This window comes from Eurytemora carolleeae, unplaced genomic scaffold (genome assembly GCF_000591075.1).
Source record: "Eurytemora carolleeae unplaced genomic scaffold, Eaff_2.0 scaffold310, whole genome shotgun sequence".
Classification (NCBI taxonomy): Eukaryota; Metazoa; Arthropoda; class Copepoda; order Calanoida; family Temoridae; genus Eurytemora; species Eurytemora carolleeae.
The window spans coordinates 79,265-151,353 of NW_019396216.1; the positions used below are offsets into that span (position 1 = coordinate 79,265).

Genomic DNA, 72,089 nt, shown 5'->3' on the forward strand with positions numbered 1-72,089 from the left:
TCNAATTTTTGATTATTGATGTTCTTAATTCTTTAAGAGATGTCAATTGTCAAGCATTCATTGATTAAGATTTTAACGATAGTATATTTACTTACTAACGAGCGCCGACTCCAACTTCATTGAACACCAGGTTGTTCTTTAAAAATAATAATAATAATAATTAAGATGATAACTAATATACCAATAATGACAATATACCAACAATGAGGATATATTGATCAAAGAACATTTTTACAGGAATCTGTAAGGGTCGATCTTTTGAACCGAGGAAACCTTATTTTCGGAGAGAATAAGGAAACATCTAGACCAGTAGCTCATTCACCAGAGATACTTACAAATCAGGTATTCAACTATTAGACCAGTAGATCATTCACCAGAGCTACTTACCCATCAGGTATTCAACTACTAGACCAGTAGTATACTTACCAGAGATACTAACCGGAGATACTTACCCATCAGGTATTCAACTACTAGACCATTAGATCATTCACCAGAGATACTTACCCATCAGGTATTCAACTACTAAACCAGTAGTATACTTACCAGAGATACTTAATCATCAGGTATTCAACTACTGGACCAGTAGTATACTTACCAGAGATACTTACCCATCAGGTATTCAACTACTAAACCAGTAGTATACTTACCATAGATACTTACTCATCAGGTATTCTGCTACTAGAGCAGTAGTATACTTACCCATCAGGTATTCTGCTACTAGAGCAGTAGTATACTTACCCATCAGGTATTCTGCTTCTAGAGCAGTAGTATACTTACCAGAGATACTTACCCATCAGGTATTCAACTACTGAACCAGTAGTACACTTACCAGAGATACTTAATCATCAGGTATTCTGCTACTAGAGCAGTAGTATACTTACCCATCAGGTATTCTGCTTCTAGAGCATTAGTATACTTACCCATCAGGTATTCTGCTTCTAGAGCAATAGTATACTTACCCATCAGGTATAAATTTGATAGATGCGAAGTCAGAACTCTGTTGTTTTAATCTTGTAATCAAGCATTGATCCTGTGCATACTACGATCCATTAATTTAACTCCTATTAGACATCCCGAAGTGATCGTACCCTGCAGAGATAACTAAAATAAAGGAATCGAGCATTATCTCTCAAATTTAAAGTTGAGGTCGAGATTAAGTCGCAAGCGTGTAGATTAGCGCCATTTTATTCAAAAGTTTTAACTTCCAGTTTAAACGAAAAATTATTATTTTGATAATCAGTTTTGGTTAATATCTTTTATAAGAGTATATCTCCAATTCTTTTAAAGCCTCTTAAAAGTTCAAACTAAACCTGGAATTTCAGAGATTTCCACTTTAAAATATGGTATTGATGTTGGGGATAAAGTCAAACCACAAAGAAAATATTAAAGGGACTGTAAGCGTTATTTTAAGCGACCTTCCATTTGTAGAGTGGCAGGTCCTATTTACAAGGGTACCCATAAACCTTTGTCTGATCAAGGATTTCTTAGATATTCTTATTTACATAGCATGAAAGTAAGTGTAAAGAAACCGCGTGATTGTACACTAACACGGAGTATACAGTGTACACTGTAACCTCGAGTCTCCCTGCACTCAATTTTTATCTATACGAATTAAGGTATCTACCTCATCGTTGTCCGGACAAAGGGTACCGTTGTGAATCGGACTTGCCTATCTATTAATTGGAGGGTGACTTGAAATTACGCTTCCAGTCCCTGAAACTCCACATTTGTCTGAATTCAACATGACAATCATGAGTTTTATTTGTTTAGATAGTTGAGGATATCCTGGTTAGGTGTTGCCTGGTCACTAGTATTGAAAATGTTTAAATAGTTGAGGATATCCTGGTTAGATGTTGCCTGGTCACTAGTATTGAAAATGTTTAGATAGTTGAGGATATCCTGGTTAGGTGTTGCCTGGTCACTAGTATTGAAAATGTTTAGATAGTTGAGGATATCCTGGTTAGATGTTGCCTGGTCACTAGTATTGAAAATGGAAAAGATATTTATCAAATATCTCAGGTACATATATAGTCTGAATGTCATCCCCCCAAATTCATTCTGGGACAAAAAGGAGGGGAGGGTGGCTTTTTCAAGAAAACAAACATTGAACACCCCTGAATTGGTATTTCAATAAATGCATAAAGTTACAGTTATCATTTTTTGTCTTGGTAAAATACAGAATTTCTTATATATACACTTACGTCTTACGTATTTTCCAGTAATCTGATAGTTTATTGAATACATTGTTGTCCTTTAATAATAATAATAATTGTAATAATAATGATTATAAAAATAATAATAATATTAAAAATAATGATATTTGAAGGATGCCAGTTCTGTATCATCTCTCTCTACCTGCCTTAACTCCTGTCCGCCCACAGTTAGGTAAACTCAAAAAAAAAAATATAAAACAATTTTAGAATTTACAATTTCTTTTAAATTTTGGTGCCCCTGGGTTAGGTGAGGAAGGCAAGCTACAACAATTTCTCGTCCGAGCCTACTTACTTGTTTACTTGTGTGGTGGTTTGCAGGAGACCTCTTGGTCCATGGTGCAAACGTCTTTGGTGTCCTCTGGAAACTGCGTGGCTTCTCCTTATTTGCTCGTCCTAGCCACCCCGAAACCCTCGTCCTAACAATATTATTTTAACATTATTTTTTGAAAGTGTCTTATCAGTGAAACTTTAGTTTAATTGAAGGTATTTTTTTTCGATTTACAAAAATTAAATATTTGACCCATGCCCAAACGTGGCCAGAATAAAAAAAATAGTTTTATCTTCAAGGATATAATATCATTGGAAGGCTGAAGAGTTCGAGGTGGCTCGGACGAAAAAATTGGGAAACTGTGGCTCGGGCGAGAAATTGTTATGGCTTGCATTCCTCTCCTTCCTGGGTATTTGGTGTTAAATTTTATATTATCTCTTCAAACTATGATTTTAAAATACACATTAACAAAATAAACGCTTCTAAAATGACAATTCTGAATTACACCCGTTCTTTTCGAACTCTATCTAACCTAACACACTTTTTCTAATGTTTTTCCGCAGAGTTTTCATCAAAAACAACTCCGCATGGTGTTTATCGTTCAGAAATTGTCATTTTCGTCGGCTGGGGTTCAAAGGAACATGAAGGGACGGACGAAAGCATTCGATTCGTCCGTCTAACCTGGGTCTACTGAATCCTGTGTGGCTGACACATGAAGCAAGATAAGATTAGTTTTAGTCTAAAATTTTCTGTTATTTTATAGCAGATAATTAATGCTGAAACATACAATTTTAAATCTTACTTTTTAGCAAATATATTCCTGGGATCGTTCAATTGATTGACTGGATGGTAAATTGATTAATCGATGGATAAACTGATTGATTGATAAAGTGATTGATTGATAAAGTGATTGATTGATAAATTGATGGATTGATAAATTGATTGAATGAAAAATTGATTGATTGATAAAGTAATTGATTGGTTGATTACATTTTTTTTCATTAGCTTTACGTTTGCTGATTGATGGAGTAGTTAATTAATTGATTGATGGATTTTCGTAGTTCTGAATTGTTTGATTGGTGGATTTATGAAATGGTTGATTGATTGTTTTATGGTTAGATGCATTTATTAAATTGATTGATTAATTGATTGATTGGTTAATTGATTGATTGGTTGATAGGTTGATTGATTGGTTGGTTGATTGGTTGATTGATTGAGGATTGGTTGATGTATTTATTGCTAGATCGATTTGATTGATTGAATGATTAATTGATTTAATGATTGTCTAATTGATTAAAGTAGCAATTGATTATTTGATTTTAGGTATCCCATTGGTGGTGACTGCATGCTTCTGATAGATGGTGTAACTAGAGCCGGTTCTGCTGAAGTGCTTTGGCATCTAGATGGTGAAGGTAACAAGAATTTATGTTTTTTTTTTTGAAATTAAATTAACTTATTAGGAAAGTGGAATGGTTGTATATTTCAGAATTATATTGTTCAAGAAATGTTAAACCAATTTTTTCCGAATTCGGAAAGTTTCGTAATTTTGGAATGTTAAACAATCATTCCGATTCGGATAATCGGAAATTTTTCCGTTTTTGACATGGAATCTGAAGAGAATGTTTTTATGGAAGCCAAGCAGTCTTAACCTAATCTAACCCTCAAATAAAACGTTAGTCCGAATGAACGTTAGCGCGAATGTACGTTAGTCCGATCAATCATTAGTAAAACGATACGACACCGTTCTCTGGGCGAGTCAACTTTAGCATTGAAGAAATTCAAAAACATGTTTTGCTCTTACTTGATGAACTTAGGTGGAAGTAGTTACAGGAAAATATCTTGATTTTTGTTAAAGATAGGGAGACAATTCAAAACTTTGTGCATCAAATTTTGTACAGACCGCATTTGGTTATAAAAATTGAGATACAAGGCTGAAATTTTGCATGCAGCCTCCCATTGGTGCCCTCTACCCGGATCTCAAAGCAAATTTATTTTAAGAGGTCATTGACCTTTGTCAAAAATCAAGATTTTGCCAGAAAAAAAAACCGAAAACGACTTCCACCTGATGGAATGCTCCGATAAACTTTAAATTAAAAAAATACTCATATTGGGACACAGCAACCATAGAACCTATGCACTCAAAAAAAAATGTTAAATCCAATTCTTGTGTCACATTAAATATGTTTGCTTGTTTGTGTAGACTGTAGATACACGGTTCCGTATCTAGATCTAATTTAAAGTTGTAAATTATAAACTAAAGTTTCTCTTCTTCTTCTAGGATCCCTGTGTACCTGATTGGGCAAATCTCAGGTAGTTACGTTTTTAATTCCTCAAATCTCAGGTAGTTACGTTTTTAATTCCTCAAATCTCAGGTAGTCACGTTTTAAATTCCTCAAATCTCCGGTAGTCACGTTTTAATTTCCTCAAATCTCAGGTAGTCACGTTTTAATTTCCTCAAATCTCAGGTAGTTACGTTTTAATTTCCTCAAATCTCAGGTAGTCACGTTTTAAATTCCTCAAATCTCAGGTAGTCACGTTTTAAACGCGAAAGTCAAGAAACTTCGCAGAGTAGTTGGATATCTTACTTCATTGTCCCAAGGGAAATTAAGTAACTTAACCTCCCTCAGTCGGGGAATCATAGGTCGGTAATGTTGGTCAAAAGGCGAAAAAAATTGTTTGATCTACTTCATTTCGATCTTGTTGTAGGTGGGGCAATATTTGGCGCAACAGATGTGGTCGTAACACGCTCTCTACCTAGGGAACAGTATCTTAAGGTATTTCTTTCTACAGATGATGTTCTAAATATTAGATTCCGGAATAATATAAATTGATTGATGACTTCAAATTCGTCTTTGACGCTTAGAAATAATTTGCGGCACTCAATACAGCAATATATTTTTTTATGAGATAATAATCGAACATGTGGTCTGCCATTTCTTTCATAATTACCGGAGATATGAATGATTGCGTTCTAATGGGACATTTTTTATGGTTTTATTTAAAAAATGTATAGCAAATTTAATGAGAGCAAACATATGGCAGACCACATTTTGAAAATGGCAGGATTATGAATTTTTTGTGATTTTGTTTCACTAAAAAATATTGATAAAATCAAGCTACCTAGGTTGTATGCCGCAAGCTTTTTGAAAGGTCAGAGACGAGTTCGAAGTTTAATTAATTCATATTATTCCGGGTTATTATGAATATGATTGTACTGTATTTTTTTTTAAACAATTTTTTCTTCATTTTCATAGAATCAAAAAATAAGATTCATTCTATGTTGTCATTACTATTTCCTACCCACACGTCTGCAGGCACTTTTCTCTTCTTTTATCTTGTTTTATGTTTTTTATTTTGCTTTTATTCATTGTTCTATTGTTTATTGTACCTCTTTTTCTGAATAGCAATCATTTTGCAGTTCATAAAGGTAGTGGTTGCAAATGCTCTATGCTTTTTTTGGCATAGATTTTTGCAAAGATGTCATGTAAAGAGAATTTGAACATTTTCACCATTAGTTTTCCTTGAATACAAATTAGTTTTTGAAAATTTTACAAATATTTTTGCATATTTGAATTCGCCGTTGTAAGAACTTATCAAAATGTATAATTTATCATATTTCGTGCACTTATTTGTTTAGCAAATTAGATTTTTTTGTTTTTGCAAATTATTGAAGTACATTCCAAGGGCGTTCCGAAAGTGTATCAAATGTTATAGGATTTGTATTACAAATTAAGTTAACGAATAAAATGACGCAAATTACGTCAAAGATTAAAGACGACCTTCAAGTCGTCTTGCTACTGTCATGTTTTGTGGGACACCTTGTATCTTAGCAACATATTTCCCTGCACACGCCTCTGTACTTCGTAATCTTATTAAAAATTAAAAATTTTAATTTCCAATAAAAGTATTGAAGTGTCAGTAGATAGTTGTACTATTTAGGGTGACACAAGAAAAAGTGAAAGTAATAAAATCAAAACATTCATATGCAGATAATATTACATTCAATATTTACGAATATCTAGTGTATCAAGATTATAAATAAAAGACAATTTTAGATGCTATTAGATCCTGCCCTATTGACTCTAGGAGGGAACTGGCAAACAACCTGGTTCTAGGTAAGTCCATACAGTGGGACCCGTTAGGCTGGAATATGAAGACGATATTTAAGCAATATTAGGTGTATTCAAATTGTCATTCCTATTGTCGTTTTCCTATTCCACAGTTTTATGAGTATCACTGTACACTAGGAACCCCGTTAATTAAATGTATGCAAAATTCGTCATGCCAGGACTGTAGACTGTAAAACTCAATAAACTCTCTAAAAAAAACCGATAAAAAAGAAGAAAAGTATTTTTTCAAAAAGAAATTTAATGTATGTGACTCCTTTTCTAAAATTAACTTATAATTTCATGTAAAAGCTGTTTAGATAGTGTTGTGTTGATCTCGTCATATTAAAATACACAGATTTTTCTTAGAATAAATTATTCATTTTTGTTCATGGAAAATTATTTCATTATAAATTTCCCTACCTTCTTGGGCGGTCCTGCAAAAATTGTTAAGAGGTGCTCTTTTTCTTCAGAAGAGATATATATATAAAATTAAGAAAATTCCTAAATGTTTTCTTTTTTTGACCATTATTTCGCGTGTCGCTAGAAAAAACGTGATTTTTTGGTTATTTTTATTATAATTTGACTGTTTCTAAGGAAAAATGCAGATATTTTGAAGAAAAAACATCATTAATTTTTTCGTTTTTTGAAAAGTTGTTTTTCAGTTGGAGGAGTCACTATGATGCCAGGCTTTAAGTCGAGACTAAACCAGGAATCCATTCAACAAAATACATTAATTGACAAGAAAAATTGTTTATTCTGATTTAATTTTAGATAAACTCTAATGTTTATGATCCCATACTTTAACAACTTAAAATTAAAACATTAACAATGCGCCCTTTCAGGTTAAATTTATAAAAATCCGGTTAATTCTAGTTAATTTTACCCTAATTCTTCGTACATCTGGGATGTTTTTAGGTGCAACCNCTTAAACCAAGATTTTTGCGAGTGGTCGTAAGCAAAAATTTGTTTTGTTAGTTTTATATAATATTTCTATAGAAATATTAAATTATTTTCTACTTTGTTTAAAGCAATGAATGTTCCGTGAATTAAAGCTTTTGTTAAGACGTAAAACATCAAAACTTGGACATTAAAGGGACTGTAAGCGTAATTTCAAGTGTCCCTCCATGAAAAAATAGCAATGCTTGAAATGAACCCTTAATCTATTCAAAGGTGTTTAAGATAACCTCATTATTCTTACTTGAAAAGTGTTATATTCTTATATTTTCTCAAATGTTTCTTGTAAGCAAGAATTGCGCAAGTCACTTTTCCAGAGATTCCACAAATGAAAATAAACAGTTTATATAAATAAAAACATGGATATCTAATTTATAATTGAGCAGACAAAGCTTTTAAAGGTGCATTTGTAAATCAGGTCTTGTCATCGTTGCATGCAGGCCCTTGGAGGGTCATTGAAAATTACAGTTACAGTTCCTTTGAAAATTACACTTACAGTTCCTTCGAAAATTACACTTACTGTTCCTTTGAAAATTACACTTACAGTTCCTTTGAAACTTAGTTTTGAAATGACTGCTGCTGTTGAATTGATGTGTTAAAGGAGTTAATGAGTTTACTAAATACTCCTAAATACAAAGATCTGAAGATTAGAGAGTTCAAGGTTCATCAGCCACCAACCAAACCAAACCTTGCCACGTGGTTAGGTAGGAAAAACAAGTTTTTTTTAATTACGCTTTTTCTTAATTTAAAAAGTTGTCTGTTTGCTACTACAAATTGAAACAATTAAGTAAACTACTGTTTTCGAACATTTTTAAGAGAAAAAAGTCAATTTTTTTCTTCAAAAACGATAGTTTATTCAAAAGTGATCGTTTTTTAAAAAAACAATCGTATAAAAAACGGTCGCAAATCTTTATTATTAAAACGATCGTATTAAAAAAACGGTCGCAAATCGTTATCATTAAAACGATCGTATTAAAAAACGATCGTTATTAGTTTTCTAACAGTTTAAAACGAGTGGTCGTTTTTAAAAACGATCGTTTTTTTTCAAAAATTAAACAATCGTTTTTGAAAATGATTGAAAAACGAAACAAAAAACGATCGTTTTCAAAAACGATTAACGACCCTAGCGGCAGGATGAATAAAAAGTTTACGGTACAATGATTCCGGATAAATTCCTAATGGAATTATCGTTTATTATGTTCATGTTATGATTATTTTCAGGACTCCTGGTGGAGTATGAAATAAAATTTCAGATTGTTGTCATAATATTCATAAGGGTGCATATATCACATTAATATGCAGATAATATTACATTCAATATTTACGAATATCTAGTGTATCAAGATCATAAATTAAAGACAATTTTCTTTCATTTTTTGGTCGAATATTTTTCTTTCATTATTTTTTTTTATTTTTCGACATATGCTTCTTTTTCTTATTTGGGTTTTCTGTTTACCTTTTTATTTAATCTTTTTTTTCAAACAATAGAAACTAGAATAGATTATAATTTTTACATATTTATCATATATATTGATACGCTTAAAATCAAAAAGTATTAATGTTTTTATCTGACTTAACAGCTGCATAATAGGTTCCGTAATGTCCGTTACGGACCCAAATTGATCCAGAAATAAATATTTAGAACTATTTACAGGGAAGGGTATTTTACTTAACCAAGGGTTCCACCGATCAACATAAAATTTTTGATTTCCCGAAAAAATAGTTGTACACAATTTTATCGTCTTTTGAGATGAAAATGCGCGAAAGTCAAGAAACTTCGCAGAGTAGTTGGTTATTCTACTTCATTGTCCCAAGGGAAATTAAGTAACTTAACCTCCCTCAGTCGGGGAATCAAAGGTCGGTAATGATGGTCAAAAGGCGGAAAAAATTGTTTAATCTACTTCATTTCGATCTTGTTGTAGGTGGGGCAATATTTGGCGCAACAGATGTGGTCGTAACACGCTCTCTACCTAGGGAACAGTATCTCAAGGTATTTCATTCTAAAGTGATGTTCTAAATAACCCGGAATAATATAAATTGATTGATGACTTCAAATTCGTCTTTGATGCTTAGAAATAGTTTGCGGCACTCAATACAGCAATATGTTTTTTATGAGATAATAATCACAGAATAGACCTAGCCATTTCAAACATGTGGTCTGCCATTTTTTTCTTTCATAATTACCGAAGATATGAATGATTGCGTTCAGAATGAGACATTTTTTATGGTTTTATTTAATAAATTCAATATTTTGTAAATGGCAGGATTAGGGGTATTTTGGGATTATTGTTTCACTAAAAATATTGCTAAAATCAAGCTACCTAGGAGACGATTCAAAACTTTGGGACACCAAATTTTGTACAGACATTTGGTTGTAAAAATTCAATTGAGAAACAAGGCGGAAATTTTGCATGCAGCCTCATATTGGTGCCCTCTACCCGGATCACAAAGAAAATTTACTTTTAGAGGTCATTGACCTATGCCAAAAGTCAAGATTTTGCCCGAAAAAAAAAAACTGAAAACGACTTCCACCTGATGCAATACTCCGTTAAATTTTAAATTTTATAAAATACTCATATTGGGCCACAGCAACCATAGAACCTATGCACTCAAAAAAAATGTTAAATCCAATTCGTGTGTCACATTAAATATGTTTGCGTGTTTGTGTAGACTGTAGATAGACGGTTCTGTATCTTGTGATCTAATTTTAACTTGTAAATTATTAACTAAAGTTTCCCTTCTTCTTCTAGGATCCCTGTGTTCCTGATTGGGCTAATCTCAGGTAGTCACTTTTTAAATTCTTGGTCGAAGGGACTATGTTACGTAATTTGAACTCAAAGATTGAATCATCAGGGGTTCTCGCTTCAAAGGAGAAATTCTTTTAAAAGGATTGACCGGCTATGTAAGGTAGTATGCATGAACTGAGTATGCAGTGTTGTGGAAAACTTCTTTCGGATTCATTTGAGACATATTAAACTTTATAAAGATCTGTAAATCCTGAGTTTGAGCGCAAATTCGACGTTCAAAACGCCTACTTTGGGGTTGGATACGTTTTCAGAATTAGTTTTTTTAAAATTGACGACATAAAATGTAAAAAGTTCTTCAATAAAGTACAGACGTCATGTATCGGAACAGGTTGAAAAAATAAAAATTAACTGTTAATTGGGTTGAACGTTTATTGTGATTAATTTTGATCTTTTTAGATTCAACTCAGTGTACATGGAGGAGAGACAAGGATAAGTGTAGCTGGCACGTTGTACTATGTACAATGTACTGGCTAAGTACTCTCTGTACAACCTCAAACACGCCATTTCTAGGATTTGTTTGAAATAAGCTTCGCATTTTTTTGTTTAATTCCTCGTAATGAATCTTTTTAATATTTTCTCAAAGCTGTGATTTATTAACATGTATTGTAAATATAAAAATAAACTATGTAAAATATATATGTACAAAGAACAATTTGAATTTTCAGAAAAATGTCACGAATTAAGACTCCAACTAATCAGAAGCTGTTGACCAATGTTGCGGTTGTGCGAATGAAGAAATGCGGGAAACGGTTTGAAATCGCCTGCTACAAAAACAAAGTACTCTCTTGGAGGTGTGAAATCTTGTATTAATCATACATAATTGGGATCAAAAATAGTCTCAAACATTTATTGTTATTTTTTGGGACATCATTCATTCTACATTACATAACGACCTTTTATCAAACTTAATTAGCTAGTTGTAATCTTTACTTGTTTATCTGGATTACGTTTCCGCTCTTTATTTAGATATGTCGATTAGAATTTGGAATTTGTCACTGTTATAACTTAGATATAATTGTAATAGTAATTTAGTAATAGCAGCTTCTAATAAACACCAATTTTGCTGATTTTGTTTGAATTGGTGGGTTATTTAAATATCGATTGGTTCAGCTGTTTGACATTTATGGGATACAGACAGTCAGGGGTGGACACAGGATTTTAGCCAGGAGGGGGACGAGACTTTTTAGGTACACGAAAACCACTGAATAGGAACAAAAATTCAGAGGTGTTTTAATATGGGCCCAGGTTAACCGAAGCTTGTAACTTACTGTTAACAGTGAAAATTCAATCTTCCCTAAACTTGATGTTTTGTATGGTACGCAGAGTTTTGAATTGCCTGGACAAAATGTTGAAACTGAAAATTGTTCCTAATTCACAGTTCTTTCATTTTTGTACCTAACTTGTAACTTGCTTGATGTTCCTCTTTTTGTTCCTTTCCTAACACTGTGTACCTGAACTCTAAATCCCTGTCCTAGATCATTTATTTTTGCTCCTAATTTCTTAACAATCTTTTTATTGTTCCTTATATTATGTATTTCATTTATTGTTCTTGTTCTTATGTTCTTAGAAAACTCCAAGTCTTTTTTGCTTATTTCTTGCTGGCTCAATAGTCAATGTTCCTAATCTAGTTCTTACTTTTTTGTTCCTAACTCATCGAACATTTGTGTTATTGTATTGTTACTTTTTTTAGACCTATAATGTTCATAGTTCTTTTTTATTAACCTTGTTCCTAAAATCCTAAATTGCTTAACTTACCTGTTTTTGTTCCATAATTTTAAGCACGTATCTTCTTATCTAGGATTTGATATACCAAGTCCTTTGTTTTTGTATTTAATATTATAATTCCTTCATAAAACTTGAAAAAGGGACACATACACTAATCAAATAAAGAACATTGTTTTATCAAATTTGGAACATATTTTGCCTCAAAATCTCATGTGGGGGTCCCCCCCCCCTAAATCAGACAGAAATGTCAAAAATATATGTATACTACTGCGCTTTTAAATGGCTCATCGCGCCCCTTTTCTATTTACAATATTAGCCATTATTACATCGTTAAACATTGAAAAGAAAATTCCGCGGATTTATCTGTTCAAATTGAGAGATTTCTCCATTTTGAGAAGCCAAAGGGCAAAGACGACAATGATTACTCTATTCTGGTTGTCAATGTATAAAGTAGATTTTGATCATACTATTAACATGCAAATGAAAATTTAGAATTGGAAAATATTTACCAATGTTTTGATTAAGAAAAAATGAAGAGAAGTAAAAGATATCATATTTTGATGTAGGGAAGGGGGGATAATATTTATCATTGTATAAAGGAAAGGTATTAGTACCGGCCCTATGGAGGGATAAAGATGATATTTATCTTAACATTTTTTTTGATGAAGGGAGGGGGTGGAGAAGGATATTGATGAAGTTCTTCAGTCTCATACAGTCTTCACAAACGTCAGCAAGGTCAAGTTTTTTATTAACATATTTTTCAAATTTAAATTTCACGGATCCGGTTCCAGTTCATTAGTATTTTTTTATTTATTTTTATGTACTAATTACTAATATCTTTTACAAGAAAAAACCTCTCCAAAAAGTTGCTTGTACCCTTATTTTTTGGCCGAAATTGTCTTAACAACAAATTTTAAACAAATCAATACTGAATGTCCATTTCCATTCAAATGGTGGGTGGCCTTATTTTTCAAAGATTTCTCTCTGATTTTTTGCATGGAGGTCTGAATTTTGATCTAGTTATCGAATACAAATTAAAAATGGGGGGGGGGCCATATTCCCCCCTTAATGTTTTCCGTAAGCATTTTTTCAAAAAGTTTGTGTTAGGTCCATGATGGGTATCAAACGTCATCAACATTGGGAAACTCAATTCTGAATGCATTCCCCACCAATAGAAACCTCTATAATCGAAGTTTGAATCCCCCCCCACACTTAGTATGGGAATGTGGATATTTCCCTTTGAATGAACTTCATTTTTTATGTTTTCTGTTAAAGGGCGAGGTTGCCAAGAAAGCTGATTTGATAAAGAGTTTTGAAGATATTCCCAGCGGCAACCAGACAGAAATATGCAAAATTATTCTTGCCAAGGTAGTATTTTTATATTGTTATAGTTATTGTTAATGTTTTGTTATTATTATGTGTTTGTGTTTGTTTTTGCGTTTTGTGTTTTGTTTGTGTTTTTCTTTTAGTGTTTCTTTTATTTTCATAATTTTTTGTTATTATTGTGGTTTTTTTGTGCTTCAGTTTTTGTTTTAGATTTTGCGTTTGTTTTTGCTACTTTATTTTCATTTTTTGTTATTATTATTATTTTTTTTTAATGTTGTTATTTTTGTCATTATTGTTATCCTTATCATTATTGTTATCCTTCTCATTATTGTTGCTATTCCTGTTTTGCTTGTTATTTGTATCATGATCACATTCCTTCTCATATTCTTATTTGATTGATAGGGGGATAGAGGGGGGGGGGAGTTACTTAACTACTTAATTGCTTGTTTACTTGATTACTTAATTACTTAATTACTTAATTACCTAATTACTTAATTAATTAATTTTTAATTTAACCCATCAGTTTTGCTGTTAAAGAAAAAAGCTGAAGATTATAATTTTTAATGAAAATCATTTTGATTTGAAAATATGTTTAGGGTGACTTACAGGTCTCAGATAAGGAACGTCAAGCCCAAGCAGATGCAACTTTTAAAGTAGGATTTTATTTTTTAAATTTATTTTAATGATCCGGTTGAAATTTTCATTGAAAGTAAAATAAATAATGTTTGGAGTATGACCAGCCATGCACTTTTCAAAAATGGTTCGTCTCATTATGCCATCATAATTGACGGAAATATCAATATTTTATTTCTCTAAGTGAAATATTCAGGTTTAGGTCTACACCCTCAATTTAAAGAATCTATATATAAATTTGGCTTGTCTGTCTGTTTGTTTGTTTGTTTGTCTGTCTGTTTGTATNAATTTTTTGTGGGACATCTAGGGACCCCAGGGAAGGTTTATGAATGATCAAAATTTCAAATATATGTCTCCATCAAAATTCGATCTTCATTAAATTTAGAAAATCCACGAAATTTTTTGTGAAAATCCGCCAATTATTTTTGTTTTGTTTTACGATGTACACAAAAAGAACATGTTCACAATTAATTTAGAAGATGGGCGCGAAGCGCCCTCTAAGGCGAGTATTTTAAATTAAAGTCCCATTTTGTGTCAGACTGCTACATTTTAGTTCATATTTAATAAAATCATAATGCGCTATTTTTATTTCAGGATATTGCCACCATTATCTCAGATAAATGCGTCAACCCGGAAACTAAGGAAAAAATTTATTTTTCACAAATAACATAATTTGATGTTTTTCCTTATTATGATTAAGCAAAATATCAGGGAAACCTAAATCCAATTTATCATCTTTTTTCTCGATGAGATAGATAGATAGTCATCCAATCAAAATGTCACATTTTTTCCCTTAATGAGGACTAGTAACGTACATGTAAACGTAGACGACGCTACATTGAGCCACCTTTCATGTGCGCCAATTCAAGCTGAAGAGAAGTGGCTTAACAAACTATATCAATTACGTTTCTCTTTTTATTGAATCTAAGCCCCTAGTCTGCCTTATTTAAACCAATGTGACATGTCAAAATGTAAATATTTTCTAAAAATCTTTAGAATCGTAAAACGTGGTTCATCAAAGATCCGATTATTATCGTGGTTGAATCCAATCAAATATTTTCTTTAAAAAAATGTTATTGATGAATTTTCTGAACCAGAGACCCTATCCTGTAACAATGATAGAGAAAGCAATGAAGGAATCAGGAACAACTCGGATTAAAATAGAATATGTAACATTTTTATACGTATCTTCTTANAACATTCCTGGAAAATATGAAAATGTCGTCTTCATTACCAAAAATCCTCGAAACAAGAATAAATGTTTTTATAAGTAACTCTCAGATCATAACAATTATCCCCATTTATAGGTCAAAACGTAGTTTGCACAAATGATAAACGATTTTAAATGCACACAAAAATGTTTGAATTTTTGCTTTTATATCTTTATTTTTTATCTTGTAAAAAGGAGATGCGTTCAAATATATTTATTTCTTTATTTTTTCTCTTATAACATATCCTTGACTGAAAACAAGGAATGTCACATTGCTGTGAAACCGAACAAGAATTCAAAACAGCAAGCACTGGAAGTTATAGGTAAAAATAAAAAAATGTTACTAACGCTAAAAAATTTAAATTTTATAGTTATAGTCCTTTTCTAGACCAGGTTAAGATTTTTTTTTTATGACTTAATACTAATTATTACTATTAATTATAGATAAAAAACTGCAAATTGTCTTATTACAAGAAGCAACATTTTTTTTCCTTGATTGGTTCAGGGTTAATTCTGTTATTTATTTTCGAACAAATGCTTCAATTTTGTTCTGAACAAGTTTAAGTGTTAACTATTAGGCAATACTCACCATAAAAACAGTTCTTAAGATCCATTTAATTTTGGTTTCCTGAAAAAAATGGATCCACTTATGAACATTTTTATGCAAAAGGTATTTAAGCTAGTTTTGGTTTATATTTTCCACCTTTGATCCGGATACGGGGATTCGCATATTAAAGAAGATCCGGATCCAGGAAGCGTAAATGTAACGGATCCATCGGATCTGGATCCTATGCGCCGATTAAACGTATCCAAAATCTCAGGTTTTTTCAAAACACAGAAGATTTGTTAAAAAACAAGATGAACAATTACATACTAGCGATGATTTATGTTTCTAAACGTGTTGATCAGCGTGTCCTGATATTTTATCTGCAGAATGACCAGCCTGCCATTTTTAAAGCCAATTTTTCATATGCGCTCATCTGGAATTATAAGTTTTTGAGCGATCAAAAAAACCTAAATAATATAATATTAAAATCTTTATACAATAATGATCTACATACTTATGTTTAAAATATATCCTTCCTAGAATTTGCCAATCTAGAAATAAGGTTAGAGTTTGAAATATTTAGATTTTTCTTTTGTTAAGTTTTTAATCAGCTTAAAATTAGTGCAAAATAAGGAATCTTTAGTTTGTTTGAACAGTATTAAAATGCAGAGGATCTTTAACTTTTTAGAACATTAATACATAATAACACAAGGACTTACGTTGGCAACATCCAGGCTAGACTTCTCCTGTTAAATGATGCTTTTCTTGTTTTGTGGAGTCCTTGATCCTTGATTAGTTGAGTCCTTGATCCTTTATTAGTTGAGTCCTTGATCCTTGATTAGTTGAGTCCTTGATCCTTGACTAGTTGAATCCTTAATCCGTTTATAGGTGGATCCCGAATCCTTGATCAGTTGAGTCCTTGATCCTTCTTGTTTAAATACCGATCAGTCCTCATTATCACTTTAACCTTTAAGGTTAGAAGAATCTCCAAAACTTATGCCGATTATCCTTGCATAATCACTCTGAATCATTAATACTTCAAATATTTAAGAATAAAATAAGTTTTTACTTTTAGTTTTAAAAATTGTGAGTGATGAATCACAAAAGGTTCTTCAAAGTTCCAAGAGCTCATCAGTGTCTGGTTGTTCTATCACATGTTTCTGTTCACTTCACCTTAACATGGGGTTTATTATTTTTACATGAACACAAACAACTTTATGTTGGGTGCGGCATCCACGAACCCAATACGCACGCAGCAGAATAGAGTGAGGTGGTTGAACAAAATAATAAGCAATATTAAAACATGGAAAATTATCAACAAACATAATTAAATGCGAAGTTAGTTCTAAAAAGTATTATTAAATGGGGAAAACACTAAAAAAGTTATTTCCTCTTGAATGTCGTCTTCCTTTAAAATTAAGAAACAATCAATATGTATTCGAGACAAAAATAAATCCAATCCAAATACATACATACTCATTGCTTTTGTTGTCTAACATTGCAAAGGAATTAAGTCTTTGTCACAAACTCTGATTTTCTAATCTCTAAGATATATCTTTGCAACACAATGTCGTAGACTCTAGATATTTCCTAATTTTTCCTAATAATATCACCTACTTTAATTTTTGTTCAGTCCCGATAATTCCCCAATAGTAGAGTACAGAAGTAGAGTTTATACTGTCGTCTTTGATAAAAAAGTTATTATTTTGTAGGCAAATTGAAGGAAACCCTGCCTATCGACAGAGCCCAGATGCGGATAAAAGTAGAAACCCCGGTTAAACTTATTAACAAGGTCAAGAAAATGCTGAGAAAACTTGAAGGTAATTATTAAATAGTGGACACAAATATTCAACAAACAAACCAATTCTTAAAAACAAATATCGTAACATTTATAGTATAATTACCGATACTACCCCCTTTCTCTAAATCATAGCAGAGTAGAGAGCTGAGCTCCGTTTATCCAACCAAGGCCTGGGGAAAAGAATCTGGTTAGCCAATTTCCTAAGAGCAGCAAAGTGTAGTGTTTTAAAGGGACTGTCGTTATAATTTCAAGTGATCTTCCAGGCGTGCCCGTTTCACAACAGTACTCTTAACACTTTCTTAACTGATCCAAAATTTGAATCGTGTTATAGCTTGGGAAGTTGTTTTTTGAAATTTCCTCCATTATTTCTGTAGTAGAAATCTGCAAGTCACAGAAGGGGAAACAACTGTTGAAAATAATTAAGTTTCTAAGTGAACATGGATATCACATTCATTGCTGATCAGACAAAGTGTTTAAAGGTACAATTGTGAATCGGATATGCAACTCTTGAAATGGAGGGTACCTTGAAGTAAAAGTGTACAGTACCTTTAAAAAAGATTTTGTTCTTGTGAATACTGAGAATGAGGTGGTGGAGGGGGATGATATTGTTAAACTGATAATATTAATGGTTTGTGTTCTAGTGAATACTGAGAGTGAGGAGGTGGAGGGGGATGATATTGTTAAACTGATAATATTAATGGTTTGTGTTCTAGTGAATACTGAGAGTGAGGAGGTGGAGGGAGATGATATTGTTAAACTGATAATATTAATGGTTTGTGTTCTAGTGAATACTGAGAGTGAGGAGGTGGAGGGAGATGATATTGTTAAACTGATAATCTTGATGGATCCCGGACAATACAGGAATATTGAACAGCTTATCAAAGATGAAACACAGGTAATATTTTATGCAAACCATTGCTTAGGATTCGGAACTTCTGGTCTTATTTTTCTGTATAGCTTTGTAGAATGTAGATTGGTGTTTCGTTACAAGAACAAGATCTTTTCCACTCTGGTGAATTGAATTTTTAAATACTCAGAGGGCGAACGTCCCAATGCTGCTTTTTAAACATTAATTTAGCACTTTAATTTAATAATTTCTCTTTGTTCAGGGCGCGGGAAGTATTGAAGTCCTGAGTCTCAAAGAAGTCCGAGACGATGAAGAAAAACTGAAATAATCAAAATTTATGATTTTATAATAAAATATTTTTTCAGAAGTTGTATACCAATGTTTACTCTGTTTAACTCGTCCAAGCCACTTGCAAGGATTAAAATCATTTCAAATCCTTCAAAATCTATTTAGATTTACATTTTGAAGAAATTGAGATTGAGATTGAAATGAATTATTTAATATTTTAGAATAAGTTTATCTAAAAGCCTGAATAAAATGTCCACTTCTGGACTAGAAACTAAATTGAATCCAAATTGCATTTTTTGCAAAATTGTGGAGAAAACTGTTCCATCAGATATAATCTATGAGGTAGGTGAGAGAAGAGAAAAAAGAAGAAAAAACTATAAAAGTATTTTCTCCGCAAGAAAAAGTTAAAAATCTTAAAAATAATTCACCCATGGGAATTTTATTTTCCAGAATAATTCTTCTCAACAGGACTGTAAGCGTAATTTCAAGTGACCCTCCATGCAAAGATAGCACTGTCCGATTGACAACGGTACTCTTAAAAGCTTTGTCTGATCAAGTATGAATTATATATCAATGTGTATGATTTTGAATACTGATTATTTTTAATTGTTGGTCTCTTCGAAAGTTATTTTCGCATTTCTATTGCAGGAAAACATTTTGAAATTATCAGAATTTAGCACTTATAAGCTTTGGAAAGAAGACAATGTTTTCCACATTATTGATCAGTCAAAGGTTTTCAAGGGTACTTTTGTGAGTTGGGCATTGCCATTTTTGCATGGAGGATTACTTGAAATTACGCTTACATTCCCTTTAGTGTAAATATTGACAATACCCAATCCCATTTACAACTACGGTATGAAATCATTATTTTAAATATTAATTAATTTAATAATTATTTTAATGCTGGTAATTATTAAAAGAATAAAAAGATGAATGATCCGATTAATATATTTTTGATATATTTAGGATGCCAAGTATTCGATGTTTCCTGACCATAGTCCAGCCAGTACCCATCACTATCTAATAGTTCCTAAGGTTCACATATTATTTATTATACAACAGTTTTTTTTGGCCCCTTTTATGCCTTCATCCTTTATACTGTTATTCCCGTGAATAGTGTGAGCGGTGGGGAGAGGGGTATAAAAAATGTGATTAAATACACTTAATATCGGCGCTACAGCCTTTCGTTTTATTACCATTAAGGGCTTATAGCTCTGTATCCAATAAATTATGAAACTTGCATTATGATTTTATTTTAAGGGCTGGTTATGTCTTATTAGGCGCCGCAGTCTTCATGTGAGGCTTAGCGCTACGGCTAAGAATTGTTTAGTCAATAGTCATAGACTAAATGTTTAAAAAAACGGCGCGAATTAAGCATTAACTAAAGGTTATTGATAATTCGTCCCTCCACCTAAAAATCGTTTTAAAATGATTTTTTACATTTAAATCCTATTTTTCAGGAACATCTTGTAGGCTTGAAGGTTCTTGACAAATCTGATATTCCACGGATCATTGAAATGAAACAGATAGGACTTGATGTACTCAGGTATTATCAAAAAATAGCATTATGAAACACAAGAAATGGAATCGTCGAAAAGGATTAGAAATATTTTTATTTACTAAAATCAATATAAATAAGTTAACCTCTTTTCTGATAAATGAAATAATTCTATTATTAAACAAGTTGTTTCAAACCAAAAAATGGAATTCTCAAATTCTATTTTTTTTCTCTAACTTATTTAAAATCTGATTTATCTTGATTTGACTTGATTAGACTTCATTGACTTGATTGACTTGATTTCTCTTAATTTGGCTTGATTTGTCTTTATTTCACTTGATTTCACTTGATTTTACTTGATTTTCCTTTATTTACCTTGATTTACTTTGATTTACCTTGATTTACCTAGATTTACTTTGATTTACCTTGATTTACCTTGATTTACCTTGATTTATCAAGATTTACCTTGATTTACCTTGATTTAGCTAGATTTACCTTGATTTTCCTTGATTTATCTTGATTTACCTTGATTTACCTTGATTTATCTAGATTTACCTTGATTTATCTAGATTTATTTAAAATAAATTATGATTGATTTTTAAATATTTAAGAGAGAAAGGAGGAGATGTGGAACAGGTAAAATGTTTTTCTGCAATACTTAAAAAGTGTCAGAAAGTTCAAATCGAAATTATATAATTATATTTATGTTTTTAAAGGACATCTTTTTCATTATTAATTAGGTTATGCTAGTATAAAAATGCGAAGAATTTTAAATATCTGATTTTAGGCAATCACAGGATTTCATTGGCCTGTTCATCAGATTCCACATTTACACATGCATATCATCTCTCCTGCTCCTGTCAAGGTTGTTATTATTATTATTCTTTTTATTATTATTATTATTATTATTATTAATACTAGCCTTAGAGGGCGCTTCGCGCCTATCTTCTAAATTAATTGTGAACATGTTCTCTTTGTGTACATCGTAAAACAAAACAAAAATAATTCGCGGATTTTCACAAAAAAATTCGTGGATTTTCAAAATTAAAAAAAATTTAATGAAGATCTAATTTTGATGGAGACAAATATTTGAAATTTTGATCATTCGTAAACCTTCCCTGGGGTCTCTAGATGTCCCACAAAAAAATTGGGCCCGATCGGCTCAGCCGTTTTGACGTTTATTGGATACAAACAGACAGACTAACAAACAAACAAACAGACAGACAAGCCAAATTTATATATAGATTTTCTTATTTTTGTAGATCCCACCTAGCTTTTGAATTTTTTTTTATGTTTAGGGTTTGATTCCTAGGATAAAGTTTTCCTCTCTTTTCTTCGGAAGTGTCGAAGAAGCAATTCAAGTTTTGGAAGACAAGGAGAAATAACAATCAGGAGAAGATTATTAACCAGAAGAACTAGATTGATTGATATAACAATATTACCATGCTTGTTATATTGTTTATCATGTTTCGTTATATGTAAAATACATTTTACTTTTACGTTACGTGAAAATAATAATAATGATAATGATAATGACAATAATGATAATAATAATAATGATAATGACAATAATGATAAAAATGATAATAAAAATGATAATTATAAGATACGTGAATTTACTAAATTTGCAAAGATTTTATAAAAAAGACGACATTTTATTTATATTTTTTCTTAACAAACCTTTGGATTTTTATGTCAACATGGGTGAATATTATGTATAGGTATCTTTTAAAGGGAATGTAAGCGTAATTTCTTGTAACATATTTTCTTTATGTTTAAATCTATTTACTTCTGATAATTTCTAACTGTTTTCCTGCAGTAGAAAGTAGAAAGTCACTATTGTAGTAAAACCACAATGAAATTAATCGGTTTTCAAAATTAGAACATTGATTTCTATCATTTACTTAATCAGACAAAACTTTTAAGGGTACCGTTGTAAATCGGGCATTGCCATCTTACCATGGAGGATCAAAATTCCTTTTACAGTCCCTTTTATAAAACAGGTCTTAGAGGTTTGTAAAGTTAAGTTCGATTTTTAAATATTCGTTATTGGATCCGCAAAATTTGAACCCTTCATAAATTAGTTAACATTTCACATCAAGCTTTTGACCATGATAGATTGGGCAACTTAAAGTTTTAATTTAAATTTAATTAAAAAAGAGATGTTAATAAAACTGAAATTATTTTCGCATGGAAATGGAAAGCATTCATAGCACAAATTATCTCTAACATAACAAAGTAACTTTAAAAAATCTGTGATAAGTAGAAACTTATATTTATCAGAATAAATTTTAAATATATCTGTAGCATTTTATGTATTAGTAAAATAAATGATCAGTCTGTTTTTTTGTTAATGAAACTAGGGATTGAGAATAAAGGGAAAGGAAATGGCGCTGGACTGGCATGAGAAAGCCAGTCGCACATAACATGACATTCGTTAATGATTTTGCAGAACAATGTCGCCAATTATAATTAAGCTTAAATAACACGTAGTTTATTGTAAACTTTAATCAAATTATATTCTTTGCATGACAATTTGGCTTTTAGTGTTGACTTAAATATATATCTAATATATTACATGTATATTAAACTTATTTTTAAGTAAACAATCGACAATAAACAAATGTACTCTCCAAGACTGTACAAATACCGAGATTCTTATGTACTGTATATAACCACAGTACACGCCTTCGGTTCATTTATACTTACACACACTTTTTTAGCACAAAAACACATACATGACATTTCCGCCCTGTGAATAAACCCAATTGAACTAATGATTAAAAGTAGCATGAGAAGATACTTTAAAATTTGTTACAATCAATTTATTATTAATTAATAGAAAGGGGAAACACAAAAAAGGTGATTTCCTCTTAAATGTCGTCTTACTTTAAAATTTCAACAATTCAAAAAGATACTTAAAAGTGTCGTCGTCGCATATGTTTCAATTTTGATAAAATCAGCATTTAAACAGCATGGATTGGATACACATCAACACGGAAACAAAGAGAAGCTGTCGATTTAAAAAGCTTCTCGACTCTTCTACTACTTGTAAATTTGTAATTCTAATAAAGCTTGTAAACAATCAAAACTTAAAGAAAAAAATCGCCTTCATTGTATTGATATAATCGCCTACCACTGTAGATGTCTAGCATTGTGTTGAAATGGTTAAAACACTTAAAGGGTAGATAAACTAACATGCCCGACACCCTCATGTTATCCTAAAGTGGACTATATCGGGTCCCCGCTAAGAAAAAGTCACATCAATTTTTAAGACAGGGTCAACAAAACGTTTATAGGGCTTTAATTTTACCGCTCTATTCTTACTCACTTATGCTTTTCTGTAGCCTTTTACATGTACATTTTAGCACTTTAAAGCAAGCTCTGGTTTTTAAGAAGATAATTGGCAAATATCTCATCGATTTTTCTTGAGAGATTGCAGCCTTTAGATCAAAGTACCCCCTCCTCCCTGTGTTCGCCCGAGTTTGAACTGTGACCAATGCAACAAATATAATATGATCAATTAAGTTCATTAAGTACTTTACCCCCCGCGCCTTCTTCCATCATTTATGAAAGGTTTTCCCCCGGGTCGAGTCAAGGGGGGTTAAAAATATGCAAATTTTTATTTTTTCACTCAAAATAAACATTTTTTCTTTGAATTTTTTTGTTTATCAGTTAAATTATAGTAATAGTTGTATTTTAGGACTAAATAGATAGATAGATAGCAGATGTTCAGAAAAAGTATAAATATGAAGGGTTGGTGGAGCAAACGATCAGTTCATTACACAGAATGGTTGGTACAGGTATAATCGTTTATTTATCTTTTATTTTCAATTTTTTTATTATTTCCAGAAACAGTGAAATTATTGTCGTCTTCTCTCTTTTAAATTTTGTAAAGCGATGGCCAATAACTTTTTATACTTAAAATTTAAAAATTATAGTCTTTAAAAGCTTGATTTTATTCAATTATGCAAAATAATTAACAATGAAAAACGGTTTATTTTGCATGTATTTTGGGAAAATTTAAGGAAAAGAAATATTTAAAAATAAACAACTTTCAAAATTTTCAAATCTCTCAGATTTTTGTTGAACCTTATAAACCAAAATCGTAAAAAAGAATTGACAAAAACGAACCAACCAAGGGCTCATTACTGCGAAATAACTGATTCATCTTTAAAAATGTGTCCAAACTGACATTATTGAGAAAAATAACAGTTTAATTACCCTAACTGTTAGAATGAAATTCAATATTTTCCAAATTCCCGATAAATAAAATATGACACTAATAGTATTACATTCTAAACTGAGCAAAAGATGCAATGAACATTGAACTTTCTCATCTTTAAACTAAATTGATCAAATTGTTTCTTCAAATGACATGATTTCCACATCAAGCAAGATTAATTGAAGGTGGTCTTTGATATTTGAAACAATTTGCGACATTTATTCACTAAACTAATTTTAGAATTTCAAAGACAAATTTCAAGTCTTCTTGATATACCGTCATGTTTCGTGGGACACACTTTAGTATCGGACCAACACGTCTGATACAGGGTGTCCCTATAACATGGGAATTAAGAGACGAATTTGAAATTGTCTTTATAAAGAGTTAGCGTTGTACTTCAATGTCAATAGTCAAAATAAAGTTACGTCTGCCAGAGTTAGGGTTGGGCAAAATTCCGTTAACGGAACTGAGGTTTACGAAAAAGAGTTCGTTAACGAACGGCAAACCCCGTTTATTTTTAAACCGTTAAGGAATGGAATAAGCCGTTTTTGAAAAAAATATAACTGTTGAAAACGAAACGGAACGGATTATTTTTAAAGAAGTGAATTTCTTTTTTTCTGCTTTAAACTGCATAAAACTTGTAAAAAAATATAAAAAAATTGTTTTGGTGTTTTTAATGTCGTCTTCTGTGTTCACAACTTTAAATGATCGCGGTACCTTAAAATTTTAAATAAAAAATTTGGAGTTTGTCCAGCGGTGAAAGAATCTGGGTTCTCCTCAGAAATGGTTAAATATAGTTGATTTGGATATCTAGATACTACTATTACTAATACTACACAGTCCGTGCAGAAAAGGATAAATATACTTCAACTGCTAGTGCCGTTAACGATTTTACAAACCGTTAACGCCGTTAACACTACAAAATACCGTTAACAAATTTTTTTTTGATGCTTTGCGCCATTAATAATGAAATTTAACGATTTCATAACCGTTAACGAATTTTTTGGTGCTTCCCGCCATTAATACTTAAATAGACCATAAATGGCTGCGCCGTTAATGATTTTTTAACGTTAACGAATTTTATTGGTTTGCGCTGATAATAACGACTTGAGCCAATAACATTTGTGGAAAATTTTCTGTTAACGTTGTTTATAAAATTAAGATCGTTAACTAACCGTAATTTTAAAGAAACGGTAAATGCCGTTAAAGAAACAACCGTTTTGCTCTTATCTTTTAAATTAAAGGCTACCTGAGATTTTTCTTTCTTAAAGTTTGGAACTTACCGTTCTTACCGTTAACGAAACGGCTAGAAATAGTTGGAACGTGCCCAGACCTAGCCAGAGTATTTTTTATTTAGATGGTAAAAGACTGTTATTCTATTCTTCGAAATAGTATATGATGTTAAGTTACATATCTGCATCACTATACTAAAAAATATTTCTAAATAGACATCAAAATCGTTATTAGGACAACCTGTATTTGTACCCGACTCGACCCAAACTTGTTATTTCCGTACTGGACACGACAATTTAGACCCTGCACTAACCCATTAACCTGGGTTTAACCTACAGGGTGTCCCAGCAAGTATGATTGTTGAGAGACAAATTAAAGATCATCTTCGTCAACCAAATAAGGACAACAAATGTGAATAAAAAGGTTCCACGACTTACAGCAAGAACCAAAAAACTCTTGAGTGAGGACAGGGAAGACGACATTAAGACTCAATTTATGACTTTAAATAGTCCAATGAACATGTGACGCAGTACCTATGCTGTGTAAACAGATCCATTGAATATAATAAATGACTGCACCTTTAAAACATTATTTAGTGGGTTTAACTTCAAACTAAAATAATTTTTTAGGTTTGGGTTTCTATAATTATTTATTTTGCATAACTTTTTTTAAGGAATTCAAATGAGGATTTTTGTTGTTTTCTCTCTTCTTCAGGGATTAATGGCAAATAGGTAAAATCTTCGATAATTGTGTTTAATCAAATATTTATTTGCTACTTTTTTCATTTATTCAATTAAATATTATAGTTTTCCTATTTTCTTAGGAAAATTTTTATTCTCAACTTTTTATTCATTCAGATTTTAATTATTCTTATTTTTTAGTTTCTGTTCTTTTTTCTTTTCTGTTATAAATGTTATTTCATGAATATATCGGATTCAAAAACAATACAGTCCCTGTAATAAATATTTTCAGATTTGTGAACCGTGATATGGTTGGAGCTAGTCATGATGTTATCTGTCCTATTTCCCAAGCTAAACCCAACTTCAATATAGATCTGGTGAGTATTAGAACTATATACATTAGACACTGTTTTCCAAAAATATTGTGAAAAAACTACAGTGAAAGAACTGTAAGTGTAATTTCAAGTTGACAATACCCAATTTACAACAGTACCCTTGAAAGCTTTATCTGATCAAGTATGAATTAGATATCCATGTTTTTGCATACTTTAATAGTTTATTTTCATTTGTGGTTTTTCTACAATACAATTCCACATTTTCGTTCAGAATAAGGTTTCAAGGACTTTAAGTGTATGAAATCTTTTTAATCTGCGAGTCATTTATTCAATTATCTGATAATACCATTGACATTTCAATTAAAAAACTATTTTTTTTTAAAATTCTGAAATCTCCAATTAAATGGAAGATCTCGATTTTGAAGATTTAGAGAAGTACTCTCATAGTTGCATACGAACTCTTTTATTTTAAATGATGAACAAGTCTGTAGCAAAAACAATTTTAATGTCAAAGGCAATTTATCCTTATACTTAATTACGCACTGCAGGAAAATTATGAAAAAAAGGAAGTTTTTTATATAAAGGAACTCTTTTTGTGATTTTAGATTACCTTCATTTAAAAAAAAAGAAAGAGGGGCCTGCCCAATTCATCATGGTACCCAAATTATTTTGGATTTTTTCCACAGTTTTATTGGGTCTCACTGTATACAAAACTATCTGTGAATAAATACATTAAAAAACTAGTTTATCAGTTATTTCAGAGGCTCAGACTCCACAGTGGAAATTCATCTTATTTCTGATTTTTTCAATTTAAACCTTGATTAGAAATTGGCATTTTTTAGTTTATGGGACACTGGTACATCTTGGAATATCAATATCCCAGGTAACAATTTAGTCGGGGGGGACGTAGGGGGAGGGGGGAGGGGATAATAAAGTTTTTTTAAAGCGCTCCAGGGGGGATACTTAACCCCCTATGAATTTTGAAAACCTTAGGGGCAACGGTCAAACTTAGTCGATAATGCACTAATTCCAATGGAATTCTGATCAAAAAAAGATTTTTCAAATGAGCTTAGAATCATATCAGAAAGTTCATAGAAATGTTCGACTTTTTCGTTAATTAAAATTAAAATCGAAATAATATATAGCAATGCTTGTTTTTTCCGGATCCATATCTTAATGATAAATCAGTATAATAAAAGAATTGTACTTTTAGAATTGTTTAAAAAAAATGTTATCTCATTTTATCTTTTGTCAAAATAAACAGTTTGAAACTGTAAAAAACTTCTTAGATTGTTGCGAAGTAAAAGTAAATAAACCTAACGTTAGTAACTAAACGAACAAACCGATATCCATGCGTTTACTTTTGAAAGCAGCTGTTAGCAAATATGGTACAGGGTGTCCCAAAAAACATGGGAATTCAGTGACGAATTTGATATCGTCTTTGTTATGAATTAGCATTGTAATACCTAATTTCAAAAGCCATAATATTACTATGTCTGCTAGAGCTTATTTTATGAAAAGGGTAAAAGACTGTAAAGATGTGTCTATAATGTCTTCGCAAGATGAACAGTGAAGACAGACAAGTTTACTCTCTTTGTATACTGCAATTTTCTTGTTTTACTAAGTACAACTGTATGCAGTCAAAACATAAACAAACAAAATGTAAACATAGCAGACGAAACTCTTACAGATTACAGCTTTCTCAGTAGGTATCACTACACTAAATCAAAGAATTATTTGAAAAGACGATATCGAATTCGTCACTGAATTCCCATGTTTTTTGGGACACCCTGTAGTTAAAAATAGTGATAATCAATATGCAATAACTTTTAGAACTTTTAAGGTTTTTAGACTTTAAAAATACGCCGACATATGAAAATTCCAACGTTTTTCCTTATTAAACCATGCAAAATTGTATCCATAGAAAAAAATAAAGGAAAAAACTTACAAAAAATCACACAATAGCTTTGGGTTCGTCTATGGTTCGTTTTTCGTATTAGTCTTCTTTCAGGATCAAAACTAGGCATATTAAAGTGTTAGGAACGCAAATGTTCAGAATAAACTATTCGTAAATTCGTACAATTTTTTGTTGAAACCTTATAAACTTCAAAAACCTCAAATTTTTAAACAATTAACCAAGCTATTAGTAACTACCGGGGAAATTAGTTCCAAAACTAACATTTGGCCCATTTCTAACACTGAGTGCCAAATGTTAAAGTTTTGGACCTAATGTTATACTAATGTTATGTATACTGTTACAGAGAGATGAAGTTGACCGATCTTTCCTGCCTTTCCTTTGATTTCAACGCAGCTGGAGAAGATATTGTAGGAAATTTCTCATTCAGATATCCACCCAGGTAACGAAGGGAATGAATGTCGTCTTCTTTTTAGTCCATTTTCACGCTTACATTTTTTATTATAATTAAAGCTCGGACAATATATATACAGGGCTACCCACAAAATATGAGATCTTAATGACGACCAAACGCTCATTAATTCAAATGATTTTATGATTAAACGTCTACATTAATGCATCAAATAATGACATTTTAAATGAATTACCAATCAAAGAAACTAGTTTTTAACTGTATGGAAACATGCCATGACTGAATTATGTACAGTCGTCTTTAAAGTCTCATCCTTTGTGGCCTCTGGGTAACCCTGTAAATTCAATCAATTGTAAAATGAAAAGTTGAATAAAAGTGCGGATACATCGGAAGAATTTATCAAATGTCGTCTTGACAATTTTTCAATAAGTGTTATACTATATTACGTAAAATTCTGTATGTGCGAAAATAAATAAATAGCCATGAGTATGCGGGAACAGTTTTAAAGAGTTCCATATAATCATTTAATTAAAAAACTAAATATCTGCAACATTCCATTATCAGAAAGTGAAGAATACGACATTTGATGAATTCTTTCGATGTATTCGTTATTAAGTGTTTCACTGTACTTCCAATTTCAGGAACAAAGTTTTCGTTTGCAGAAAAAATGTCCCTTTTCATTTATCATTTTCATGTCTTAACCCCAGCTTGAAAGTTTTCTTTAAGCCATATCATTTTTCCAATGGTGTTTAAATCTAGTTTTAATAAAAATGTATTAGCTAAATATTATTTTTTCCAGGTTTGGTCATTATTACCATATTCCAACTGTAAGTAACGTGATTGCTAACGGACAAGAAGGACTTTGGATGACATCCTTCAAAGGAGGTAAATAACACCTTTAAAGAGAAAATTAGAAATCTTTGTTTTTTGTTTACACGTTTACTTTGCAAAGACTATAATAGGGGTGAATGTTAATTATATTTATTGTTTCCTTCACTGGGAGAAATGATTTTCGAGCATAGAATTAGAGGGGAGGGGGGGAGGGGGAATTTATTTCTTTTTTCCAACTAAATAATAAGAACCATAAAGACCATTTATTACATGCTGGGTTATAATTTATTTTTACAAATTTATCATCGTCTAAAATTAGAACCAGAAAACTCTAGAAAAGGAAGACGACCTTAAGACTCAATGTATGACTTTAGACTGTCCAATGAACATGACACGTTAATTTCGCTTTATAAGTTATTCAAAAAGTTACTAGTAAAACTATTTGCTTTGAACATCACCAAACACGCTTTAATGTCGTCTTCCTATGCCAAAGTTTTCTGGTTCTCATTATTAAAAATCATTCTCGTGGAGCTTTAATCTCTTTGTAAAAAAGTCCTATTTCTGTTCACAAAATGGAAGCATTTCAACTTAGATATTTGTTAAAATATAGGGTGCCAAAGGGTTAAAATTAAGTAGTGAAAGTATAGATTTGGGAAAAAATGATAATGGACTCACATTGTATAAATACTAGTCTCCCTGCTGAGTGGTATAGTGGATACAGATTATGAAAACTGGGCTGTCTTTGTGCAGTGTGTAAATGAAAGCGGGGAAAACAAGTAAGTTTGGATTTTCAAAATTATTTATTACTAGTTGAAGGGCCCGGTGTTGCCCGAGGAAAAAAATTTGAAAAAATTAAATTTCTTTTTAATTTAAAGGAAAATTTTTTATTTTTTAGCCCATAAGTGTCCACAAAAAATTTCAGCCCAATCGGTCCAGCTGTTTGGCCGGCTAAACTCAACATATATATATATATATGCATACATATACAAATGTCTTGTTTTATTACAAAAATTATTGAGTACAGAGTTACACACAAAGGATGTAACTTCAAAGACGACTGTACGAAATTTAAACTGTCTGTTTTCTTGATTTCATGATTCTCGGAAACTCTTAAATTGTTTCTTTATTTGCCAAATCATTAAATATCCCTTTTAAAGACTAAATTCTCAATTTAACCTAAAGATCATAAAATTTTAAGAGTTTACGGTCGTCTTCACAATCTCATTCTTTGTTGGAAACTCTGGATAAAAATAAAATATTAAAATATCGATTATTGAATCTATAAATACAGAGAAGAATTTTCAACCAAAGACAAAGTTTTAAATTTTTCTGTCAATATGAAACATGACACATAGAGTTTTATAATAAGTTTATAGAAAAAACAGTGTGACCAGAAAACAGTAAAATAATTGTCGTTTTTTAATTCTTTTAAATGTTATACTGCGACAGAATTTAATGAGTTTGGGATAGGTTGCTAAACTTCCTACTGCCGGTTCAAATTTGAATCACCGATTCAGAGGTAAAGATTCATGAAGATTTAAAGCAGCGATTCTGGAATCTGGATTTGAACCGGCACGGTAGGCTGTTCAGCGACCTATTCAATTTGTGAAACTCGGTTCTTGGTAATTTTAGAAATGGGTCCAGTAGACATACGAGCGACTTTTTAGAATGAAAAAGAAAGTTGGAAGCCGACAAAAATTCCACTGTGTTCTGGTTACCACTGTAATTTACCACCGAATCCATTACATTTCCTGCACTATGATGATTATTTTATGATAACTAATATATGTACAATAATAATAATACTTCTAAACATAGTAATAATGTAAAAAATAGTTTGGGGGGAAAGTGATTTATTTTTTCACCAGGTTTATGTCAACCCGGGTTCTCTCAAGAACTAGAGATCTTAGTCCCCAGGACTGGTTGACCGTCAGGGAAGCAATCCAGGTATAGTTCAAGGTCTGGGTTGGATATAATATATCCAGGTATAGGTCAAGGGCTGGGTGGGATGTAATATATCCAGGTATAGTTCAAGGGCTGGGTTGGATGTAATATATCCAGATATAGTTTATGGGTTGGGTTGGATGTAATATATCCAGGTATAGTTTATGGGTTGGGTTGGATGTAATATATCCAGGTATAGTTCAAAGGTTGGGTTGGATGTAATATATCCAGGTATAGTTTATGGGTTGGGTTGGATGTAATATATCCAGGTATAGTTCAAGGGTTGGGTTGGATGTAATATATCCAGGTNATAATTACAGATGCAGTTAAAGAGATATTATAATTACAGATGCAGCTAAAGAGATATTATAATTAAAGATGCAGTTAAAGAGATATTATAGTTACAGATGCAGTTAAAACGATATTATAATTACAGATGCAGTTAAAGAGATATTATAATTACAGATACAGTTAAAGAGATATTATAGTTACAGGTACAGTTAAAGATATATTATAATTACAGACGCAGTTAAAGAGACATTATATTTACAGATGCAGTTAAAGAAATATTATAATTACAGATGCAGTTAAAGAGATATTATAATTACAGATGCAGTTAAAGAGATATTATAATTATTGATGCAGATAATAGATATTATAATTATAGTTGCAGATAAAGAGATATTATAATTACAGACGCAGTTGAAGAGATATTATAATTACAGATGCAGTTAAAGAGATATTATAATTACAGATGCAGTTAAAGAGATATTATAATTACAGATGCAGCAAAACAAACACAAAGTAATGTCGTTTACAAAATAGAGAATAGAGAATTATTGCAAAATCGATCTTTAAAATCATCCAGATTGTTGGGGCACGGAACACCTTACAAACGTCTTATAGGTCTCAAATGGTTTATAAAAAAATTCTCTACAATTCTGCACTCTCCGCCCAACTACAATGTCTAGCCAGACACTCCCTTCAAAAGAACAAAAAGAGATGACATTCTACCAATTTGTACTTCTTATTTAACTTAATAAGCCACTCAGTAAACTATTTTCCATGTATTTAATATTCATTCTTTTGCATATTTCATTCAAAAAGTTTTTTTAGAAAATATTCTCTGTTTTGAAATGTTTGGGCTCTGTTTCTCCTCAACTGTTACTTTCCCCCTTGATCAAATAAACAATCTACCTTGATGGATTTATTTAAGAAAATATACAAATTGATAAACTAGTTCGCATACATTACAGTGAGAACCAAAAAACAGCGGAATCGGAAGACGACGTTTTTGCGATTTAGTGTAATTGATGTTGTTACGAAGCACATAATTTTCCTTGTAACTTATGAAATTACGTAAAAAGTTAAAGGAGTAAGTTAACGTTGCACAATTGCTGTGTCTCATGTTCATAACAAAAGTCTAAAAGTCGTCTTCCTAGTACAGAGTTTTCTGGTTCCTTCTATACTTTTAAACTTTTCACAATATTTATCATGGCTTTAATAAAAGTTAATATTAAAAATATGATATGTACACTGTACAGTGTACGTGCTAACCAAAAAACAATAGAATAGGAAGACGACATTAGCTAAACTTAAGTGTATTCGATATTGTTACAAAGCAAATTGTTGTACTATAGATAGAAGATAGTTTTTGAATCAATCACTTATTAAGTAAAATGGGTCTGTTAACAGTACACAATAGCTGTGTTTCACGCTTATAGGACTTAAACTATAACTTGATTCTAAATGTCGTCTTACTATTTTCTGGTGAAACGCTAAATCCCTTAATCCATAGATTAATTAAAAAAACAGATACAACACTAGATGTGGTCTTTTCAAGATTTCTGTGTGTTTCGTTCACAATAACACTGAGGCAGAAGCCCAAAGTAGTTACAGTAGTCGGCGTAGAACAGGCTCTCTCTCCTATCTGTTATTTTAATTATCCTATGCCTTAATCAAAGTTATTTCTTCCTAGTATAACAACCACATGAAAATGCTTTTTATGGAGATTAATGCATGATCCCAATATCTACAACATAAAAGTTCTGACATTTTACATTTTTTCATTACTCAATAGTATTCAATCAAGTGACGACTCTATATCGTTTTTGCTCCACTAATATAGAGCTTGTCTTGTATGTACTCTGTGTCATTAGATTTAAATCTATCACATAAAAACAAAATCTTCTGAAACTCTGAATATATCCGACAATTTTTTAGATTCAAGGAAAGCATTCACATTTTGAAAAGCTCATGAGAGGAAATTTTTTTGTCATTAAATAATAAAAAACAATTGTACGCTTTATTTGTTCCCATGTCTTGTTTTAGACCTCTTGTACATATTAAAAAATTTTACCAAATATTTTAAAAAACAGATTTTTGTTTGATAAGTCTTGGTTGAACTAATTCACTCTGTTTCACCAATTTTCTCCTGAAAATGAAAAAAATGAATTTAAAAGTGAAGATGGAATTCTTTCGATTCAATCCAATAAATAGTTTTATAAAATAAGTCTCTTCCGAGCCTTCATAAAATAATAAATATAAAATGCACTGATATTTCCACAAATTTTGTTCTAAAGAAGATTTATTTCTGAGCTCTAGATAAAGGTATTATAAATCCACGACGTTGCAGCTGAAATTGCTCACAAGGAAATAGTTGAAAGGGACTGCAGTTGAAATTACAAGTGACCCCCGCCCCCTGGTATCCGATCATAACAATTTTAAACCCAAGGTTTGATTTAGTATAACGAAGATACAGGGTTACCCACAAAGAATGAGACTTCAGAGACGACTGTACAGAATTTACACTCTCTGTTTTCTTATATTTATGCTTCCCTGCAACTGTGAACTTGTTTTTTTGTCTAATCTATTAAGACGCCAAGAAAAGATTATATTCCAAGTAAATGACTTAATCTAACCTCGGAATCCTCAAATTTAAAGAGTTTCAGGTCGTCTTTACAGTCTCATCTTTTGTGGGTCCTTAAGAAACTGTGTGACGTCATTGACGAATTGTTTACTCTGGTTTACTGCAGTTCTCAATTTTGGAATTAAAAAATAAATCGTCAATGTTTAGACGAAGGTGTGAAAGGAACCGTTGTAAATCGGACATGCCACTCTCTGGAAATGGTGGACCTTTTTATACAAGAAATTAAATATTTATTTTATAAAAACTATAAAGGAAATGAAAAAACGCATGATTTAGATAGAGCATGGAAAAATTAGAACCCTACCCCCCCCCCATTGCGTCCAAGCCTTCTCTTAATTAACTAGATTAAATCTTTTTCAAATCTAATATAATAAAATCTTCTTTTATAATTTCAAATTAAAATTGTATTTTCAAAGTTTAATTAGAATTGGCTGACAACAAAGATGGAAGCTTGGCAAAGTCTAAGATTAGTTGGAATAATCTAACTTTTCATTAAAGTTATATGTTAATAACCTGCAGATATGATTAGTCGAAACATGATTGCAAGAAACACAGTTCCTGGAAAATCAACCTTACAAATATCTATTTATAAAGATCAACCGTACAGTGGTAACCAAAAAGTAAAAAAATCTTTTCTTTATTGCATAAAATGTTTTTAGTCATTTGATTTATTTCTAAAAATGTGTACATGGGTGTGGGTGTATACCGATTAAAAATAAAAATCATTGCGACATTTTGATGTGTTGAATTCGACAATCACTCCACAATTATCTGGTTATCACTGAATGCATATTTTATGTGCAAGAACACGTCACTCTAATACAGAGTATCCCATATCATATTTATTTATCTCAAAGCTTTTAACATCAAAATACCACAGTATGCTCAAGGAAACTTACACAACTTTATAAAATTATTAAATGTTTCGAAATTTTCTTTTTAGTCCCGAAAATCCCAATTTTTGAACTTGTACGATCCAATATTATGTGGGACACCCTGTAACTCTCCTTTAACTCTCCTTTAACGTGCTTACTACAGTGAGACCCATATTTCTTTGTTCAATGAATATTGTGCAGTGTATTCAGACCTATTTCACTTCATCCATTGATTTAATCAATCTACTGGTAAAACTTTTTGCATTAAAGGCTTACAAGATTGCTTAAATGTCGTCTTTCTATTCCTCGGTTTTATGGCCGTCTCACTGTATTTCTAGTCCATAAATAATGTGCTTTCACTTCAGCGCAATGTGCATCATTAGTGATAAAAGCAGACATTTTAAAGGAATGGTATACGCTAAAATTCAAGTAACCGTCCTTGCAAAGGTGGCAATGCCCAATTTACAGCAATACCCTTGAAACCTTTATATGATCAATAATTTTGAAAATACTTCCGTTTTTCTTGTTTAAAAAGTTTAAATCTAAGATTTCCCATATGTTCTTCTGCAGTAGAAATGCGCAAGTCTATTTTGTAAAGAATCCACAGTTGAAAATAATCGGTTTTTCTAAGCATTGATATATAATTCATTCTTGATCAAACAAAGCTTTTAAAGACGAGGGGATTGGATTAAAATGGGTGAATTACTATGTTTGAGGTCTATGTGCAATGTGCATAAGTAATTTGATTGTCATTTTCCTTGTGTCTAGCAATCATTTTTCAAGCAACCATATCTGCAACGTGAGTATAAATTACTTGAATGTGTTAATTGAATAAATATAATTGAATAAATACTAAGATTGAAATAAAAATACTTTTATTTTACTGTTGAGTAATGAAACGGGTAAATCCAATCTCTCATGGGTCAGTATTTGACTAACAATAGATTAAACCTAACCAATGTTGGCTTCAGAGAAGAGAGTGTGTTTACTTAATTCCGTCTATAGCTAAAGAAGATAAGGTGCTATTCGAGGTTGGGAAGGGTGCTCGGCCACCACTGAAGCACCAACAAAAAAAGCCGAGCCACCCAACTAAATCTTTGGGACGCTCTGTAGCACGCACCACTGACCCTTCAGTAAAAGTAAATTCAACCTAAAGTCAGACCGCGTCAACCTTGTTGCACCGACTAGTCCTATTGAATGTCTGCTTTATTTACCCAATGTCCAGGCGATACAGTACAAACTGGGACCGGAAAGGTTGACCTGGCTCGGAAATTCAAGCGTACTACTGCTGCCCGTGGTAGGACTCAAAAAATGACGAGCAATCGATATTAAATTCAATTCAATATCAACCTGTAATCCCTTTCATTTTTGGCGAACGCTCCCTATAATTACTGTTGTTCTTGTCGCTTGTTTTTTTTAAGCAATCCCCCATGAATACCTGTTTTGTTTGTACAATTTTCTTGATTGATAAACTTGTTTTTTTCCTCCCTGATCAAAATTTCACTCTCACAAATCCAAAGTAAACAATGGAAAAATAAACACCAACCAAGGGGGGGGGGGCTAAATACTTAAATAGGTACAAAAATCCTGCCAACGTAGAACTGTTTAAAATCTGCACAAAACTATAATTTGTTGCTTCATTACTTTTCTTAGCATCTTAAAGATATTGCTTTTTTTCAACTTAATAGTTTCTTCAATATTTTCTACCTGACAAAGAAAAGAAGAATGCGAAAATTAACTTTGCATGAAAAGTTTTTTTTTTAAATCTCCAAAGTTGGTGAAGAGAATTTGAGAAAAGAATAAGATTCACTTCTCGCCATTTGTTAAATCTGTTTGCAATGTTGTAATACAAGGTTATAAACGGGCTGTAAAAAAATTGTGAGTTTGAAATGGTCCTCCCTGTTCAGAACTTCCCCCCGCCTGTTCACAACCTTTCCCACTCTGTTCAAAACTCCTGTTTGTTCGTTCAGCATTGAAACTTTTAGATCTTTCACTTGCTTTCCGCTGGGCTCTTAACATCTCATGACTTGATTTTGATTCACTTTTGGATTTGAAATTGGACGGAATTAAAAGTCCAGTTTCTTTATGGCCAGGTTTAAGAAGAGTATATCCAGTTCCTCCAGGAAAATATCCAGCCCCACCTGGAGTGTTTCCAGTCCCACCACCCCGACTGTATCCCCCCGCCCCTCCTGGTTTCCCTATTTTCAAGGTTCTTTAATAAATTGGGTTACTCTCGATGCGCTCCAATGTACGGAAAATTTCGTCTCCTTAGCATAGACAGATAGAATCCGCATATGACTTTAATGATTATAAAGGCGTGAGTGACGTCATATGCGGATTCTATCTATCTTTGCTAAAGAATCGACATTGGATACTGGAGCGCATTAAGAAAAACCATCCTTATTAAAGAACCTTGCCTATTTCTGAATTGGTTCGTCTAACTAAGTCTAGATCTAGTAAGCTAAGTCTGGGTAAGGGCTCGGCGCTCAAAGGTCGCCGGAACGGAAAGTCCGGACTTAAACGCCGACTGTTAGGAAAGTCGTCCAACCAGATGTCCACACAGCAATCAGATTTACTTCGACCAGATTTTCCGAAGCTGGTTCTGGTGTCTCCATCTTAAAAAAATAACTTAAAGGGACTGTACGCGAAATTTGAAGTGAACCTCACGCAAACATGACAATGCACAATTTACAACGGTACCCTTGAGATCTTGATCTGATAAAAATACGGAAGATGTTCTTTTCCTGGCCAGAAACGTGTTTAAATCTGCTAATTTCTCCATTGATTCTTGTATACAAGAAATGCGCAAGTCACTTTTGTATAGAAACCGCAAATAAAAATAAACAGTTTCAAGAAACAAAAAAATGGCTATCTAATTCTGACCAGACAAAACTTTTGAGGGTACTGTTGTAAATCGGGCATTGCCATCTTTGCACGGAGGGTCACTTAAAATTACACTAACAGTCCCTTTAATGCAAAATTTCTATTTAGTTTTTATATATTAAGCTGCATTCTGAATTTTGAAGTCATATTTAGACACGTATCTGTTTTTTCTTTGCTTAAATAATTAGAATATTTGAATTCTATCAAATTGAAAAAATAAATTATTCACTTTTCACTTGAAGAAGCTTTAGACGCTATTTTAAGTGATATCAATTTCAGAAAGAGTTCANGTTTAAGAATAAATGAGATTTCTAGGGATCCTTGTTTTCTAAAAGAAAATTGATTTGTTACAATTTTGGGTTCTCTATGTGTAGTGGCATAAGGATTTATATTGCAGTGACAAGGAGAGAATTTGTCGGATATGAAATCTTTTTAAAGGGACCGTTCACTTATTTGGGTAATTTTATGGTAAACTAAACAACCCATTCGCTGTTGATTGGTAATATTCTTACTTTTCAAAGACAACTGTGGCCGGAGAAAAAGCCGATTTAAGGATTGAAGGTTACCGTTTTAATCGGAAATGCCCCTTTGTAAATTGAAATTACGCCGATAGTCCCTTTAATCGGACTATTTAAAGAAAGTTAGTCCCTTTAATATTTAAAAATTAAAAAATAAATAAGAAAGGATGAGAATTAAAATAAATAAGAAAGGATGAGAATAAAAATAAATAAGAAAGGATGAGAATAAAAATAAATAAGAAAGTATGAGAATGAAAATAAATAAGAAAGGATGAGAATAAAAATAAATAAGAAAGGATGAGAATGAAAAGACGACTATAAAGGATTTATTCTTTTTCTTCATTCTTACATTTTTAGTTCCCCGCAACTGTGAAGGAACTGAGTTTTTGCCACAAACTCTGATTTTCTAATCCTTATATCTTTACAACCCGATGTCGTAAACCTTTGAAGTTTCAAACTATGAATACTGTTAGATCAAATATTTTGAAAAATTAGAGATTTACACTATTAGGTTGCAAAGATATAGGGATTAGAAAATTTGAGTTTATGGCACAAACTCAATTTCTTTGTTTTTTTTCTTTACAAATCATTTAACAAACTTTTTCTAGGTAAACCCTAAACTCATTTTTTTATTATTTTAATCTGAATTCTTAATCATTAAAGTCTCCTGTGTGGGTAAACCCCCCCCCCCCGTGCAGAAATCTAGTTCTCACCACGTTTTGGAATATCCAGAGATTTCTTCTTACAATACATTCCTTGGCTGGCTGCAGCTAGCAGGGGGAGGCCTGAAATTAACCAATCATGAAGTCGATTGATAATAATATCTAAAAAACAATGTTTGAAAAAATTTGAAATTGTTTAAAGAACAGTTTAACCTGTTTGTTGAGGAACCTGGTGCCCGAGCCTACCCTCTCTATAGGATGAACTGTTGTTCTCGTCAACAAAAAATGGCTAAAAATTATATAGTTTTGAGATCATTACATATAATTTGCTATTTTTAATTCGTAGAAAATATAAAACAGAATTTTCATATAGAATTTGTAATTTTTAATGTTTTATATTTTACTTTTTATAATTAAAGTTTTACATTCAAACATTCAAAAAAAAGTCTCAATTATGGCTTAGTGTAAAAAAAAGGTTAGAATTAATGAATTAATCTTAAATCACCGAATTAAATCCTCATGAACTTCTAAATTTGAATCGATGATTCAAATTTGAACCGGCATATAGGTAATTCAGCGAACTATCTCAAAATTATTAAGTAAGAAAAACGAAATAAAAAAATTTTATCGCGCGTTTAATGCTAAATTCTTAAATAAACCTGAGGGCTAAATTTCTGAGGCTTATGCGTGCATAGAAACCCAATATCTAACCTAAACCCATTTTTAATTTTTGTTTAACAAATAAATATATTGAAATGCATTAGACAAAAACAAACACCTTTTTAAAAAGAGATAAACTATTAAATCTAACTATCTTGTTGCGTCACAAAAATTCTGATAAAATAATGATCTTATTTTGAAAAACTAACAATCTATCTTATTTTGGGCAGTTTGCAAAATCTCGGCTAAACTTGTGTCGTTTCCTATTTTTGCAAGTGTAAAACTCTATTTACCTCATCAATGATGATTTTTGGTTTGCGAAAAAGAACATTTTCTGCAGATCTTGTTTTTCGCAATTCATTCGGTTCATAGTCAAGACTGGAATTGTAAATAAAAAAAATTACTTTTTATATATAACTATATAACTAAAATAATGATCATTGGACAATCTATATATAAAAGCACTAAGTCTTTGCCACAAAATCAAATAATACAATGCGCGCCTATATCTTTCGCATTCTGATGGTGTAAACTATTTTGACATTTCAAACTTAGGTTATTTGAGCCAACAGAATTCAAAGTTTGAGATATCTAAGATATGCACTATTGGGTTGCACATATATAGGGATTAGAAAATCAGAGTTTGTGACAAAGACTCAACTCCTCTGGGTTGTCTGTCTTTCTGTTTGTATGTTTGTTTTTAGGTAGGATTATAGATGTTCAAAATTTAAAATTGTGCCTGGAAAAAAATCTCGACATTAATTATTTTTGAAAATCTACCAATTTAAACAGAAAATCCGTGAAAATAAATTGTTATTTATAGAGAACGATGACAAAATGGGGACTAAAAAAGCAAAAATTAAAAGTTACACATTTTTACTTATAAATGTGTGACTAAGTTGTACAAGCTTTACAAAAATAGGCAACAATAAAGTTGGTCCTGTCTCATTAGTTGATGTATAATATTTACCTATTTGGTTGCTTTAGGAAATATGTTGAATTTGTTTTGAATTTCGGCCTGCAGGGGTAAGGGGAAAACTGGAGAAGATTCTAAAACATTTATAAAAATTACCTCTCTAAGCCTCAATTACTTTTACTGAAGAAGATTTGAAATATTGTAAACATTTGTTACATTTGGTAATTTTTTTAGATACTTATTCTCAAATTTTAAATTGACACACTTTTGATATTGAGATATTTTACGTAAAAGATTTAAAGATAATCATGTAATCAAAATAATTGAAAATATTTGTAGTAAGTCAAGTTACATATAGGATTGTAAACAGTACTATTTCAAGTGGAAAGAATAAAAATATGAATATATAGAAAATTCAAAAAAAATTTTGTCACATTATGTAGTATATATATTACGTTTATTCGCTCTCATAACTAAAAGATATGTTAATATTTGAACATCTGAACTATTCATAAATTAGATATAATTTTGTGAGAGCTTTTAAAAAAGTTTATTAAGGATATCTTGATTCTGATGCAAGTTTACAGTTTTCAAAGCGTTATAACGAGGGCTACGCATTACAACAGTCCTATAAACCGCAGTGGTTTATATGTCCTAAAAATCTTATTCACTTTTCATTATGTATTATGACTTGAAATTATAAGCACGTACAGTTCTTGAGAAAGTAATATTTATTATACATCACTAGGACTTTGTGACATCATAGTTCTTCAGTTTTTATAAAGCCAATTTATGTGGCAAATTTCAAAACAGTTTTTTTTTCTCAACAGCTGTGCAATATGAGGAATACTGATTGGAGAGGAATTGAGTATTTGTCACACACTATGATTTTCCAATCCCTATAATCTTTGAAACCCAATGCCGTAGACCTTAGATATTGCAAACTATTAATTCTGTTAGATTAAAGAATCTAAGTTTGTAATATCAAAGGTTTACACCATCAGGTGCAACAAATATAGAAAATCAGAGTTTGTTATACATAGACTCAATTCCATTCAATCTTACGAGTAATTTAGTAAAGTTTAACGTAAGTGCTGTAATTACCTCAGCTCGTTGAAAATATTCTCCACAAATACTATCAGAGTGTCGAGATCTAAGATGCTTTTCTTCCTAACAACAACATTTTTTAGGACTACAATTGGATAATTTTTAAACATTTCTTTTTTGGCACAAAATTGTAAACAAAAACAAAAAACTTTTTAATATGAAAATAATCCAAGTATCTTAAAGAATATTTAAAGATATTTGAAAAGTTGAAAAATATCTTTGCCTCCTTCAAAACTTAAATACTAGCCAATAAAGCTTGAAGAGTTATTAAATAACAAATATTATAAAGAATTATTTTTCTTTTTTTTATTTTCATATTTTCAAAATTTTTTTTATTTTTGTTTTTAGTTTTACAGATATAATCTGTATTTGAACCAGTGTGTATTGCAATAAAATATATCTAATTCTGGTGAATTATCACTGGTGTTTAGATGTAGAAACCAAGATATTTATCTTTATCGAAAAAACAATCAGAGATAAAAACTTTTGTATAGGATCTGCAACACTTGATATTAATATCCGCTGTAGAAACTTTTGAATTTCAGGGATGATTGCTTGATTCCTTAATTTTTAGAATCCATCCCTGAGACCGAAACTTAAAGGGAGTGTTCGCGAAAAATCAAAGGGGGTATGGTCTTACGGCGAAAATTATCGATGGTGATCGCTACTAATCTTACTTCTATCTATTGCGTCTATAATGAGAATATTGTTAAAAACGACTAATACCGAAGAACGTAGCACTTGCGTCCAAAAAAAATCAGAAAGTTACAATATTCGACTCAGATCGTAATAAAATCAATCAAATATTTCAACCTATAATCATCGAGTTTTATTCAACGCATTCGTATAAAGTTGATATTTCATAATATTTTTCATTTTGTTTTATATATGACTGGCTTGGGAACCCAGCCTTGCACAGCATTCTCATAACTACTTCAGCCGTTAACTCGCATTTAAATAGACGATTTAACATTTACCGTTCTCAATCCTGCATTTAGCTATTGCTTGTATTATGTTTCTAAATTATACCATACTTATTGTTGAACCAGTAGATGAGAGCAGTGTATGTTCTCATCAGAGCAATGCGGAATATCTCTCAATTCTGATCTGTAAACTGCTCTGCAAACAGCATATTGGGGGAATATTCTTTAGTTATGCTTCAATCACTTTTCTTATTAAAACGTACTGTACTCTGCAGACCTAATATTTAAGTTACCGACGACAAGTTGTATATAGTGGTTTATCTGATTCACATAAAACCGTTGTATTAACAAGAGCGAAGTAGATATCCTTATTCTTATAGCAGAATATTGAGTCCTCGGAGACTTTTGTTCACAATGTACACTCCCTGTTCTCAGGCAATACAGGTTCAGCGAATATGAATATCTCTGATATTTCACCTCCAAAGGTTTAATTTTCTTTACTAAAATACCTAGATAATGTTGGATTACGCAAGTTTTACTTCTTTTCCTTTTTTTTATCTAATTTGATTATTTTCGATGAAAAGGAGGAAATAATTTAAGATAATTTACATCTAAAGATAAATATCTTCAATTATCTAATCCACAAAAGGAAAGTCAACAAGGTTAATTTGATATAACGTAAAATAAAAAATTACCTCAATTGCAATTTTCTCTGTCATCTCTTTACTGTAGACGGGTTGGTACGGAAGAAGACTGCGAATTTTTCCTGAAATATTTCAAAATTCATAAAAAATTCAAATTTTCATCTAAAATTCTCGAGAAAATTTCTTGTTAATACAGACATGAGATTCTAACCTAATCATGTTTAAAGGGACTGTAAGCAAAATCTTTAGTGACCTTCCATACATAAATTGCAATATCAGATTCACAACAGTACCATTTAAACCTGTACTTAACCGGTCGATTTTAAACTTCGAAAATCAAAACATCGGATAACAAAAGTTGATGATGTAAAACGTTGGTGATACAAAACGTCGATGATGCAAAACGTCGACTAACTAAACGTCGATGATACAAAACGTAAACTAACTAAATGTTGATGATACAAAACGTCAGATAACAAAACGTCGATGATACAAAACGTTGATGATACAAAACGTCGATGATACAAAAGTTGATCATACAAAACGTCGACTAACTAAATGTTGATGATAAATAACGTCAGATAATTAACAAAACGTCAATGGTACAAAACGTCGATGATACAAAACGTCGACTAACTAAACGTTGATGGTACAAAACGTCTAAATTACAAAATGTTACACAGGTTGGGTTATAGGTAGGTTAAGACAATATCTGGACTGAGCGCTGCAGCTAGGGTGGGCTAGGCGCTGAGGCCTCTAAAATGTTGAATAATGTGCTGTCTCTCACATAATTTTGAGTTAGGTTAGGTTAAAAAATTTCTTGGCCATCGCTGCGCCTAGGATGCACAAGGAAGCCGAGCGGTGCAGCCTCTTAAGTGATAAATAATTTGCTGGTGCTTGCATTATTTTAGGTTAGGTTAAGAAAATTTCTGGGCCGAGTGCCATGGCTAGCCTATTACAGTTACAAAATTTAAAGAATATTACTAGGGGGCCGAGCGATGCGGCTAGTAGTTCAAATGAAACATTAAAAATGTATTATTTAAGGGTAAGGCTGGGTTAAGACATTCCTGGGCCGAGCGCTGTGGCTAATGAACATAAAAATAGCTAAAATTAATCAAAAATAGTCAAAATAAAATTTTGCCTGTTTGTCGCACTTTTTGACCCTATGATGTTTTACCCTTTGTCTTTTTAACCTTTGTCGCGTTTTTGACCGTTTTTCGTTTGACCCAAGGTCATTTTACCCTACTGATTCTTACGTACTGGGTACTGATTATTATGAACTATGTACTGAGTATTATGGACTGTGTAATGTGTACTGAGTATTATATACTTTGTACTGAGTATTATGTACTGTTTACTGATTTACGTGCTGGGTACTGATTATTATGAAATGTGTACTGAGTATTATGGACTGTGTACTGTGTACTGAGTATTATGGACTGTGTACTGTGTACTGAGCATAATGGACTGTGCACTGAGTATTATGTACTGCCCAGGAAACATTTTTACCGACTTTATGCGCCGATGGCGAAGTTGGCGGGTAAATAATTCTGGACTTCATATGTTCGCCATCAGTTTGTCGTAGACTAAATGTTTGCAGGGTGTGTACTGTCTATTGAGTATTACGGACTGTGTACTGAGTATTATGGACAGTGTACTGTGTACACTGAGTATTACGGACTGTGTGCTGAGTATTATGGACTGTGTACTGTATACTGAGAATAATGTATTGTGTACTGATTATTACGTACTAGGTACGGATTATTATGGACGATGTACTGAGTACTGAGTATTATGGACTGTGTACTGTGTACTGTGTGAACTCACCCCAACGTTGGAAGAAGAGAGTAAGGGTAACTCCCCACAGTATCATGATTATAACAACAAGAACCATCTCTGAACCTCCAGGCTTTCTGTTCAAAGCAAGAATATCCCACCATGGTATTTAAGCTTAAAGGGAGTGTCTGGCTAGACATGGTATTTGAGCTGAGAATGCATGGTATTGTAGAGACATTTCTTAGAAATCAATTGAGACCTAGAAGACTTTTTTACGGTGTATAATTGCTAAGTTAGAGCGCAAAATTGATCTTTAAAATCCTCTTTAGCTCTCGCATAGCTGCCCATGGCAGGTTGTGGCAAGGTACGGCTGCCCAGCAAGTTGTGGTGCGGCGCGGCTACGCCACAACCTGCCTGACGGCAAGCGCCACAGAGGAACTTAAAGATCGATTTGGTATATTCCTAGAGAACGATTTTTGGACCCCCTCCCCGAGCCCCCCCCCCCTATAAATTTTGTACATGGATCTTAAATGACATGAATCTTAAATGTAAGACATGTGGCCGCAGCGCTCGACCCCCTAGCCTGTCCTAGCCGCAGCGCTCGGTCCAGAAAGTGTCTTAACCTAACCTAAACCTAAATAATGCTAAATAAAAACTAATTTGGTCATGTACAAAATTGATAGGAGGGGGGGGGGCTCGGGGGGGGGCCAAAAATCTTTCACTAGGACAGACCCATCGATTTTGCGCTCATTCTGAGCAATCATAAACTGCATAACCGTAGGCCTCAAATTATTTCCAGGAAATATCTTTGCAACCCGACCTTTGACTTTCTGTTAGATCAAGTAATCTAAATTTGAAATATCAAATCTTTAAACTTCTATGTTGCAAAGACATAGGGATTAGAAAATTTCAGTCTGTGCCACAAACTCAGTTTCTTTGTTTGATAACAATTTCTGACTTTTCTAAAAATGTTTTAATGTATGTCTGTCAATTATTTCTTCTTAAAAGAAAACTAGAGATTTGTTTACAAATAAGGAAATTAATGAAGCCACAAGAAAAGTTAATTTCCCTTCCAATCAATTTTTGGATCAGCCATGAAAATCACAATGACAATATTTTGTACATTGTAAAAGCAGGTATGAACATTGTTCGGATTTATTTTATCTATCATTTCAACTTTGCTAAACGTAATTTAAATCTAAAAGAGATTAATGAGTCAATTTTTCACATATAGTAAAAATGTTAAGTCGTTTACTTTGAGAATTCACTGGGTCCGTCTGGTAGTAAAGAAAAAAACTATTACATTGAAATAAACCTAACGGTTTATTGGAGAATTGATTTATTGACAACAGACTCAATTAAAACAAGTCAAATTGTTATTCTCGAGAGCAATAGGAAAATTCTTTGTACACATAAAGGTGAATTTCCGTGTTTTCTAAATTGGTGGAAATACAGGGTGTCCCACATCAATTCGGATCGTTTATGGTTCTAAATTGCGTTTTTCGAGAGAAATTAGAAATTTTAGAAAGATTAAATTAATTTTAAAAATTGTATACGCCTACTATTAAAATTTGAATGCATAAAACACTAGGTTTTTCGGGTATTAGGTGCGTATTTCAGCATTAAACCTAGAAGATAATCCAATATGATATGGGACGCTCTGTAGCAGAAATGAAAATTGTTTGGTTTGGAAATTCAAGTTTCCTCGTGTTGCTAAGGGTTGTAGTGTTGAAAAGTACAATTGGACTTTGCTGTACTGTGCCACACCTAAACAAACTCTGCATTGGCAAAATCAAAATTGTTTAACATTAAAAATAAAAATAAACTTTATATATTTCGAAGAAAAAATTGATCCTGATCCAAAACGTCTTAAAAGTCAAATAAAACTAAATGTCACTTCATCAAAGAATGATCCAATGATATTCTAATCTTTCATTCAATTTTGTGCTAAAAACCCCAGAAAGGTTGCAATTACAAAGTAGAAGAAAGATATAAATAAAAACAAATGAAAATGGTAGATTAAGAATTCATCATCCATGAAAAAAATGAAAGCCAAAGAGATTAGGAGCAAAGCTGTAATTTAATAATATAAGAGAAAATAATGAGGAGTGACAGATAAAAGAGAAATGAAATATTTTCAAAAGGTCTCCATGGGGCATCAATTTTAACCCTCCTGTCTATTCGCATCGTTTATCCCGTAGGCAAAGAAAACCAAATCAAGTGCTCCGACAGCCTTTATAGTAAATCATATTTAGAATCAGTTAAATCAGCTGTTTTCTCTCTTCTTTGCTTACCTGGACTTTTTACGAACAATCAGCTGATAATCTGAATATGGCGTCAAAGTTTCAATTTTGATCCAAGTTTTATTTCTGACAGATACTGGCAGAACCATGTAGGACCTAGATAGACATTTAAGAAAAATGAGCAAATTTTACTGTCAACACGGAATTAGTATATATATAGCTTTAAATTGTGGAGTTTCCATTATTTCGGAAAATATTCTATTTTGTAAATTAAATTGTCAGCGAAGCTGAATTCCGGGATAATTCCGAACAAAAAGGAAACGGAAATTTTTCCGTTTCTTTTTCTCCTGTTTGTTCCCAAAATGTCCAAAAATTTTCCGTTACGTTTTTCAGGAATTGTTCCGTACCTTTCAATATTTTCTATAAAATAATGTTCTGTACATCTACGGTTTACGGAATACAAATTGTTCTTGAAATGCTCCGGAATCCGGAATTTTGTTAAAACCCCACATAAATAGGTTCAAAATAATTAAAGTTGAATTAAAACATAATATTTAACCCATTGAAAAAAATTTAAATTATAGACTTACCTTTCATTGTTCTTTGTATAGAGAATCTCAAGTTGATTTTGAGATTCTTCAGATTCCTCCGTATCCAGGGGCTCAGAGATATCATTCAGAACTGTTGAAGAATCTGCAGGATCATCTAATCCCAATGTGGTTTCTACAGGATTATTCATTCCTTCTGTAGTGTTAGTTAATCCTTTTGAATTGTCTGAAGGATCATTTAATCCATCTGTTAGGTCTGAAGGATCATATAATCCATCTGTAGGGTCTGAGAAATCATTTAATCCCATTCCTAAAGGATTAAGTAATCCTTTTCTGGTTTTAGTTTTAGTATTTTCTGTCGAGGCAACATTGAACTGAGTCCCAACTGACAGTCTATGTGATTCTTTTTTTGATTCTAAGGATTTGATAAAGTGTTTCCTTGAACCTTGGTTCGAAGATTTGACATTTGAATTTACATCACTTTCTTCGTCAGTTGTGTTAACACTAGTATTATCAATCTCAGAACTATTGGTTTTGTTCTGACTTGCACCTAAGCTAAAATTTGAGCTTGTATTTGAGCTGATATGTGCTTTTGGACGCAAAATGGTTTGATGCACAGGACTGGCATCACTCTGATTGGCTCCTTCAAAATAAAAAGACTTAGAAATTAAATTTTTAAATCAGAAAGAAGAAAAAACAATTAGAAAATGTTAAATAATAATAAAGACAATTTTTCTTTAAATTTTCATAATATCCTTTAAAGTCGATCCAGTCTTGAAATTTGGTGCAAATTATCAGAGCTACCTGAACCACTAAGATCTATATAAAATTGAGTCCGCCACCGTATGCATGAACCCTTGATCAAAAACAATTTGATATTTTCCTTAGGATTTTAATAAATTTTAAACTTTTTCTAGTTTTTAAATTTTTTAATTTTTTTTCAATTATACTTTCTTTCCGGTGACATTATTAGATTAGATTTTGTTTCAAAATAGGCAACTTTGAGTTCGTTTATATATCTTACATTGCACTTTTTTTGTAATCAAACACATGGGGTTTTAATTCAATTTTAATTAAATGCACTTTTTTGTCTTTTATCTTAAAACTGGACGGAACTGGGATATTTTTTGGGAGGAGGGGGGGGGGGGGGGCGGGAGTGAACACTTTTTTGATGTGCAATTTTGTGCAATAAGGCGCAAGCATGCAACCTTTTTTAGAATAAACTTCTTGTTAAGCTTTTCTGGACAAAAAAATTAATTAATTTTTACTCTTTATCCCTGTTTTTAACCTGAAAATTACCCTTTTTAGTCTCAAATTCATCAAAACAAGTTTTACTCAAATTAAATGTTTGAGAAAGGTAAAGAGAAAGATAATAGATGAAAATAGAATTAGATTAAAACTCAATTAAGAATTTTCATGTCTAATTTTTAAATATTGAAGCAAAAGTGTGAAGATAATTTTTTGGAGCAACATAGAAAGAACTTGATATATATAAATATTTATACAATGTATAATTATGTATCTATATTTTACCTATAATTAGTTTTGAAAAATTAAATACTTGTTTTTTGCCTTTTCCAATTAACACGAAGTCCAATAAAGTTTAGTGCATATGATAAATACTTCATGTGTTATCTATGTACTTAGATATATATCTATTAAAAAAGGGGTGCGGGGGGAGACAATAGCCAAAAGTTCCTAACGAGAGCCCGATTAAAATTTAGGTTTACCCTTTTTTTACCCCCCTCCCTCCCCCCTTCTCAATAGAAAATATCCTGTGAACGAAAAAATTGGATTGCTGACAAATAAGAGACTTTTGTTGAATATGAACTTTTTTTTGATTTCGTGTATAGTGTTTAGCTCTTGCTAGTTAAGCCTGAGTTTTATATATCCCTTAAACTTGAAGACTCTTAAAAATTGCTGAACATGAAGTTTTCAACTTTTAACATTCTTTAAATGTTCTTAACTCAACACTTTCAACTGGAAACATAAAAGTTTTCAGAACGGTATTCTCCTACACAGTATTTTTAACGACCAATACCGGACTTCAAAATAAATATATTATAAACGCACTGTCAAATAGAATTCCTTCCTTTTATAAGAATGTTAACTTCAATACTTCATGCAGTATATTGTGTACTGTATGTAATCATACACTCAACTAGAGATAGGCATCGTTTGTACAAACGAACGAAATTAAAAAAAAGATCGGTTACATTTTCTAAATCGTTCGTTCAAACAAACTTCGATTTTTCCCGGATAAACAAATTTTTCGGGAGATTTAAAAAAAATATCGTTTTTTACTGAACCAACTTGTTTTTGGAACAAAATCTAGAAAAAATGATTTTTACTGAAAAAAACGATTTTTTTTGAATGAACGATTTTACAAAAGAATCGTTAACAAGAAAACAGACGAAATAGATGGAAAATGGACGATGATTTTGAGAACGAACGAAATCAAAAGAATGAAATTGGTCATTCACGAACGATGAACGAACGTAGAAAAAAGTAATCGGCAAAATTATTCTATATTTTTGCACGAAAGCGTGCAAGTCCTGTTTTGCAGTGAATTCCGTTTTTCTTAATTCAGAAATTGTGACAGATTGTTCACTGGTTGAGAACGTTTTTAACAAATGAATGGGTTAAAATCAATCCTTCTCTCCTAATAATCCTGTCTTTGATGCCTAATAATGACTAAAATTGTGAAAGGTCTTCGGCGCTATTTTTAGAATCTGCAAAATTGTAAAAATTAGCAAAAATCACTTTTTAAATTATTTTGGAATTTTTACAACTGATAGTTTTTCCGAAATTTTATCTCTAAATTTTTTTCCAGAAGTTTTCGATTTCTAAAATTCTCAGAATTTTTCTTTCTAAAGAAAATTCTTGCCTGAGACTTTTTGTTGTGCTGTGCTTGGGTCTCTGTAAACAAATCATTCTAAATTCTTATTGTTTTCTGTATTTTATTCTGTTAACATGCTCAAATCTTTCTCAGTCAAAGTTTTACAAAATCCTATTAACATATCTATTTCTCAATAAATTTTTCTTGTTGAACTTTGCCAGATGTTATTTTATTAAGATTAAGACTGGTTAAAACTAGTTTAATCATTTGAATTAGTAAAGAAACGGTACTTTTAGAAACTTTGTCTTTTCTAAATATCTAAATATCTGTTAGTTTGATTCAATGTCCGATCATAGTTCAGAAACTCCTTTACCGATTTGCCTCAAACTTTGATTGGGGAAGTCTAAGCTGGGTTTAAAGATTTGAACGACAGTGGGTTCATTTTTTTAGGGAAAGTACAATTTCCAGTTAAAGCTGGGTTTCCAAGCTAGTCATGAATGAAATATCTATTTTGTAACTCTTTATAAGTTCAATTTTTTCGATAATGGTTTCTCTAAGATGCGCATTTTGTTTTAGAAACGAGAAGTTGAAATTATTAGAATTCGACACTTTTCAAGTTATATATTGACGACTCTTCCACATTATTGTTTAAATAAAGACATTAATGGGAATTGTTGTAAATCGGACATAGCTGGCCATCTTTAATTGAAGAGTTACTTTAAGTGAGCAGTGATTACTCCTTAGAATTATCTATTATTTTCTATTTGAATATCCATGTTCTACAATGGATACAAAGCAATGTAATAAATTATAATTTATTAAATAATAATTAAGAAAAAATAAGAAATTCCTTTGGATATTTTTAGTATAAAAAAAATGGGAAAATATGATAGCCCCTGTATTTATGAATATATATATAACTTACTGGCTTGGGAACCAAACACTGATAAAGTTTATCCCGCCCTTTACCCGCAATTGAACGATTTTACCGGGATACTAAATTTTCGCTATAAAAGTCGACCCACTCAACTTAGAATCTCAAAACCGAAGTAAAAACATTCCCGTGGGTCTCCCGAGTTCCCCAATAAAAAATTGAGGCAAATCAGTCCAGGGGTTCCTGAGTTATGATCGGAAAAACAAACAAACAAACAAACAGAGATTACAACTTTATATATAAAAGAAAAAACATACATAAATATATATACTATCTCTCTATGTCTATCTGTTAGTTAAGTTTGTATGTCCGATCATGAACATGAACATGAACACCGATTTGCCTCAAATTTTAGTCGGAGAACTAGGTAGATCCAAGGGAATGTTTTAAAATTTCTAAGTTGATTGGATTGACTTATATAGAGAAAGTTTTTTCCAGGCTAAGATGGGTTCCCATACTAGTAATGTATGTCTCTATATAATATCTATAAAATTAATCATATCGGATTTCTAGTAACAGTACGTATACTGTTTACAACAAAAAACTATGAATAAATCAATATTATCTGAGATGGAATTTAAAGAATTTGAGCCGCGGTTTAAATCCGCCAAAACCCGGTTTAAATTCAGCGCCGGCTTAAATCTTGAAACATATGATACAATTTAAAGTGGAACCAACCATATTTAAACCGCGACTTAAATTTAAACCGCCGCTCAAATTCTTTAAATTCGGCCACTGATAGTTTATAAATTGAAGTTTTTAATTGATTAAAAAATTGTATTGCTATGAAACATTTGTGATGTAATTTGATTTTTAGAAATCCGCTAAAATAATCTTCAAACTTTTAAACTTAGGGACATCGGACATACAAACAAACAAACTAAAAAACAGACAAACAAACCGAGATTATTACAATATATATATCTTTATCAGATAATTTCAATAAAAGTAAATATTGAAAAGTATATTAATAGTATACTAATAGTATTAATAATAAATATAGCATTAATAATGAATATGATCTATATCCGCATGCTACTGTAGAAGATGATGTATTTTGGAGAAAATTGGATCAATAAAAAACTAATTTATCTCCAAATAAATATGTTTTTATTATTACTTTTTTAAGGAGGGCTGAATTTACACGAAATTGTAAGATAATTTTATTTCTGATTTTATAGATATTCAAAGGAATTGAGTTTTTGTCCCAAACTATAATTTTCCCATTTAGTTCTTTGTATTTTGAGTTTTGATATTTCAAACTTTAAGTTCTGTTAGATCAAGTTTGAAATATAACAGGTTTACACTTTGAGGTTGCAAAGATATAGGGTTTTTGAGTTTGTGACTAGAACTTTAATCTTTTCCTTTGATATATGTATGAATTTTGTTTATAGATCCAAGTTTGAAATATCAAAGGTTGCCCTCATGTTGCAAAGATATGGAAATTATAAAATTATAGTTTGTGGCAGAATTCATTTCTTCACTTTCATAAAACTTATATCTTTAAACTTTCTTATATTGAATTGATTGATGAATAATTTATATTTTTAGATTGGTTTCCTCAAGTTTTCTTGCAGCTCCTCCAGCTCCCATGATACTAGAGAACATGAATTCTTTTTTATAGGTTTTTCAACATTTCTAGAAGTTTGGTTTTTTATGGGCTGAGATTCTTAATTAGTTTAATTTTATAAACTTCAGATTCTAGAATGGGAAAATTTAAAACAGAAATAGGGTTATTCACCATTTTTTAAAATTCACCGGATGCTCAATTATTTTTTAGATATCGTTGAATCAAATTATCCATTAAACAAATTTAGTAAAATAAACAATGTTTTTAAACATTTGACCCTCCAATATTAAAACACAATGAATTCTGTTAGATCTCAATCTATATTGAAATTTAGCTTGTCTGTTTGTATTCAAAAAACGTCAAAACGGCTGAACCGATCAGGCCCAAATTTTGTGTGAGACCTCACGTGGCCCCAGGGAAGGTTTATGAATGATCAAAATTTCAAATATTTGTCTCCATCAAAATTCGATTTTCATTAAATTTTTTAAAATTTAGAAAATCCACGAATTTTTTTGGCTAAAATCCGCGAACTTTTTTTTTGTTTTGTTTTACGATGTACACAAAGAGAACATGTTTACAATTGAAATAGAAGATGGGCGCGAAGCACCCTAAAAGCCTAATATTTAAAATTTAAGATATCAAAGATTTACCTCATGAGGTTGCAAAACAAAGAATGAAAAATTGGAGTATGTGAAGAGTAATCATGGTTCCTTTACATGATATACAGGATTATCCACAAAGAATGAGACTTCAGAGACGATCGACTGTACTTAATGTAATTTATTAAAAATCTTGATTTTCTGCAACTGTAAAAACACTTCTTTGTTTCTTTTCCAAATCATTAATATGCCGTATCTATTACAGAAAATATTATTTAACCTTTGGATTGTAATATTTTTAAAGTTTCCGGTCATCTTTATAGTATCATCCTTTATGGGAAACCCTGTATATAATTTAAAAAAAGCAATGTGGTTGAATCATGGACTAAGGTTTTTAATTTTACACTGTTAATCCCTCTAAGAAAGAACTAATCCGCATGTCCTGTAGTGCAACGGATTAAGTTAATTCCTATTGAAAATCTTTAAAAGTTTTAACAAGCAAAAGCCACCAAAAATCTTCTTTAAAAACTAAACATATCACACAAATTGAGTCACTTTGTAGCAAATATCGTAGCAAACCCTATATTTGTTAACCTAAACATACCTAGATATATTACGTTGTACATTGTCTTTAAATCTAAATGCGCTTGTAAATAGCTACGCAAAACTTGTATTGCAATTAACCTAACCTAGCTACGTCTGTAAATAACTGTAATAAATGCCCTACTCCAACAAAGTCTTTTAGATCGGTATCAATCTATGTACAACTCTACCTAGAACTCAATTGGTTCCTCAGTAATACCATAGTCAATATTAATCTGGATACGACTCAGTTTGTATTCTCCAGTTATCTATGTTTCAAGATACAACTCAATCCCTCTCGTTCATCCACGAGACATAGAACTATTCAGTTCTGTAATACGGTACCAATCCAGGCAAATACTTCCATATTCTCAGGTATCTAAGCTTCAAGATACAGCGCACTGAGCTTCCCAATTTACATCTATCTTTCAAGAAAGTGATTCAGGACGCTTCTCGTTAGCTAAACAAGAAACATTACTCTCTCACTGTAATCAAAGCGGAGTATTTTCCAACTCAATGTATTTTGGGTTCTATCATACAAATTAAGTTAATTAAAGTAATTACAAGTTTCAGGGCGTTATATACAAGTTTTATGACGTTTAGATAAAAGCGTAGTTAAGCTAATCACAATACAGGTTTGATGTAGTATGTAGCAAATATTGTAGCAATCCCTATATTTGTAAACCTGAACGTACCTAGATATATTAACTTAACTTGTTGCATAGAACCCCAAATATATTTAGTTGTAAAAATACTCTGCTTGTTTTACGGTATCAGAGTAAATATATTCCTGTAAACAAACAATAAGGTTTCAGTGTATCTGGTACAATAATATACCAAAGAATACAGATAAAGTCATGTCCGAATTCACATTGATAGCAAAGTATTGTGGAACTGACTAGTTCTTATGCCTCGCCGATCATAGCGAGAGTGATTGAGTATTGATACAGATTAAGTAATGTCCGGATTGACATTGATAGTAAAGTACTGTGAAACTGACTAGTTCTTAAGCCTCGTCGATCATAGCGAGAGCGATTGAGTATTGACTTATTGTGTTGAAATATAGTGTTGCTTACGAAGGGTGGTTTAAATTAACTTAATTTTTACTGGTATTGAGCCTTTTGGCTAAATCATTGTGATATGCTATTTTCTGGAGACAAAAATAGAAAGAAGCCTTTAACCAGAAACGTAATTTTTAGAAGTCTGAACAACCAAACCAGTGCAATGGAAAAGTTTCAAAGTTTAAGTCTTATTGATTGCATTTTATGCACTTTCATGGATATCAATATAATATTTAATTATTTGCTGAATGATGAAAAGAGGAGATGAGCCATTAATCTCGATATCCACAATTCTAAAGTTTTCAGCTCTGCCATATTTGAATTGTTTTTTTTTTTTAAACAACTTCTTTTAATAGCGGGATCACAACAGTTTAATTAAAAAAACCAGTAAAAATATTGATTTTCGTATAAATTTATACAAAATAAAAAATTTCCAAATTTATTCAAAAACAGTTTAATTATCGATCACCTACACAGGGAAAATATTTTTGCATTGAAAAGTTTTGATTGCATGATAAATAATCAGGAATAAATCTAATAGATAAACGAACTTTGTGAATAATAAAATATTTTTATTTCGAAAGTAATTTATTTTGAATGAATTATATTAAAGAACTTTTCTCTCAGGATTTTCTTTTCCAAATCATCTCTTTAAATTGAATTCAATTTCAGATATTTCATTGCAAAAAGGACGGAAGTTATAGTACAAAATGTTAGAAGGTATACAGTGGTAACCATTATAAATCGAAAAAGCTGTTAATTTGTCATTTTTACAGTTTAAAATGTCGTTTTATAGTTTAAAATGTCGTTTTACAGGTTAAAATATCGTTTTATAGTTTAAAATGTCGCGCTAAGTAGTTTGAAACGTTATTCTTTATATATTCAATTCTTGCAATTCAACCAACTTGTAGTTTTCGACATCTTCAACGTTCTTCACTTATGTATATATAATATACTAGCTGGGCACCCAGCGTTGCCAAGGGGAGTCATAGTTAGTCCAACCGATTACACGCGCGTTGTCGTTAATTACGATTTTTCCCGTAAAAAGTTTACCCCACTCAACTTATAATCTCATAACCATGAGAACCTTTCCGTGGCTCACCCAAGTTCCTCGATCAAAATTTAAGGCAAATTGGTCCAGGGGTTCTTGATTTATGATTTGACAAAATTAAACAAACAATGATTACTACTTTATATAAATAGCTATATGTACGTTATAGCTGGCCAAACGGGGGTGATAAAGTCCAACATTTTTGTTGAAATTTCTGAAATTCCTCGGGCACCTCAATTAAAATCATGATTTAATACCAAGTGCGGGTAAACGGCGGGAGTAGCTATGACTGTGAAACATGATATAAACCCTGGGCAACGCCGGGTACTCAACTCAGTAAAAAGTGGAGTATGAAGTAGACTATCAGACTTAATTTATGTTCATGAATCAGAGCAAATTGTGCAGTGTACAAAAAACCATTTTACACATTTAGCTTATTTTCAAGCTACTGTTAAAACAAGTTAAAGCTATTGCTGAAATGTCGTCTTCCTGGTTCCATTGTTCAATGGATCCCACTGTAGAATTCTCCCTTTCTACCTTGAAGCCTGATAAAATAGAATGCATGGTTTCCTAGGATTGTTTTTCTATCCAGGACTGTTACATTTACTTGAATACCTCCCAGGGGGATAGAACCTGAACACAGATAAATACATATCATTTCAGACCCTGACCTTACAATTCAAAATATTAAAGGGATTGTTCAGCAAATTAAATATGTTTAATTCAACAATTACCGTGTACAAAGTACAAATAACAAGGTACGAGGAACAAGGTAGAAGGTAGAAGGTACAAGGTACAAGGTACAAGGTACAAGGTACAAGGTACAAGGTACAAGATTCAAGGTACAAGGTACAAGGTAAAGATACAAGGTACAAGGTACAAGGTAAAGATACAAGGTACAAGGTACAAGGTACAAGGTAAAGATGCAAAGTACAAGGTACAAGGTAAAGATACAAGGTACAAGGTACAAAGTACAAGGTACAAGGTAAAGATAAAAGGTACAAGGTACAAGGTACAAGGTAAAGATTCAAGGTACAAGGTACAAGGTAAAGATGCAAAGTACAAGGTACAAGGTAAAGATACAAGGTACAAGGTACAAAGTACAAGGTACAAGGTAAAGATAAAAGGTACAAGGTACAAGGTACAAAGTAAAGATTCAAGGTACAAAGTAAAGATTCAAGGTACAAGGTACAAGGTAAAGATACAAGGTACAAGGTAAAGATTCAAGGTACAAGGTACAAGGTAAAGATACAAGGTACAAGGTACAAGGCACAAGGTAAATAATTTACTTGTTTTTTCGCAGAGAAGCAAAAAAAGTGAAACTATTCTGAACATTCTCTCTGAAAATTAAAAATTAAATTTTTGACATTTCTCACATATAAAAAAAGAAAAGAATTAAGTTTTTTGCCACAAAATCTGATTTTCTAATGCCTATATCTTTTTAACCTAATGGTGGAAACCTTTCATATTGTAAACTTTTGATTTAACAGAATTTATATAGTTTTATATATTTCTTGTAAGCACTCTGAATATTGAAAGACTGAATGCCATTTTTTTGCAAGTAAGCAGTCTGAATATTGAAAATCTGAAAATTGAAAGACTGAATATGAAAAACTGAATATTAAAAGACTGAATGCCAATAGTTGACATTTATTTCTTTCTTATTGATTTAACAAAAACCAAATGTCACTGTTCTGTGTTCCTAGTTTGAATCTTGATTTCTGCATTTTGTTGAAAATATATGTTTTTATGATAAACAGATATCAATTTTCATATTATTATCGTGTTTTCAACATCAAAAATAAAAATTAACGATCATATTTTTACAATCCAAAATATTTTTTTCTCAGAATAACGTATTCAGGAAGAGAGAAAATAGTTTCCATGGAGTTAAAAAGGGACTAGTTGTTGTGAATTTAAGTTACCGCCTTGTTAGAGAGAGTCATGATCGATTCACACCCTTGCAACCGTTATTTGATTATAAATGAGGAAATTATCGTCGTTTTTCTAGGTTGAAAAGCGTTATATTTCGACCATTTTGCCTATTTTTACTGGAGCGCAAAGATGGCAATGCCCGATTCACAATGGTATCTATATCTTTGTCTGTTCAAGTATGAATTATAGTTTTAAAAAATTGTTTGTTTAAAATCAAGATCTCAAACAAGTAAGAGGTTTCTCTTATTGCAGATATTTAAATAAAAAACGAATTTGTGGGATTAAAAAAGATATTACAGTGATAAACAGAAAACTCTGGAATAGTAAGACGACTTTTAGAATCAAGTTTTAACTTTAAAAAGTTCAATGACGACGAAACACAGCAATTGTGCAGTGTAAAAAGGCCAATTTCACAAAATTAGTGATTTTTTAAGTGTCTGGTAAAACCGTTTGCTTTGTAATACCATCAAATACACTTAAGTATTGCTATAATGTCGTCTTCTTATTCCATTGTTATCTTGTCATCACTGTATCATAATTTAACGATCAAGCGTCGGATTTCTGAATCAATTTTTTTCCAATAATCAGAGTACCAAATGTAAAGAAAAAATTTAACTCGTTATTTTAACACATTTATTTAATGGTTCGCACTCGCAGTCTTATGAAGATTTTCTCTTTTCCGAGATAATTTTGATTTTATTCTAAGAAGCCCGAAAACCAAATTTTTTATCGCGAATATAATTTTGATTATTTTTTCGGAGTTAAATTATGCATTTTTATCATTTTTGCTAAGTTTTATTATGTTTAGTTTTTGAATAACTCTGAATATTAAACTTTCATTATAAATAAAATTATAATGAAAGTTTAATATTAACTTGCTTGTGATCTATGTAGTACAGCCTAAAATAATATTATGCATGTAAGATAAACTTCTTTTTCAAATGTAATATTCTAAAATCTAAATAAAATAAACATTTTTTGCTATTTTTAAGAGTAGGAAGGGGGAGGAAAGGTTAGATTGCATGAGATTCAAAACATTTCATAAACATGATTTCCTATTAGACTTGGAGTTTTTAATTTTCCAAGACATTATTTAGTTTTATGACATTTGAGAAATCCGAAAGAATATTCTAAACAAAGAAAATAAAACTGCGATTTAAAAAAAAATATTTTCATAAAGCCGAAAAACTATTTGTTGGACTGACATTGGTAAGCAATGTTATTGTAGTTAACTTATAAAAATATTGCTGTAAAATGGTCCGATCTCATGGTCCGATAACATGGTCCGATAACATGGTCCGATAACATGATCCGATAACTTGGTCCGATAACATGGTCCGATAACATGGTCCGATAACATGATCCGATAACATGATCCGATAACATGGTCCGATAACATGGTCCGATAAAATGGTCCGATAACATGGTCCGATAACATGGTCCGATAACATGGTCCGATAACATGGTCCGATAACATGGTCCGATAAAATGGTCCGATAACATGGTCCGATAACATGATCCGATAACATGGTCCGATAACTTGGTCCGATAACATGGTCCGATAACATGGTCCGATAATATGGACATGGTCCGATAACATGGTCCTATATGGTCCGATAACATGGTCCGATAACATGGACCAATAGTATGGTCCAATAACATGGTCCGATAACATGGTCCGATAACATGGTCCGATAACATGGTCTGATAACATGGTCCGATAAAATGGTCAGATAACATGGTCCGATAACATGGTCCGATAACATGGTCCGATAACATTGTCCGATAACATGGTCCGATAACATGGTCCAATAACATGGTCCTATATGGTCCGATAACATGGTCCTATATGGTCTGATATCATGGTCCGATAACAAAATAAAGTCTTGATATTTTACATTAACTTCTCACTAAGAAAAAACTCCGTTCAAGCCGAATATTTTGTATAAATATACAGGGTGAGCCAAAAAAATGTGATTTGCGGCGCATGGTGCAAAATTTTACATTTGTTTGTGCAACTCTCCTATATGGTGTTTTTTCAATATATTTTTTTTAATTTGTATTTTTTTTTGGTACTTCAATGGACCAAAAAACCTGTTCTTCTCTCAAAAACAAAAGTTCAGAAAAACAAAAATGTGTAAATAAATTGTTTCTATCGAAATCTAAAATTGTAAAATGATTGAATCTCAGAATCTCAGAAAATTTGCAAAATTGTAATTAGAAAATACTTTAATAGAATATACTAAGAAGAAAGAAACTGGAGAATTTAAATGAGTTTTCCTTAATAAAAATTAGACAAGACCTAAAAATTGCGAATTTTCTGTGATTCTTTGATTCAATTTTAAAAAATTTTAGATTTCGATAAAATAATTTATTTACACATTTTTGCTTTTCTGAACTTTTTATTTTGAGAGATTTTCTGTTGGGCCATGCCAATTGGAGTACAAAAAAATTACAAATTTTCAAAAAATATTGAAAAATCACCATGCAGGAGAGTTGGACAAAAAAGGTACAATTTTGCACCAGGTGCCGCAAATCACACTTTTTTTGTCTCACCCTGTATAGATATATATGCAAAAATATGCATTATGTAAGTATTATTTACATTGTTTAATATAAAAATCATATACAGTACACCAAATGAAATATTCTTTTCTAAGCAGATAAATGTGTTTTGAACAAAGAATTTTTTTCTCGGTTTTTTTTAGATACAGAAATTATATCAAACTTGCTTTATTCTGAGATAACCCGGACAATAAAAGAATATTAATCTAAAGGAAAAATAGTAAATTGATTATAATCATTGTGATTAGTGTAAATTATCATATAATTACAAAAGGGGAATATCTCCACTTGAGATGAACCCCCATCGGGATATCCTTCCTTTCCAGGAAATAATATTCACCCTCCCCCCCTCATCACCCCCAACATAGATCCAGACAGCTCTGAAAAGTTGCATCACTTGTACTCACTTGTACTCACTTGTACTATTCTTTAATCCAAAATGCTGGAGATATTCTAGTTTTTCTGTCTAAAAAGAGAAAAGGGCTTAAGTACTGTACCATTGTAAATCAGGCAGTGAAAATTCACTAACAGTTCTTTAAATCTACATTTCATACATGGATTTTGCGAACTACATCTATCTCCAATTTTAATTTTAATCTTTAGATTTTCAAAAAGACATTTTAAATCAAACGTAGAAAAGATCAAAAAACATTTATTAGCTCTGTATTTGATTTAAAAGATAGTTCTCTCAAATTCCTCAAAATGTATGAAAAAGTTTTAAAAATTAAATTCTATTTTGGTTCTCAGAAAATGAAGTTTTTAAATTAAATGTATTTTACATCATGAGTTAGACAAAGTGGGTTATTTGTCTCATCAATAAATTCAACATGTGGTATAAATTCTTTCTTGTTATTTGATCTATTAATTGAAATATAAGATAATAATAAGGGAGAGATCGGTTAAGTAACGTATTTGAACCGAGAGTGTATAAGTTTTATAGAGAACAATCAGTATTTTTTACTGTGAATAATTTTTATTTGGAGAGTGTAAATATGATTGTAAAATTTCACCTGACGGGATGGTCTACAAAAGAAATGTTTATTACAATTAGACCGGACAAAACATAGAACAAAAACTATCTATAAACTAATTTGCTGCTTAGGAAAATATTGCTCAAAATAAGAAATCGATGAAAGCCAATAAAATCATCATTAACATTTGCAGATTTCTTCAAATGTTATCTTTTCAATAAAAATAAAGAAAACCTGCATCAGAGCGCTCTAAGAAAAAAGAATCGGTATTAACTTGCGAAATTTTAAAATGAGATGCAATAAATATTTTTTCAACCTGTTATTTGTCTTACTTCGAAATTATACACCATAAAAACACTTTAAATAAATTTAAATTTTTTCTCCATAAACTGCACTTTCGGTTCAAAAACATTACCTAGCCGGTCTCTCTCTTTCAAGATAACTTAAATTTCATCAACAAATTGAAATCTTTTTTAAAAATAAATTTTTGTTTGATATTATACAGTAAAAAAATTGCAGATCACATTTTGTAAAACATTAAGGGTTTATAGGGAGGTTTACGGGAGAAATTAAAAATTTCATTATTTTTTTCCAAAGGTTGCCGCAAACCTTCATTCTCATGTTAACTGGGACACGCGTCACGCAATGACTTTAAAAACAGAAAGTTGATTAATAATGTTGAAAAAGGGTGTTATTTGCATTTCCCCGTCAGAATTTCAAATATAATAAATTAAATAATATGTTTCTCTCTACTTGGAATTAGGTTAACGTTTTAAAAGGATACTTTACATATTTCAAGAGGGGCTGTTTAATGTTTTAAAGGGATACTTTACAGATTTTAAGAGGGGCTGTCTAATGTTTTAAAGGGATACTTTAGAGGATTAAAGATGGCTGTCTAATGTTTTAAAGGGATACTTAACAGATTTCAAGAGGGGTTGTCTAATGTTTTAAAGGGATACTTAACAAATTTCAAGAGGGGGTGTCTTATGTTTTAAAGGGATACTTAACAGATTTCAAAAGGGGCTGTCTAATGTTTTAAAGGGATACTTAACAGATTTCAAGAGGGTCTGTCTAATGTTTTAAAGGGATAATTTACAGATTTCAAGAGGGGCTGTCTAATGTTTTAAAGGGATACTAAACAAATTTCAAGAGGGGCTGTCTAATGTTGGAAAGGGATACTTAACATATTACAAGAGGGGCTGTCTAATCTTTTAAAGGGATACTTAACAAAAATCGAAAGGGGTTGTTCAATGTTTATATCTTGATAAATATTCTCTGGTGAATTCGAAGGAATTTTTACTTGATAGTACTATAATATAGCAAAATAAAGATTTACCCGTATAACATGCTGAAAAGAATTTACCATGAGCAGTTGAATTTTTTATTAACAAACCAGCAATTTACTACTAGACTTTAAAATTAGTCAATTAAGTTTGTCAATTTTTAACTTGAAGATTTAGAAGTTTCTTTTGAGAATATAAAATTAAACCATTTTATCTGATTTAATTATTTTTTGTATTGTCCACAGTGTAGTGGGGGGATGATTATGAAAATCACAAAATGTAGAAATTATATATTATGTAGCTTGTATATTAATATGTAGCTTGTATAAACAAATTAACTTGTTAATATAAAACTCAAATCTGACAGGGGACTTTAATATTTTACGTTTTGTGTTTTATTGCAAACATAAATTCTAAAAAAATAATCAAAGTTCATAAAACTGTTTGTAACAAGGACGTTAAAAAAATGAGAGGGAAAAAATAAATAAGAAGGAATTATTCTAGAGAAAAGTTTCTTATGGTTTTCAGATAAAAAATTCCTTGCAGATTCAGGACCCTTTCCTATTCTATTGCTATGGTTTTTTTTCGCATGCAGGGCCGGGCGTACGAGAGCATTTGTGTAGGGGGGGGGGGCAACATTTTTGTATCTCCCCTTGGCAATATTGTGCCCCACCTTAAACCACCCCCCCTAGTACGCCCCTGTTTGCATGGCCTTCCTCAAATAAACCCTTCCAAAATCCTTTAAAGATATGTACGAGCCTAGCGCTGTTATATATATATATATCTAAATTGAAAAACAGGAGAAAATGGGGCTATTTATATTCAAAATTGTAAACAATAACATCTAGAATGAGTTTAAACATTGAACTGAACAATGTTTATATGAAATTGTTTCTGTTTCTAAAACAAACTACACCTCACAGAAGTCTTTTGATTTAAACTGTCTGAGGTGTATTAATATAGATATTCCAGACCATAGAGAAAGTAAACTAAAGAGTTAAATATTATATCAAAGAAGGACACAACGTATATATTTTACGACAGAGACTTGTTTTTATTCCTCCCACAAACTGCAGTACACTTTATTTGTAAACAAACCTACGGAAGTTGTAAGTATATTCATATTGACTGATAATAAAAAAGGTATATTTTGTAAACATACTCGACTAAGTAAACTAGCAATACCTAGACAAACAGACTAGTAATCAAACAGGCAATATTAGAGAGTTGGGGGGGGGGGGGGGGGGGGTACCGCCACGTTGAGCCTCATAATTTTGCAATGAGCCTTCGCTAAAAAGTATTAAAATTAATAAATGCGTAATTTCAAGCGACTCTCCATGAAAAGATGGCGTTGCCTGACTTTTTTCAAAATTATTTCATATTTTATTTAACTATAAAGCACGAGATAATACAAATAAAAAATCACAATTTACTATGTAGTTTGGACCCGCCTAACCAGAGTAGGTTGTTTTAATTGGTTGTCCCACTATAAACGAATGAGAATTGCAGATAAAAACAATGTACAACGGTATCCTTAGAAGCTTTGTCTGATCAAATAAGAATTAGATATTCAGGTTTTTTGTTTCTGTAAACTGTTTATTTTTATTTGCAGTTTCTTGCTTATAAGAAGCAATGGTTGGTAAAGCTCTTAAACACTTTTTGAATAAAAAAAAACTACAATATGTTACACATTTTTAAATAGATTAAGGGGCATTGCCATTTTTGCATGAAGGGTCACTTGAAATACCGTTTACAGTCCCTTTAAACTTTAAACCTTTCTTCCGCAGAAAATAAAATATTATAAAATAATAGTTGTATAAATTTTAAAAATGAAAATAATTGTCTTTCCGCTTAAAAATAAATTAGGTTTTATCTAATTTTGCCAATCACTCGGCGGTGAATGGCAAATCCGGGCTACTCATTGCAGCAGAGTGTTGGCAATACTTTGGCAATATACAGTAGCTTCTCTAGTTTTGATTTCAGTCAAAAAATTTAAAAAACAAATTAATTTGATTACATTTTAGAAATTCAAAACATTTTTGTTCTTCTCGAAAACGATTTGACGTAAGGTTCGTAAGTACCATTTTATATCTTTGGCAAGTTCAGATTTTATCTAAAATTGCAGCAATTTTAACATTGAAGTAAAAATTCTGCAATTTTCAAATTTTTATTCTAACTTTTAAATACTAACTAGCTAAAGCTGCAATGCAGATAGCATTGAGAACAAAGGGCTGCTAAGGAGATCCTGAGGGGGGCGGATATCATTTTTTTAGAATCAAGAAATTTTTAGGAGAGGAGGGACGACTTTCGATTTCAATTTGATTAATATCAAGCTTTTAGACAGCAGATAAAAATTGAAATGAAGGGAAGCTATCACATAAAAAAGCTTCTCTTTAATTACTTTTAATTAAAAAAAAGGTTGTTCACAATTAAAACTGTAATAAAAAAGTCGTCTTCATTGTATTGATATAATCGCCGACCACTGTATGCTGAGAGAATACTTTAAATTTTTTTATTCATTTAGTTTATATTTTAGTATTAATTTGAGAAATTGAAAACAATAGAATAAAGATATTTTTCATTATAATTACGCACTCACCTCTGACCCTAAAGTCTGACCACGTCAACCTTGCACCGTCTAGTCCTATTAAGTGTCTGCTTTATTTACCCAATGTCCGGGCGATACAGTACAAACAAGGACCGGAAAGGTTAACCTTGCTCGGAAATTCTAATGTACTACGGCTGCCCGTGTACGGTTATATATCTGGCATAATAACTGTTTTGAGGGATATCAAATAAAATTAAAGAATCTGATTTTCTCATTCCTATATTTTTGAAACCCAAAGTCGTAGATCTTTGATACTTCAAACTATGCATTCTGTTATATTAAATAGTCTAAATTTGTAGTAACACAGCTTTACATCATCAGGTTGCAAAGATATAGGTATCAGAAAATTTAAGATTTTTGCAAATGGTCCTTTTATTGTAGGTTGAAATCTTCTGTTATCCAAAAATGTAATGCAGGGAAGTTCAGTAGCTTATACTCTGCGTACATATTAAAACCAGTTCTCTCTGGGTGCAATTTGTAAACAAGAATAGATGCATCAGTGTTCGTTTAGTATCCAAGGAGGTTGAAAGCATTGAATTTTGATAATTTTGATAATTCACATAATAGTTTCTTATGACCAGAATATTTCTATTTTATGTGAAAGTCAGGCTTCGACATCATCCGTCTTGTGTTTACATTACATGTTATCAATCATAACTAATCTATTTGAAGAACTCCAAATAAGAAATATTTGAATTGATGTATTGAAATTTGAAATCTGAAAGAATAAAAAAAGCAAAAAAAGTGTGAACAGCGATCACATATTCTTTTGAAATAATGCTAAAAACTTTCTTTATGAGCTAAATGATTTGTTAAGAGGAAAATATAGGATATTGGATAAGGCGAAGGATTAATTGTTAATACATAAGTTATTATTATAATTCTCCTTTCACCATTGTATTATATATATATAATGTACATTATTAGAATTAAAACTTTTATCACGCACGATACATTAAATATCAAATATATATATACATATCATAGCGAACTAAAGAGACCGATGTTGTTATCGTCAAGTGACCGCCTTAAAGGGAGTGTCTGGCTAGACATGCTAGTTGAGATGAGAGTACGTAATAAAGACAAATATTTAAGAAATCATTTTTATGGTGTAAAATTTCTAAGTAAAAGCTGGGGGCGCTCCCCCCGGGGAGGTTGTAGCCTGGCACAAAATTTCTCCACAATAATGCATTCTAAACTCAACTATCATGGTTAGCCAGACACTCCCTTTAAAGCTAAACTAGAAATTATATTTTGAATATATTTCTTGAGCCTGGTTTTTGATGGGGTTGAGCTAGCTAGCTAAACTAGAGAAACTATATTTAGAATAGATTTCTTGAGTCTGGATATTAAAAGGGTTGAACCAGCTAGCTAAACTAGAAACTATATTTAGAATTTTAAAGAAACAATAAATGAAAATAAAACATGGTTATCTAGTCCATACTTTATCAGACAAAGGTTTAAAGAGTATATCGGACATGGACGATAGATTGAAAATACTTTATTCAGATAATTTCTCCATTGTTTCTGAAGGAAGCAGTACTCATTATAACAGTAAGGTTGTAATGCAAGAAAAGTTAAATGCAGTTGGGTATACTCTAATTTCATATTGAAACCAGTTCAGATGGATCCCATGTCAGGCTGTGACATCCGTCTTGTGTTTATATTACCGCCCAAAAACAATACATTGCAGTACAAGAGATGCGTATACCCATAGAGTAATAAAACGAAGAGGTGACGCTTAGCTCAGATGTCACAACCAACCTCCCTATTAATTAATTAATAGAGTGGTCGGTTGCATACATCACGATATGTTTACGTATCTATCGCTGTACACTTTTATATAGAGTGATCGTATTTCTAAGGGGGATTTTATGGAATTGACCAATTTTTATATTTTCTTTCTTTATTTAAATCCATATTAAGTGTATATCTAATTATCAATACTAATATTCAAATATCTACATAAAACCACCCAAAAACAATGACATAACCTTTTTATACTTGATAAGGCAAAACTTTTAATGGTAACTTTGTAAATCGTACATTCCAGTCTATTAGTGGACGGTCCCTTGAAATTACGTTTCCTTCCCTTTAATGAAAAAATGCTAAAAACGCAGAGCGTCACGAAATTAAATGCCTATGAAAGTTATGCCAATAAACACTTTAGGTTCTCAATCCCCATAACTGTGATTTATAAACTCAGTTTTTACCAGTTTTATCTTTTCAAAAGGGAAGAGATAGAAGTGGAGACCGTAGGGAGTTGATAAATTATCTAGATTTTCAAGCTTTTTGGCATCTCTTCTTTTTCGTTCATAGTGGGAATAATACTGACTTTGAATAAATGATTACCAATAATTCCGTGTGTTTATCTCTAAAATGTTGTTCAAAATGCCGGAAAATAAGAGTGTTTACGCTAGCGTTCAGAGTGAACTCAACGCGGCAGACGTCAGATTAATTTCTAGAAAATCCCGCATTTGTCCAACGATGCTCTAAAAAATTCGAACATCAATTTTTATTTTCTGGGACGTCTAAAAAGTTGAAAATGATTTATGCTTATTTCAAATACAAACAGCTTTTAAACAAAACAATTGAAAGCATTTGCGTAGATAAATAAGGATATCGAGTCATCCTTTATTAGTCAAATGGGTACTGTTGTGAATCGGAAACAGTCCCGTAAAATCGTTTTTGTTTATACAGCAAATATACAGATATAAACAGAATATTTGAATCTTTTATCTTACTTTTTCTGTAAACTTCCTTCAAGACACAAAGCTTTTAATGGTTTTTATTATAATGCCATGAATACGTAAAAGTATCATAACAATTTGATGTATTCTTGATGTTTATTTCTATTTATTTCTCAATTTTACACAAAACAACCAAGAATTATTGATAGACACGGAAAAAAAACAATGAATAACACAAACAAAATAGAATTTTTTTTAATGAATCTGAAATTCTGTAAATATTATGAATTATATTCATCAATATTTTACCAACGTAATTTCATATTGTTTGTACAGGGTTGTTGGGGTAAATAATAAAAATAATCCTAACTGTGAAAAAGGAATTGAGTTTTTATCAAAAACAAAAATTTTCTTTTCTCTATATCTTTGCAACTTGATGGTGTGAAATTTTTCAAACTTAGATGATTTGATTCCAACATGATTCATAGTTTGAAATATCCAAAGTCTACGACATCAGAGTTTTTGGCAAAGATTCATCACTTTCCAATAAAAAACATATTAATGGACCCATACAAACAAGGAAAGTTCCAATATCACGGTGGACTAAGCCAGTGTAGTCGGTCAAATAGGCCTGGGATTAGGCCGGGTACTGTAAAAAGTCTGAACGCGCCATGGGAGTTGTCATAGTTAGCCCTCCGACGGGATTATGCCAAGAAAACTGACCGCGCGCTGTCGTATGTTAGTCTGGTTAGGGCGACATACTGTACAGAACATGGTCAGTACACGCTGTTATCTGGCAGGCCGGTACAAACTGGGCAGGTCCTGTTCGAATACGGCCCAGAGTGATACGTCCATATCCAATAAGTTTTGAATCGTCTTGTATAGCTTGATCTTGTAAACTTGTTTGAACAAAATGCTGTTCATAATTTTGAACAAAATGTGCATTACATCGAAATGCTTTTGATGATTAGATATTAAGAATTTTAATGATTTTTCTAACAGCTTACAGTGAGAACCTGTAAACTGTCTGATATGAAGACGACCTTTATCCAATCTTTAAGTATGCGCTTGATGTTGTTACAAAGCAAAAGCACAACACAACTACTGCAATATGTTTATATGGTCCATTCAGATCATATATACCTTGAGTCTTAAAGTCGTAATCCTATTCGTGAGTTCTCTGGTTCATATTGTACACAGTATATTTTTAGATCAATTAATCTGTCCATGCATACTTTATGCAGTTTGACATGTATTGTATAATCATCGGGGCTGGTTTTTTAGTAGTTCAGATTTTGGATTTATCAAAGAAGTTGAAATAAGCGCGGCTGTTCCATTTGAAATCGTATTCAGTGTTTTGAGATTTGAGCTCAATTGGAACCGGTTTTTGACGATTCAGCGACGTGGTTTAAATTCTTTAAATTCGGCCTTAGTACACTTTCGGACACAAAAGAGAAACCATCTTTACATAGATTGACTACTTCTCACATTTCATTTATTTTATCCAATCTCAGGATATATTCTCACATTTGCAATATTTTGAAACAAAAAAAAATATATTTTTTCTTTTAATCAAATCCATTCCTATCTTTGTGAGAGGTTTTAAAATAGTTATTCAGTTATTTATTCTTCAACAAAGGGGGAAGGATTGAGAAAGGGAGGGAAGGGATGGGAAGTGGGGGAATGTGACATGAAAAAAGTATTATTTTGTTTTGTGAACCAAAGTACATCGTACACTTTGAAAGAGAAAAAAGAGAAAGAATAGAAAACTTTAAAATTCTGATTTCCATTTAATAGATAAAAATAATAAATTTCATAAAATTCTATTTTAAGAGAATACAAATAATCAATAGTTCTTTATTGCGTATAATATACAGAACAATATATGAGGGGGGGGCAAAAAATGTGGAAGTGGAGGGGGGAGGGGGACAAGAGAACAAAAATATAGTTTAATCACAGCATGAAATCATTTTAATTAAATTCTTTTTTTTTACTTTTTTGAATTCGTTTGTTAACGGTCCTTAATGGGCCAATGGCACATTTCTATGATCTGAATATGAAAATACAACCCAAAACTCTAACCTTATCTATTAAAATGTTTTTGATTGTTGACTTCAAAAATACTTATAATTACTTAGTTGGTTCAAAATTAACGAAATTGTCCGTTTTGTTACCAAATTGAAAATCAACGAATCCTTCTAGTTTCTGTTCGTTAAGAAATATCCAGCTTGAATGTCCACCTCTCGAAAGTAGGAAAAAAATCATCAAAAATGTGAGATTTCTATTCATAAAACTTTTTATTTTTCTTAATTTTTTATTTGAAATCCGTACATATGCATTCATTGTGAACACTGAACAAATAACAATGAAATGTTTTATCAAAATATAATAACTTGAATAATTTAAAATTAATTTCGGAGTATTTTAAAGAGTTTCAGTTGCTTTCTGCTTGTGGTAGTGAGAGGATTTCTCACAGCAGCTCCAGGCTCCCCAGATCGGAAAAAAGCACTGCGTAGAGTAGCTAATGACTTACCATACAGGGAGTGGCGAAACAAAGGATTTTAACAGTATACAAGAACTCCATCTTAAGCTTATCTTAATGCAACATCTCAGCTGAAGGAGGGGAGGAAGGCCAGCCACGACAATTTCTCATCCAAGCCAAATTCTCCTCATTTTCTCGTCCGAGCCACCTTGGAATCCTCGTCCTTTGATTATTTTGTGTTAAAAATTTTCCAATTCTTGAAGATAAAACTATTTTTTTAAAAATCCGGCCATGTTAGGGCATAAAATATGGATGGACTAAAGTATTGCAATGATCATATCATGTTGGAATCTTCAAGCCCATGAGAATGATGTCAAACTTTATTTAGGTAAAACTTAAATCTCTTCTGCCTCCGTAATGGCTAACCTTCGTGA

The 72,089-nt window shown here is 31.6% G+C and overlaps 5 protein-coding genes and 2 long non-coding RNA genes across 7 annotated transcripts in view; 5 read left to right on the forward strand and 2 right to left on the reverse strand.

Moving 5' to 3' along the window:
- Positions 1-10,938, forward strand: part of LOC111698370 (actin-related protein 10) — a 13,188-nt gene extending 2,250 nt beyond the window's left edge. The window contains exons 4-13 of the mRNA XM_023468685.1: positions 249-342; positions 1,942-2,019; positions 2,327-2,385; positions 3,805-3,893; positions 6,537-6,596; positions 7,253-7,299; positions 8,146-8,248; positions 9,467-9,534; positions 10,295-10,326; positions 10,748-10,938. Coding sequence (XP_023324453.1) covers positions 249-342; positions 1,942-2,019; positions 2,327-2,385; positions 3,805-3,893; positions 6,537-6,596; positions 7,253-7,299; positions 8,146-8,248; positions 9,467-9,534; positions 10,295-10,326; positions 10,748-10,784 — 667 coding nt within the window. The 3' untranslated portion in view covers positions 10,785-10,938. The remainder of the gene's footprint in view (positions 1-248; positions 343-1,941; positions 2,020-2,326; positions 2,386-3,804; positions 3,894-6,536; positions 6,597-7,252; positions 7,300-8,145; positions 8,249-9,466; positions 9,535-10,294; positions 10,327-10,747) is intronic.
- LOC111698377 (uncharacterized) lies at positions 646-3,889 on the forward strand. The gene is made up of 4 exons (XR_002764526.1): positions 646-667; positions 1,942-2,019; positions 2,327-2,385; positions 3,805-3,889. It is a non-coding gene; the product is annotated as an uncharacterized LOC111698377 (long non-coding RNA).
- Positions 10,939-10,989: 51 nt separating the features above from the next.
- On the forward strand, positions 10,990-18,807 carry LOC111698378 (ribosome maturation protein SBDS). Its single transcript, XM_023468694.1, has 10 exons — positions 10,990-11,142; positions 12,745-12,811; positions 13,352-13,444; positions 13,999-14,055; positions 14,630-14,677; positions 15,133-15,171; positions 15,508-15,568; positions 17,505-17,612; positions 18,379-18,488; positions 18,703-18,807. The coding sequence occupies exons 1-10, from the start codon at positions 11,021-11,023 to the stop codon at positions 18,766-18,768; spliced, it is 771 nt and encodes a 256-aa protein (XP_023324462.1). The 5' UTR covers positions 10,990-11,020; the 3' UTR covers positions 18,769-18,807.
- Positions 16,124-16,570, reverse strand: LOC111698381 (uncharacterized). Its single transcript, XR_002764527.1, has 3 exons — positions 16,512-16,570; positions 16,307-16,343; positions 16,124-16,225 (listed from the first exon to the last, which is right to left on the reverse strand). It is a non-coding gene; the product is annotated as an uncharacterized LOC111698381 (long non-coding RNA).
- Positions 18,779-21,725, forward strand: LOC111698380 (histidine triad nucleotide-binding protein 3). The gene is made up of 7 exons (XM_023468695.1): positions 18,779-18,856; positions 18,950-19,070; positions 19,695-19,763; positions 20,189-20,274; positions 20,838-20,862; positions 21,014-21,091; positions 21,525-21,725. The coding sequence occupies exons 1-7, from the start codon at positions 18,819-18,821 to the stop codon at positions 21,609-21,611; spliced, it is 504 nt and encodes a 167-aa protein (XP_023324463.1). The 5' UTR covers positions 18,779-18,818; the 3' UTR covers positions 21,612-21,725.
- Positions 21,726-23,937: 2,212 nt separating this feature from the next.
- Positions 23,938-31,832, forward strand: LOC111698387 (uncharacterized). The gene is made up of 8 exons (XM_023468709.1): positions 23,938-24,029; positions 26,358-26,415; positions 26,657-26,741; positions 27,542-27,582; positions 28,961-29,056; positions 29,826-29,911; positions 30,549-30,633; positions 31,726-31,832. The coding sequence occupies exons 1-8, from the start codon at positions 24,017-24,019 to the stop codon at positions 31,808-31,810; spliced, it is 549 nt and encodes a 182-aa protein (XP_023324477.1). The 5' UTR covers positions 23,938-24,016; the 3' UTR covers positions 31,811-31,832.
- Positions 31,833-37,981: 6,149 nt separating this feature from the next.
- LOC111698366 (uncharacterized) lies at positions 37,982-58,457 on the reverse strand. The gene is made up of 15 exons (XM_023468682.1): positions 58,411-58,457; positions 57,692-57,754; positions 53,819-53,855; positions 51,373-51,404; positions 48,528-49,128; positions 47,989-48,093; positions 47,399-47,461; positions 45,746-45,831; positions 43,970-44,040; positions 42,349-42,414; positions 41,299-41,378; positions 40,622-40,706; positions 39,882-39,957; positions 39,720-39,791; positions 37,982-38,220 (listed from the first exon to the last, which is right to left on the reverse strand). Exons 1-15 carry the CDS (start codon positions 58,454-58,456, stop codon positions 38,009-38,011), a joined length of 1,695 nt encoding a protein of 564 aa, XP_023324450.1. The 5' UTR covers position 58,457; the 3' UTR covers positions 37,982-38,008.
- Between the last annotated feature and the right edge of the window lie 13,632 nt (positions 58,458-72,089).

Excerpts from the sequence above, each read along its gene's own strand:
- LOC111698387 (XM_023468709.1), top strand. Across the intron at positions 27,583-28,960 it reads TTGGAATATCAATATCCCAG|AGAGATGAAGTTGACCGATC; the intron begins GTAACAATTTAG and ends ATACTGTTACAG. Across the intron at positions 29,057-29,825 it reads TCATTCAGATATCCACCCAG|GTTTGGTCATTATTACCATA; the intron begins GTAACGAAGGGA and ends TATTTTTTCCAG.
- LOC111698378 (XM_023468694.1), top strand. The coding sequence starts at position 11,021 with ATGTCACGAATTAAGACTCCAACTAATCAGAAGCTGTTGACCAATGTT. Across the intron at positions 17,613-18,378 it reads AATGCTGAGAAAACTTGAAG|TGAATACTGAGAGTGAGGAG; the intron begins GTAATTATTAAA and ends TTTGTGTTCTAG. Across the intron at positions 18,489-18,702 it reads TTATCAAAGATGAAACACAG|GGCGCGGGAAGTATTGAAGT; the intron begins GTAATATTTTAT and ends CTCTTTGTTCAG.
- LOC111698380 (XM_023468695.1), top strand. The coding sequence starts at position 18,819 with ATGTTTACTCTGTTTAACTCGTCCAAGCCACTTGCAAG. Across the intron at positions 19,071-19,694 it reads CATCAGATATAATCTATGAG|GATGCCAAGTATTCGATGTT; the intron begins GTAGGTGAGAGA and ends TGATATATTTAG. Across the intron at positions 21,092-21,524 it reads TCTCTCCTGCTCCTGTCAAG|GGTTTGATTCCTAGGATAAA; the intron begins GTTGTTATTATT and ends TTTTATGTTTAG.
- LOC111698366 (XM_023468682.1), bottom strand. The coding sequence starts at position 58,456 with ATGTTCAGAATAGTTTCACTTTTTTTGCTTCTCTGCGAAAAAACAA. Across the intron at positions 51,405-53,818 it reads GAGCTGCAAGAAAACTTGAG|AGACCCAAGCACAGCACAAC; the intron begins GAAACCAATCTA and ends ATTTGTTTACAG. Across the intron at positions 45,832-47,398 it reads ACAACCCTTAGCAACACGAG|AAAGCCTGGAGGTTCAGAGA; the intron begins GAAACTTGAATT and ends TGCTTTGAACAG.